Raw genomic sequence first — 72089 nt, forward strand, 5'->3', positions numbered from 1 at the left:
GCGGCAGCCCCGGGGCTGAGCGGCGGCGGCCTTCTGGCAGCGCAAAGCGGCGGCTCCGAGAGCGTGAGGCCCTGGGGAGAACCGGCGGAGGCTGCTGTCGGGATGGAGGAAGCGTCGAGTGGAACCGGGGCCGCCGGGGACGGATTTCCTCCCCGGCCCAGCTCTCTAAAGCTTGGCTGGGCCTGCTCCAAGCACCTGCGAGGTGAAAGAGGCCTGCGTCTGGGGCCTGGCAGCGGCAGCCGGCGAGCAAGGCGGGCACAGCGGGGTAACAGTCGAGCCGTAGCCGCTCTCGGGAACCTACGCCGCCACGGCCGCTTATTGTCTCTCTCTTTCCACCCGGGGGCAAACAGGAAGCGCGCCGGCTGACCGAGCGACTGACGGGCATCCGGGCCAATGAGCACTGCCGACCAAGAGCGTGGCGGCGAATGAGCGCGGAGAAGAGAGGCGGGACTTCCGGGCGGGCTGTCACCCTCTTCCCCCCTTTTGGGCTGGAGGCTCCACCTTTTGTGTTTCCCGCACAGTCAATCAAAATAGGAAAAAAAAATCCCCGGACCGCTCCGGCCGTGTCCGCCGCCGCTTCCCGCATCCTCTCCCGCCGCCGCCGCCTTCGCTCCTCACCATGTGTAAGGCGGCGGGGAGCCCCGCCTGAGGTGCCCTAAACACACTATGACCGGTACGTAAAGCCGAGAGAGAGCAACCCTTGCTGCCGCCGCCGCTGCCGCCGCCGCCGACCACAGCCAGCCCGGGGCCGCCGCCGCCGGCTCCCGGCCCCGTGTGTGCGACCGAGTGTCTGTGAGAGGCAGAAAGCCGCACTCCCTTCCGCCTCCCTCCCCTCCCGGCCAGCCACCGTCCACCCCTTAAGCCCCAGCAACGCCGTGTCCCTGCCGGGCCCTGGGGCGGGCGGCCCGGTCCGCCGGGAGCGCATCCCCCCGTGTGCGGGCGCGGGCGGCGGGCGGGCGTGTGTGAGTGACTGACGGTGCGAGAGGAGCGAGCGCGAGTGAGAGCGAGCGGCGCGAAGGGAAAGGGGAGGAGAGGAGAGGAGAGGGGGCAGGGGCAGCGCGGGGAGGAGGAGGAGGAGGGAAAGAGGAGGAGGAGGAGGGTTACAGGCAGCGGCGGGCGGGGGCAGCAGCAGGAGAGGAGGAGGGATCCGCCGCCGCCGCCGCCGGGGGGCGGGTGGGGGAGGGGAAGGGGACTCGGTCCGGGCTTTCGGAGTAATTTCGCCTCGGCCCGCGGGCCCCCTCCCTCTCCTCCACCCGCCTTCCTCCCCACCCCCACCCCCCCGCGCTGTGCCTGCAGCTCCCGAAAAGCCCGTGAAACAAGAGGAAATGGCTGCCTTGGACGTGGACAGCGGCGGCGGCGGCGGCAGCGGCGGCGGCCACGGCGAGTATCTGCAGCAGCAGCAGCAGCAGCACGGAAACGGCGCGGTGGCGGCGGCGGCGGCGGCGGCCCAGGTGAGGAGCGGCTGAGCCCCGGCCCGGCTCCCCCCTAGCGCCGCTTTCTCCTCCCCTCGCCTCTCCCCTCCCTCCGCGCCTCTCTCCTCCCCTCCCCCCGCCCCGGGAGCTGCCCGCCCGAGGCGCCAACGCTCCGACCCCGCCCGCGCTCCCCCTCCCGCCGCCTTTTTGTGAGTGTGTGTGTGTGTGAGTGTGTGTGTGTGCGCGCGCGCGCCCGCGTGTGTGTGTGTGTGTGTGTGTGTGTGTGTGTATGTGTGTGTGCGCGCGCGAGCGTGAGAGCGTGTGCGCCCTCCCGGGGGTGGGTTCCGGGCGGAAGGTGGAGGCCCGGCGCGCAGCCTGCCGCCCGCCTTCCCGCGGACAGTGGAGCTGGTGTGCGTGCGAGCGGGAGGACTCGAGCCGGAGTCGAGGAGGAGGAGGAGAGCGCGGGCTGGCGCTCGCCCGGGCGCAGCCTGCGAGGACCGAGGCGCACTTCCTGTGCGAGCGGCGGCCCGGCCCTAACCGCCACCCCCTCCCCCTGTCTCCCTCTCTGAACCCGCCCATCGGGGGTAGGACACTCAGCCGTCACCGCTCGCCCTGCTGGCCGCTACCTGCAGCAAGATAGGGCCGCCATCGCCGGGCGACGACGAGGAGGAGGCGGCTGCCGCAGCCGGGGCCCCCGCCGCCGCCGGAGCGGTAAGTCTCGCGCGCGCGGCCCGCCCCCGCCAAGGCCCTGGGCCCGCCATCCCGGGCCTGCGGCGCGCCCGCCTGCCCAAAAGGCCTCCCGGGCGCCCGCGTCTTCCGCGATACGGACGGATCGCGCAGCCGGGGCGCCCTTTCGGGTTCCTTCGCGTGCCTCTGTGGATCAGAGGCCAGCCCCGGCTTTCTCTAAATTGTCACTGTGGCGCCTCGATCCAAATTCACTACAAAATGAAGTCAGAGAGGGCGGGGGTGGAGGACTCCAAAATGGATGTTTGAGCATTTCATATCAGTGCTGAAAACTCCTTCGCTGAACACTACAAAATTTTCAAGCACAGCCTATCGGCCATAGATAGTATCAACTACAGAGGCAGTGTCTTTAGTTTCTAGTGTTTTTGAACCTGGAGCTTTTTCTGCTGCAACTTACTAGTTCTTACTGATTTAAATCTTCAATTGCTAAAAAGAAACCAAAAAAGGAATGAAGGTTTAGTCTTTGAATTACCTTTCTGTATGCAGCAGTGAATACTTTGTGAGTGCTTTTTTTTTTTTAGTGGCCATTCTAAATTGATGAATTTTAGTTTTTGCAGATGACTTAAATTTGTGATTTTTCGTAAGTGGAGTAAGTGAAACATTTAATTCGCGACGGTTGAAATCCGCGAAGTTACTTAGACGATACTTTGGCTTTTGAAATTGAATATGGAATACCAGTGTTAGAAACAAAAGTACATGTAAGGAATTGTATTTACATGCATACTAACGTATACTGTACTTACAGTTGAATGTGATTGGCAGAGCTGTATTTCCATTTTGTTATGATTACCGGTCTGATACAATGTGATGGGATCCTGTTTGTAGTGTTTTTAGTTTGGGGGCAGAGGGTGGAGCTGGTCAGTGTGTTTCTTGAGTGCTTAATACAAATTAGCTAGACAAAATTTTTAAGACAATCAGTTGTGAATTTTATCTGTTTGAATCCTCGCTGTTGTGTTAAACATGTGGATGTGTTCACTTGTTAAATAATTAAAACCTCTCCCAGTTTTTTTTTTTGAGGTGGATTATGGGAATTGATTTGTGTAGAGATATTTTGAATAGTCACTATAGACAGAAAAGTTTGATATTTGGCATAGTCTGCAGGAAATTCTTAGTATGTCTAGGAACTAAAAGTGAAGCTAATGTTAAGCTATATTGTTAAATATTGTATTTGTATTTTTAGTGCTTCAAATTATATTGTAGAGGTATATGAGTAGTTTTAATGTCTTAGAAAGTATTTTAGGTTTTGTGCTTTTGTAAGCTGATTAAAATGTAAAAGCATAAAATTATATTTGTGAGAGGCATTGTTACTTTTAAACTCATGGATTGGTAAGCGTTTTTTAATGAATTATTCCTCTAGGCCCATAGAGCCAAAACAAATTGTTTATCTTAAAAAAACCACTGTACAAGTAAAATTGTGAAGCAGATTGCTTCTACTTATCTTTTAAAATATTTTCAATTAGAACAAAAACCTGTAACCACAACTTAGCAAGTGTATATAGCTCACTGTTAGGGGAGGGGGAGGGGAGGAGTGAAGGAGGAAGTTATGGGTGAAAAATATGTGTATGTATATGTATATGTACTTGTAGATGGGAATCTCAGTCCTGGGAGTAGAACACTGTCTCTAGTCTCATCCTCCTGTGGCCATATACTTGTAGGGAGCTTGTTTCCTTGCCTCTTTGACTCCTCCTCTCAGTTACCAAATCTCTACTGACATCACATTTCCCGCCAGATGAACGTGAACTAGAATCAGTAGGAGCACTTTTTTCTTTGTATGTTTGGTATGCATGCATAAATTTTTTTCACCGAGTAGAATTAGCAAGACTGGCTTGAGTATGTTTGCCTTAGCAAGTGGGAAAATTAGTTTTCCATTTTAAAAATGAATTTCAGACATGCACATCTCAGAAAATGAAAAAATTTAAGCAATTTTTATGGGCATTTTTTTTCTACTTAAGAATGTGCTTAGGTAATCTAACTGTAATCACTCAAATTACTGGGAATCATGAGAGGCCTGTTAAGAGCTTTTGTAGCTGTGCTTTTTTAAAATTTTATTTTGCAATAATTTTATATTTATAGAAAAGTTGCAAAGATAGAACTGGGAGTTACATTATACCCTTCACCCAGCCTCCCCTAATGTTAATATAACCATGTTTGTCAAAACTAGGAAAGTAACAATAATACAGTATTATTAACTAAATTACAGACTTCATTCTCATTTTACTTTTTTCCCCACTAATGCCCATTGTCTGTTCCAGGATCTAATCCAGGGTAACACATTGCATATAGTATTGTGTATGAAATCAAGTGGAAATGTACACATAAAATTCAACTTTATGCTAGTTGAGTTTGGTATTTTAAGATTAAAAGGGCATTGAAAAGCCAGTGAGCTACACTGGAGATTTGTTTTAAGTATTTTGAATTTAGAATTTGTTATAATATGTTAGGGGTTCTTTCTGGATCCTGGCCAAGAATGTTTGGTTACCTTCAGACCAGTGTTGAATAGGTCAATCATAAAGCATTCTCAACTGTAATGTTCCACAGCATGGACTCCCAAAGTTGGTTTGATGTCAAAGCCCTTTTTGTACTTTATTATTAAAAGTTGTTTAAAAATAAATCAAGAAATATAAGAAGTAGACCTTTATGTCACATTAATTTGTCCAATGTGTATTCATGTGAGTTTCTGGATTATTTATTTGCTTATTTCATTTGTACTTCAAGTTGTGATCAGTTAATTGGGTAATTGTTTTTATTTGAAGTTGGTTTGAGTTCTTTAGTGTTCCTTGAAGATTTTAAGAAACTTGAGTCGTTCTTAGTTTCTTTCCACCTTAGCTTCACACTTGTTTTTGTTTCCAGTAACACTTTGTCCTTGCCGGGTTCTGGCTTTCACAAAGCCATTTGTGGGAACTGAGAAGTTAATAATCCTTTCTAAATGCTATGCAATAAGTGCTATGCATTTTTCCCCCCTTCCACAGGTATTATCTGAGAAGATAGCCTCTTTTTTTTTTTCCCCCATTCAACTGCTCCTCCCCCCTCCATTTTTATGCCTGGTTGCACTGGAGAAAGCCCTTGTAATGAATTGCTATAGCAACGTCCTAGGGCTACTCTTGGTTTTGGTCCTTTTTACGGTGTGATTATGTGTTTATGTACAGAGGGAGACCTAAGAGTACCTTCAAGTTACAACTTTTTGCGATAATGCCAACTTCCATGTCAGCTTGGTGTTTGTTAGTTGTCTGATAAGAATATGAAGAGTTACTGAGACAAACACTGGTGGATTTTTCTTGAGAGTTATCTTGAACCTAAACCAAATGCTAGCTCTTGCCTGGGTTATGTGTTTTTAGGTCTCTCTTCTTTTGTTTCTGTAGTGTTTCCAATAAGCCTAACATTAGTGTTTCCAATAGCTTAACATCACATGTTTTTACTTTGGTCTCTTGATTTTATGAATCGTCATCTCTTTGGGGTGCTGCTAATGAAATTTCTCTTACAAATGAATGGGCTTAGTAAAGGCTGTATAGTTTTGAAAGTTTGGGGGGACTTACTGTTGAATTATGGAAAGAAATTGGTTTAAAATTGGGAGTTTTTCATAGAAGACTTTAATATCTCAAGGTCAGTTTTATTGATCCATTCTTTCTGTCATTTTCTTCGCAGTGATTTTAAAGTAAATACTTTTAACTATTCATTCAATAAATATTTACTGATCTTTATGCCAGGGATTGTACTAGGCATTCAAATCATGCTGTGTCCTCATAATCTGAGTAATCATAATGATAGGATTTTAGGATAGTGCTTTGTAGCATAGTGGTTTATAGCATAGTGGTTTATAGTTTATAAAGCATAACGCTTTATTTTGATTCTTAAGATCCTGTGAGGTAATAATTTTCCCTTTTTTTTTTTTTTTTAAGTTTTTAAAACTTATTTTGAGAGAGCGGGCGTGTGGGCTCTCTCGCTCAAACAGGGGAGGGGGAGGGGGAGGGGCAAAGAGAGAGGGAGAATCCCAAGCAGGCTCTGTGCCCTGTCAGCGCAGAGCCTGAAGCAGGGTTTGAACTCCAGATCGGTGAGATCCTGACTGGAGTCAAAATCAAGAGTGAGTTGCTTAACCAACTGAGCCATTCAGGTGTCCCAGTTTTCCCATAAAAAAAAATTTTTTTTAATGTTTATTTATTTTTGAGAGAGAGAGAGAGACAGACAGACAGACAGCACCAGTAGGGGAGGGGCAGAGAGAGAGGGAGACAAAATCTGAAGCAGGCTCCAGGTTGTCAGCACAGAGCCCAACGCAGGGCTCGAACTCAACAACTGCAAGATCATGGCCTGAGCTGAAGTCGAATGCTTAACTGAATGCTTAACCGACTGAGCCACCCAGGTGCCCCCCACCCCCATTTTTTTTTTTTAATTTTTTTTCAACGTTTTTTAATTTATTTTTGGGACAGAGAGAGACAGAGTATGAACGGGGGAGGGGCAGAGAGAGAGGGAGACACAGAATCGGAAACAGGCTCCAGGCTCCGAGCCATCAGCCCAGAGCCTGACACGGGGCTCGAACTCACGGACTGCGAGATCATGACCTGGCTGAAGTCGGACGCTTAACCGACTGCGCCACCCAGGCGCCCCCACCCCCATTTTTAACATAAGAAAATTGAGTCCTGCTTTAAATCACACACAATCCCACAGTTTTAGCTAGAAGTCAGTTCTTTTCTTTATAATGTAATATACTTACCTCCTCCAAACATAATTGTGGCTTAAACCATGAAAGTCTAAGTTTTCTGATTCAGTGTTTTTCCTCCAATTCTATTAAAAAAATTAATATTGGTAAATTTTTTAAAACTAAATTTATTTCGTTTAAAAGATCCCTTTTGCCTGTCTCTTGCTTAAATTATTTGTTGCTGTTTTTCTTCCCTCTGGGTTTGTGCTTCATAAATATTTCTTATGTATGCATTTCTCCTTAGGTTTATTCAAAAAGTTCAGATGCATCATGCTGTGTTACTTAACGTTTGGGGATTTCCCTTCAATTAATGACCTGCATTTTTGGGAAAAGTGGTACCACAATTTATTTTATTTAACTTCTGGATCCTTGGATAGTACTTAGTCAGATTTGTCATTTGAGTAGTTATATTTATTTTCAAGGAATTTCTTGACTAAAAAGCTGTTCACTGATGGTTGATTATTTGCCTTTACTACTATTTTGTAAAAAAAAAAATACTTCAGATGCCATAAATTTGACTTTTTTTAAGGAATGAAAAAAGATAAAGTGCCAGTATGATAAAACAATCTGTACCTGAGATACTGTATTCTTTGATATAAGTTGAATAATTGTAAATTTAATGCTGGTCAAAATTCAGAGGTGAACAACAACCTTAGGAAGATAAAGATTGGATATTAGACATATTTTAGTGTAGATTTCAGTATAAAGTCTAGATGTAAATGTCTTTAGATTATTTAAGATGCCAAGAGACTGAAATGAAACATGAATTATTACTCAGATATTGAGAACGATGACTTAAGCTTATAATTCCTATACCAGATAGAAGTTGAAGAATGACATGCAACTTTAATGACTGGTCTTCATTTTAGTAATTTAAGTTTGATAAGTTTAAATGTTTGTATTTAAAAGATGATTATTTTAGTTGAAGCTTACACATTTGTACTGGGTCCCACAGTTTATCTGTCTTTAGTCTCTTCCGCCTTTCTTTCAGTCTCCTTCACTGGGCCTTAGTTTATCTTTATAAAACACAGATCCTGATTGCATCACTTGCTTAAAAACCTTTTATAGCTTTCATTTATTATCTGCAGGATAAAGTCCAAACTCCTTAGCAGGATCTACAAAGCCATTAACTACAGGCCTTGATAAAAATGTCTTGTTCCCCATTACTTTTCTCTATGAATATGAGCCTTTTCTGGATTCTCTTGAACTCCACAAACTGTCCATTCTTTAGAATTTCCTTTTGTTTGTGAATATTTTTTTATGCCTTTATTAATGCCCCTATCTCTCTTTCCTGGATGCCTACAGTGAAATCATAAATTTATTCTAAGAGTACTTTAAATATCTCGTGTGATACCTTCCCACCCCTCCCCCCCAATCTTCTATGTTCCCCTTCTATGGCTAGTGCACACCTATATTCACATAGTAGTAGCATGTATTTCTGTGTCTGCTTGGATAAACTGTGAACCATTTAAAATAGAGAGTGTGTGTTTCATGTGCTTACTCATGCTTATTTCAACTTGGCACATATGCTCAAATGTCTTGAATTGAGTTATTAAACTGTGGTTCATCCATTGAAATACATGCTTTTCAACTATGCGTCTGCATGAGAATTAGGTAGTGAGTTTCTTTAAGAAACTTTTAAAATCTGGTTCTACAATATTTGCATTAAGTTTTGTGGACTGGTTTATACTGAGAGAACAGTATATGTCTTAACTGTTTTTTATGGTCAAAGACCTCCTTTGAGAATACAGTGTAACCCTAGATTATCCTTCTGCTCCCCAGTTGTACTTTCTCAAAAAGTTGCTGTGTTATTTTAGAGGATTCAGAGATCCCTTGAAGCCCAAGCATGGGTCCTAGGTTGAGAATGCTGGACTAGATTTGCTTATGTTTTCATTGTCTAGTGATAAGCATAGTCATAGGAATTCACATATAGATGGAGAAGGAAGTGGCATAGGAATGACTTTATTTTGAGGGTAATTCATATAAGGTCTTATTCTCTGTGTCTTTACCCTTGATCTTAGTGGGAGACAAGTTTGGTATGAATTAAAGGCCTAGGTTCTGTAGTTAGACTTGGCCTAGTTTTAAATCCTATCTTGGCCATTTGATAGCTGTGATTTTTCTGTTTTTCATTTGTGAAATGAGAATAGTGATAACACCTACCTAACAAAATTGTTGTAAGGAGTAGATGATAATAATCTCATAAATCACTATCATAGTACTTGGCATTAAAAGAACGGCTCCAATGTGAGACATTACCTTTATTTTCTTAAAAAATTTTGCCCTTTGATGTTGATGTGTAAGATTTTATTGCTTTCTGCTTTCCTGTGTTGCTCAATCTGTAAAATATGAGGATGATAACTAAATTCTGTTACGTAACAGAATACACAATGTATATGTCTGTCATTTTCCTGCAAACATAAATAGAGTGGTAGATAAAATCATGTCTGTATCCTCCAGCTTTTAGATTCTGGAAAAACCTTTCAGGTGGAGTGACTTTGCCATGTGGTCACAGGGCAATAATCTTTCCTCATTAAAAAATTTTAAGGTCTCATATTTTTTTTTGTAGTTCATGGGAAAAATAAAGAATATGATGGCTTGCTAATGGAATAGTCCTAGCCAAGAGTTTACTCTGGAGGACATTAATATGTGCCATAAAAGGGGAGCTTTAATAGTTTGACTTAAGGTTTATAGCAGTAATACACAAATCTTAATTTTTCTTATTTAGGTGATTTGATAACACTGTACTGGTTATGTTTCCTTTTTGTACACAAATATAATGTACCTGATTTAGTGATACGTATTTTAGTATATATATTTTTTGAACTCCTCAGTGTTTGTGATAATGTTTGATTTGAGCGGTTCATAATCTTTTCTAGCCACCTGTATTTTTATTTATTTAACTGTATGGATTAGAGATCATAGGTGAGGGAATAGAAGACCAGTTTGTGGTCATAAAACAAAGAATACTCTGAATTTTTTTCCTGCTCAAATAGCATGGGTTATCTTTGTAATAATTAACAAAATTGGAAATAATAGTAAATATTATGGTTTATATAGTACTGTCTCAGTATTTGAAGTCTACTGTGTTACTAAGAGAACTTTTAATTTCAGGTAGTAGGATTTATGTCAGTTTTTAAGATTTTTTTGAGGATTGATTCAAATATTTCACAGACATATATCGCATAACATTTTTTGTTTTCTTTATCCAGACAGGCGATTTGGCTTCTGCACAGTTAGGAGGAGCACCAAACCGATGGGAGGTTTTGTCAGCCACACCTACAACTATAAAAGATGAAGCTGGTAATCTAGTACAGATTCCAAGTGCTGCTACTTCGAGTGGGCAGTATGTCCTTCCCCTTCAGAATTTGCAGAATCAGCAAATATTTTCAGTTGCACCAGGATCAGATTCATCAAATGGTACAGTGTCCAATGTTCAATATCAAGTAATACCACAGATTCAGTCAACAGATGGTCAGCAAGTTCAGATTGGTTTCACAGGCTCTTCAGATAATGGGGGTATAAATCAAGAAAGTGGTCAAATTCAGATCATTCCTGGCTCTAATCAAACCTTGCTTGCCTCTGGAACACCTCCTGCTAATATCCAGAATCTCATACCACAGACTGGTCAAGTCCAGGTTCAGGGAGTTGCAATTGGTGGTTCATCTTTTCCTGGCCAAACCCAAGTAGTTGCGAATGTGCCTCTTGGTCTGCCAGGAAATATTACCTTTGTACCAATCAATAGTGTCGATCTAGATTCTTTGGGACTCTCGGGCAGTTCTCAGACAATGACTGCAGGCATTAATGCCGATGGACATTTGATAAACACAGGACAAGCTATGGATAGTTCAGACAATTCAGAAAGGACTGGTGAGCGGGTTTCTCCTGATATTAATGAAACGAATACTGATACAGATTTATTTGTGCCAACATCTTCTTCATCACAGTTGCCTGTTACTATAGATAGTACAGGTATATTACAACAAAACACAAATAGCTTGACTACTTCTAGTGGGCAAGTCCATTCTTCAGATCTTCAGGGAAATTATATCCAGTCGCCTGTTTCTGAAGAGACACAGGCTCAGAATATTCAGGTTTCTACAGCTCAGCCTGTTGTACAACATCTACAACTTCAAGAGTCTCAGCAGCCAACCAGTCAAGCCCAAATTGTGCAAGGTATTACACCACAGACAATCCATGGTGTGCAAGCCAGTGGTCAAAATATATCACAACAGGCTTTGCAAAATCTTCAGTTGCAGCTGAATCCTGGAACCTTTTTAATTCAGGCACAGACAGTGACCCCTTCTGGACAGATAACTTGGCAAACATTTCAAGTACAAGGGGTCCAGAACTTGCAGAATTTACAAATACAGAATACTGCTGCCCAGCAAATAACTTTGACGCCTGTTCAGACACTCACGCTTGGTCAAGTTGCAGCAGGTGGAGCCTTGACTTCAACTCCAGTTAGTCTAAGCACTGGTCAGTTGCCAAATCTACAGACAGTTACAGTGAACTCTATAGATTCTACTGGTATACAGCTACACCCGGGAGAGAATGCTGACAGTCCTGCAGGTGAGTCTTAAGTCATGTCATGCCATAGATCAGTGATTTGTTAACATGTAGGGATATTTTTTGGTTTAAGGTGTTTTCAGTATCTGGGTATCTTTAAAGGTGATGATACATTTCCCTATGTTTGTATGAAAGGTAGACATCAAAGTGTCTTCCAGATTGTTCTTCACTGAAAAGTTTTGAAGTCAAGGATTCATTTCTCCATTATGCCAAGTATGTTTGTAGTTTTTCCCCAATTTTATATCTGTTTTCACCTTTGATTGGTGTTGATTGGTGGCATTACAAAATTTTTATTTGGCAGGTAAGGTGTCTTGGTTGTGCTTGGTGTGATGTAAGTTAAATGTTTTATGCATTATTTTTGGTTGGGGAATTAGGTTGGCATGGTGAAAACATAGCACGGGGAGCCAAGACTGTCTCTCCTACTACCTAGCTGTGATTTTGGCCAAGTTACTTTTTCTCTTGCAAACTTGGTTTTCTCATTATATAAAATGGGGTTGTTGGACTAGGTGACTATATCTAGGGTGCCTTCCAGACCTAAAATTCTTTGATTTTGTGATAGTTTATTCTTATAGGTGTGTAGCAGCTGAGCATTAAATTTAACCGTGCTAGATACATGGTTATTGATAGTATGGGTAGAAATCTCAGAAGTCTATTTTTCGAATGTTGTGTAGAAATTAAACAGTTGTAAAAGAGATGGTATCATTATTACTTTAATGTTCTTTAGATAACATTTTATTGAGTGTTTTGATGTTCACTAAATCCTTAGTTTTACTCTTCTATTTTGTATTTGGGTTATTGTGTTGATTGTACTACTATTATAACCTGAGTGAGTCAAAGATTCCAAATTCTTACATTAGGACACTTGAATTTAATTTTTTGAAGTAATTCCCATCACCATAGATATTACTTTTTTTCTTTGCAGAAATTTGTCATATATGCTTAGAAAATCAGAATTGTTCTGAAGCCTCAGATCTGTACTTGGCAAGACTTTAATTGCATTTGAGCCTCCTGAAGCAGTGGTTTAGAGCAGCCATTATAAAAGCATGGTCTGTGGATCCCTGGGGATCCCAGAAACCCTCTCAGAGGTCCTTGATGTCAAGGACACCACTTTTCATAATACTGATGTTATTTGCCTTTTTCATCATGTTGACATTTCCCTGATGGTGGCTAAAATGGCTTCTGTCCTGGCAAAAATGAAAGTAGTACCACTTCCAGGCTTGTTGTATTCTTCATGACCATGTGCTTGCAGTTACAGAAAAATGCTATTTTCACTGAAGAATGACCTTGATGAACCAGTCAAAATAGTTGTTTTTACTAAATCTTGAGTGCTGCATGTCTTTTTTAAAAAAATAGCTTTACTGAAGTACAAGTCACATACCGTAAAGTTCACAATTCACTCTTTAAAGTATATAATTCAGTGTTGTTTTTTTTTAATGTAATCACACTTGTACAGCCATCATCACCATCTAATTTTAGAGCATTTTCATCACCCTGCAAAAAACAAAACAAAAACAAAAAAAACCAAAAAAAACCCATGCCCATCAGCAGTCACTCCTCATTCCCTCCCTCTTCTTAACCCCTGGCAACTGTTAATCTGCTTTCTGTCTCTTTGGATTTGCCTGTTCTGGATTTGCCGATTATTTCAGATAAGTGGAATCGTGCATTTTGTGGCTTCTTTGTGTCTGACTTCTTTCATTTAATATAATAATTTCAAGTTTCATCTGTATTGTAGCCTGGGCCAGTATTTCATTCCTTTTTGTGGCTGAATTATACTCCGTGGTATAGATATACCTCATTTTACTCATTTACCTGTTGACAGACTGTGTTTCTACCTTTTGGCTATTGTGAATAATGCTGCTGTGAACATTTGAGGACAGTTTTTATGTGGACATGTTTTTATTTATTTGGGGTATGTACTAAGGAGTGGAATTGCTGGATTGTTCGGTAACTATGTTTCACATTTTGAAGAGCTGCTTACCAAACTTTTTCCAAAGCGGCTGCACCATTTCACCATTTTACGTTCTTACCAACACCTGTTACTATCTTTTTTAATTTTTTTATTATTTTTTTTAATGTTTATTTATTTTTGAGAGAGAGACAGTGACAGAGTGTGAGTGGAGGAGGGACAAAGAGAGAGGGAGACACAGAATCCAAAGTGAGTTCCAGGCTCCGAGCTGTCAGCACAGAGCTGGATGTGGGGCTTGGACTCACCAATGGTGAGATCATGACCTGAGCCAAAGTCAGATGCTTAACTGACTGAGCCACCCAGGCACCCCTCTTTTTGATTATAGCCATCCTAGTGGATGTGAAGTGCTGTCTCGTATTTAATTTGCAATTCCTGCTATGTCTTTGTAATATTCTTTGTGACAAAATGGGAAGTATGCTTTAATGAAGCAATTTCTACGTCATACTATAAACAAGGTGATTATCTTTAAAAAAATTTCTTTTCCAATTGTGCAGTTGTGTGAGTTGCAAGGTGAACTAAATGCTATTTTTGTGAAAGAGTGTTTTTACTTGAAAGAACAACTGACAAACTAGGGTTATTGAGAGACTCATGTATTTAAGTGCAAATATTTTCTCAAAAAAAAAAAAAAAAAAGATTTAAGTGAGCCTATCACTTAAGGAAAAAAGCCTAACAGTATTTGCTACCAATGATAAAATTTGGGTTTTCCAGTGAAAATTAGAATTTTGGAAAACTCAAGTTTATTTCTGTGAACTTGATTGCTTGTTAATAATTACTTTTTTGATGAGATGGATATGATATTAATAAATAGGATTTGATACTGTATTATAACAAAATGTGCCAACATTTGGAAGATCTGTGTGATAACTCAGTGAACCAGTAGTTGTCAGATAACCAGTTCATGTTACAAAATCATGCAGCAGTAAAAAGATCCATTCAAAGTTTGAGATACACCTGTAACAAGTGTATGGAAAGTTTATCAATATGGTTTCAGATTTTACACTGCCACTGACTTATAAGAAACTGCCACTTGTCAAGTTTGATACAGTATCAAAGAATACCCACAATTGACTGAAAGACAAATTATTTCTTCCTTTTCTAGCCACGTATCTTTGTAAGACTAGATATTCTATGCTTCAGCCCAAACCACATGTTGCAAACAGATAGAATGTAGAAGCAAGTATGAGACTCTAGTTGTTTTCTTTTAACCTAGATATTCACAAAAATGTAAAACATGGTGTCTCATTAAACTTTTTGTGTGTATTTTTGGAAAATCATTTTTCATAAAATGTTAATTTATGTTGACATAATAATTAACTATTTTTAAACGAAACAATTACAGTTTGTCATAAATTTTAATATGGTAAATATCAAAACATATAACCTACACAGACAAAGTTTTGGAGACTTCAGTAATATTTAAGAGTTTAGAAGGAGTTCTGAGACCAAAAAGTTTGAGAATGACAGACTTCTGAAGATTTAGCTGGTAGTTTTTCGAAACCAGTTTTTAAAGCTTGAATAAAGTTAAGGTTGTAGAGATCTGTACATGTTAGAAAAACGTCCCTAGGGAATTTATTTGTGATTTTGTGGATTTATGTTGGTCATAAATCAGTGTTACAAAGCACCAAATACTTCAAATACATTACTTCTAAAATACTATCAGAATAACAACATTGTAGGAATTAAATATGAAGTGGACTTTTTAAAGTGGTAATTTAGTTTATTGAATGGTGGCAAGGAAGGGTAAAATAAAAGAAGGGTAAAATAAAATAAAAGAAGGCCATTAAAAGTGAATTTTGTTCCAGTTTTAAAGGAATGGGGAAAATTTTTGAGAAAGTAGAATGAGAATAAATGCTGCATAGTATACAACAGCATATTTAGCAATGAAACCCAGGAAATTTTAATTTGGGGGAGATTTGGTGATAGGAAAACTATCCCTTCGTGTGTTGGAGTTTTAATTGGCAAGAAGCAAGATAAATTATTTTAGGATGTGTTTTAGTTGAAAATAAGAATAAGGTTTTTTAAATCTGTGTTAGAGCATAGTATGCCCAGATGAAATGCTTCAAATACTTTTACATCATTGGTTTGAATTTTTGTTTTTGTTAAGTATGTAACAATTTTACAATAAATGAGAAGACACAGATTTTTTACTGGGGCTCTGGAATTGCTTTGACTTTTTGTTTTTCTTAAGTTTCCCTTTAACAAAAATGACCAGCTCCTGCCTGTTGAAGGCAGTGCATCTGACTCTGGGCCCCTTCTCATGATGGGTATGTTTAGTGCCTCTTATCCCTTAGAAACCAGACTGAACATAGAGCAGCTCATCATGCCCTAAGTTGCAACCCCACTCACTAATTACATTTCTGTTTTTTTCCCGTTGAGAAATGCGTGCTGTTTTAGAGAAGTTCTGTTTTTTGAAGTTTTATTTTGTCTACCATTGCTGTGTATTTGAAAATCAGTGGGGAGAGACAAAGTATGGATTTATGTCTCTTTCCAACATTTTTTCTGGTCAGAAAATGTCCCCAGAGTTCACACCAAGACTGCCTTTACTCAGGCTCTCAAATTTTAGTTCTCTAGCAGATTTTGTTATATAAATACAAATTTATCCTTCAAGACTGGGCACATTTAAAATTCAGTCAGGTGTTTGAGGTAGGAAGAAAGGTTTATGGAAATCATTGCTTCTTTCTTTTTCTTTCTTTTTTATTTTTAAATTTACATCCAAGTTAGCATACAGTGCATCAGTGATTTCAGGAGTAAACTCCCCAGTGCCCCCCACCCATTCAGCGCATCACCCCTCCCACAACCCTCCAGTAACCCTCTGCCTGTTCTTCACATTTAAGAGTCTCCCATGTTTTTGTCCCCCTACCTGTTCACGTATCATTCCTGCCTCCCTTCTCTTATATTCATCTTCTCTGCCTCTTAAAATCCTCATATGAGTGAAGTCACATGACATCTGTCCTCCTCTGACCAACCAGTTTCACCTAGCATAATACCCTCTAGTTCCATTCACGTAGTTGTAGATGGCAAGACCACTTTTTTTTGACCACCGAGTAAAACTCCATTGTGTATATGTATACCATATCTTCTTTATCTTTTCATCCATCAATGGACACCTTGGCTCTTTCCATACTTTGGCCGTTGTTGATAGCGCTGCTGTAAACATTGGGGTGCATGTGCCCCTTTGAAACAGCACACCTGCATCCCTTGGGTAAATACCTAGTAGTGCAATTGCTGGGTCATAGGGTAGTTCTGTTTTTAATCCTTTGAGGAACCTCCATATTGTTTTCCAGAGTGCCTGCACCAGTTTGCATTCCCACCAGCAGTGCAAAAGAGATCCTTTTTCTCTGCATCCTTGCCAGCATCTGCTGTTGCCTGAGTTGTCAGTGTTAGCCATTCTGACAGGTGTGAGGTGGTATCCTGTTGTGGTTTTGATCTGCATTTCCCGGATGACGAGTGATGTTGAGCGTTTTTTCATGTGTCGGTTGGCCATCTGGATGTCTTCTTTGGAGAAGTGTCCATTCACGTCCCTTGCCCATTTCTTCACTGGATCATTTGTCCCCTGGGTGTTGATTTTGACAAGCTCTCCATGGATCCTGGACACCAAGTCTCCATGTGACACGTCGTCTGCAAACATCTTCTCCCATTCTGTCGGTTGCTTTCCAGTTCTGCTGATTGTTTCTTTTGCTATGCAGAAGCTTTTTATTTTGATGAGCCCCAGTACATTTTTGCTTTTGTTTCCCTTGCCTCCGGAGATGTGTTGAGTAAGAAGTTGCTGTGGCCAAGGTCAGAGAGGTTTTTTGCCTGCTTTCTCCTCGAGGATTTTGATGGCTTCCTGTCTTACATTTAGGTCTTTCATCCATTTTGAGTTTATTTTTGTGTATGGTGTAAGAAAGTGGTCCAGGTTCATTCTTCTGCATGTCACTGTCCAGTTTTCCCAGCACCACTTGCTAAAGAGACTGTCTATTCCGTTGGATATTCTTTTCTGCTTTGTCAAAGATTAGTTGGCCATATGTTTGTGAGTCCATTTCTGGGTTCTCTGTTCTGTTCCATTGATCTGAGTGTCTGTTTTTGTGCCAGTACCATACTGTCTTGATGATTACAGCTTTGTAATACAGCTTGAAGTCTGTCTTCTTTCTTTTTTTTTTTTTTTTAAGGTTTTTTTAATTTATTTTTAGAGAGTGTGTGCATGCGAGTTGCGGGGGGGGGGCAGAGAAAGAGAGGAAGAGAGAGAATCCCAAGCAGGCTCCGTCAGCAACACAGAGCCTAGTGTGGGGCTCAATCCCACAAACCCTGAGGTCATGATTTGAGCCCAAATCAAGAGTCAGATGCTGAACCAAGTGAGCCACCCAGGCACCTCTCATTACTTCTTTAGAGCAAAAAGCCTCATGTTTGGAATTTCCTATTACCCTTGGATAACTGCATAGTTGTGGACTAATTGGTAGCTGTGCTTTTTAAAATTATAGGGAGAAAATGGAAGCATTACAAAAAGTTGGTTTTTAAAACTTTTCATAGTTAAGTGTTGAAGGGCAAGGGTAAAAGAGAAAAATGTGTCAACTACTATTTAGGTGTTTTTAGATATATAATGTAATTCTTTCTTGCAATAATCTTGTTACTTTTCTAACATTTGGATAGAGAAGGAAACTGGCCCAAGGCTTTTACAACTAGCCTTTGTGGGTTTTCTGTTGTTTTGTTTTGTTTTGTTTTGTTTTGTGCTATACTACACTGATTTGATGTTCTGCTATTTAATTTACATCAGTATGTTTTTTTTTTCTTTCATTTTTTGGAGGAAGGTTCTAGCCTTATTGTATTTTTTTCATGGTAAGTGTAGGGGGAAATATCTTCTGAAACATTTTTATTGGTGATTATAACAAAGTGAAAGTAATAATTTTTGGTTTTATCTAATTAATCACATGTCAGAATTGGCTGATTATAGGAATGGGCAAATGCTGCTAAAAGGCCAAAACTATTGCTTGAAAAACAGAATGTATGGTGGGAAATGCAGTCTTTGTAGAGCTAAAGAATGGAAAAAAAAACGTGAATGACTGTGATCCATGATGATTTAAGGTAATTGGTAAATCTTTTAGCCCTCTTATACAAATAGAGGATCAACCTAGCTACTGTTTTATGTAGACCTTAAAGTGTTTTATTTAACACAATCTGAGGATCTTTTAGTTAGATATTATTCAGTATACCCTGCTTTGTTTCTAATTATGAACTCTTCGTTTGTGATCTGTATACTGTATATGCATGTCATGGTCTTTCACTAAATTTTGGAAATTTCTAAAATTTTTATTTTAAAGCTTGTGAAAATCATTCATACTCTGATTTCCCCAGTACTTTTTATTCATTCAGTTGTGTGTATTTTCTGTACTTATTGAAGTTGCTTTATCTGCTTATAAAAGTGTGGTACATGATTGGTATGGAAAATAAAAACATTATGGAAATAGTTTTTTCTTTTTGGAAATTTTTTTAAATGTTACTTTATTTTGAGAGAGTGCTCACACGTGCAAGAAGTGGAGGGGCAGAGAGAGAATTCCAAGCAAGCTCTGAGCTGTCAGTGCAGAGTCTGATGGTGGGCTTGATCTCATGTAATGTGAGACCATGACCTAAGCTGAAATCCAGAGTTGGATGCTTAACTGATTGAGCCACCCATGCGCCCCTCTTTTTGAAAATTTTAATGTAGAATGTGGAAGTCTCTAATCTCTTCTCAAGATAAAACATGGTGTCATGTATGTTTTTTAATATTATAATTATATTGCCTGTAGAGTTTTTTAATCCTGCTTAATTTTTAGTTCCTTTTTTTTTTTTTTTTTTTAACAGGATGAACATACCTGTTAAGTATTTAAGTCAGGAATTATATCCTATTTAATTATCTATTAATATCGATAAAAGTAACCCCACATGAGGAAGGAAGAGCCAAGAATCAGATTCACTGCTTAAAACCAGCAGCTGGCGGGTGTCTGGGTGGCTCAGTTGGTTAAGCATCCAACTCTTGATTTCGGCGCAGGTCATGATTCCAGGGTCGTGGGATCAAGCCCTGCATCGAGGTTGCTTAAGATTTTCTCCCTCTTCCTCTCTGCCCTTCTTCCCTCCTTGCATGTGTGTGCTCTCCCTCAAACAAACAAATAAACAAACAAAACCAAAACCAAGAGCTGGAGTACAGCTCCTTTTTGTTAGAGGGGAGTTTAAAACAGTGTAGGTCTCTGTTACTCCAAGGTATGGCTTAAATGAGGCTGTACACTTAGAGAAATGTGAAGAAGTTACAGGGAATAGGAGGACAGGAACACAATCTGTCCAGCATTTGAACCAGTCTGAAACACTGAACTGTTAGCTCAGAGTCTGGATTTGTGATATCCCTAATATTTCCTTTAAATCCAATATAAGATATGGATCTGTGCTGGGGCCAGAGAGATTTGTGGAGGCACTTGCAACAATTCCAGACTTGGGATACAGAGAGAAAAATTTTACTGAAGATAAACTTGAAAACCAAAATTCTAAAATGCTTGGTGAATGCAAAAATCTATGAAAGATAGCCAATAAAATCAATAATTAGGAAATTAATTCATGTCAGATTAAAGAAAGAACAGCCTGTTGAAGAGTTTAAAATCCGTATGTTTAGGGGCACCTGGGTGGCTCAATTGGTTAAATGTTTGACTCTTGATTCAGTTCAAGTCATGTATGATCTCAGGATTGTGCGATCAAGCCCTCTGTCGGGCTATGCTTTGGGCTTGGAGCCTACTTAAGATTCTTTCTGCCTCTACTGCTTGTGCTCTCTCTCTAAAAAAAAAAAATAATAAAATAAGATCAGTATGTTTATAATCATTAATGACAAAAAGGAAGTTGTAAAACAAGGGTAGATATGTAAACCAATAATCAGAAATCCTAGAAACGCCAAACATACTTCATTGCTTCTAAAACACACATTGTTTAACATTTAATATTTCTGAAACATGGAGTATATATCACAATCCATGGCATGTCAATATTTAATTGATAGTGCTTTTTCTTTTTTACTGGTGGTGGTGTGTCTTGTCAGCATTGTTTTAGATTAGGTGAAATAAATTTGTGGAGGAACGGAAGGAGGAAATAGGGCAATCTTTAGGCTGGACCTAGGAAAAGAATGAGCGAATGGTGATGTACTGAGGAATTTGCCCACAATACAGCATAGAAATAATGAACAAGCAGTCAGGAGACTTGAAAGATTGAGAGCCACCAGCATAGGAATTTTATAAAAAGAGAATAGATTGAATGGTAGGAGAAGTAGTATTTGTTGAGATAATGGATGAGAATTTTCTTGTGTTGAAGAAATACAGTCCACAGATGAAAATTTTACTTCAGGTATTAAGGAAAACAAAAATAAGTTCACCCCTGACTTACACTAAAATTACGGAGAAAGATAATCTTAAATTTTAACAGAAAAGACAGATTACTTACATAGAAATCGCAGACCTACCAACTTATCATCAGCCACACAGATGCCGGAAGATGGTGTAGTAATATCTTCGTAGTACTCAGAGAAAATAACCAGCAGTCAAGAATTCTATATGCAATTAAACTTCTACTCAAGAATTAGGATGTAATGAAGACATTTTAAATATTCAAGGCCTGAGAGTTTACTATTCAAAGACCTCACTAAACTAACTACTGAAGGATTAAGTAGAAAAATGGTTCCAGAGGAAATGAGTGGGAAATGCGGAAATAATAGTGATCACAGAAGTGGATAAAAAATTAACAGTTTAGGGGCACCTGGGTGGCTCAGTCGGTTAAGCGTCCGACTTCGGCTTGGGGCATGATCTTGTGGTTCATGAGTTCAAGTCCCGCATCAGGCTCTGTGCTGACGGTTCAGAGCCTGGAGCCTGCTTCAGATTCTGTGTCTCCCTCTCTCTGCCTCTCCCCCACTCACGCTCTGTCTCTCTCTCTCTCAAAAATAAATAAAGCTTAAAAATTAACAGTTTAGGGGCACCTGGGTGGCTTAGTTGGTTGAATGTCTGACTTTTGATTTTAGCTCAGGTCCTGATCCCCCAAGGTCATGGGATCGAGCCCTGTGTCAGGCTGTGCACTGAGCGTGAAGCCTACTTAAGCTTCTCTCCCCCCCTTCCCCTCCCTCCCTCCCTCCCTCTCTCTCTCTCTCTCTCTCTCTCTCTCTCTCTCTCTCTCCCCTCCCTCCCTCCCTCCCCCCCTTTACTCCTCTCCCCTGCTCGCTCTCTCTAAAATAAAAAAAATTAAGTTTAACTGACAATAAAATACTTGTAACTTATTTGAGAGTTGTGGGAAATTTCATAAAGCAGAGAAATGTATAGTGAACTTTAATGTAACCACTTCCTAGTTTCAGCGTTTATCAGTGTTCTGTCATTCTTGTTTCCTCTATTTCTGCTGTTTAAAATTTTATTCTGGAGTATTTTAAAGTAAAATTTCAGAATTGTGTAATTTTAACCCAAAATGGAATGATTCTCAGCATGTGGTCTCGGAGTCCCTGGTACCCTTTTCATGGGGGTCTGTGAGATCAAAGGTATTTTCATAATAATACTAATATGTTATTTGCCCTTTTTACTCTCACTTCACATATAGTGTGCAGTGGAGTTTCCTAAAGCTATACACAATGGGTGATAACAGATTGAACATAGGAGCTTATATAAAGATCTAGTTGTTTCCTAATAAGCTAGATATTAAAGAGATTTGGAAAGACTTAATACTGTTCTCACATTTTGAAAATATATTTTCCATAAAAGTGTTATTTATGTTAACGTCTAATGAGTTCATTTTAAAATTAATACAGCTTTAAGTTTTCCCCATTTTGATTCCTAATATGGTAAATATTGATAGATTATACTTATGTAAACAAAGGCCCTTTGAGTACATAAAAATTTTAAATGTTTTCCTATTTCTTATTTTTTAATTTTTTAAATTTTAATTAACTAATCTTTTAATTTGCATCCAAACTAGTATATAGTGCAACAGTGATTTCAGTAGATTCCTTAATTCCCCTTACCTATTTAGCCCACCCCCCCAATCCCTTCAGCAGCTCTGTTTTCTACATTTAAGAGTCTCTTAAGTTTTTATATTATTTGTTAAAAACTTTTTTTTTTAATGTTTTTATTTATTTTTGAAGGGGAGAGAGAGAGAGAGAGAGAGAGACAGACAGACAGACAGAGCATGAGCAGGGGAGGAGCAGAGAGAGAGGGAGATACAGAATTCGAAGCAGGCTCCAGGCTCTAAGCTGTCAGCACAGAGCCCGATGCGGGGCTCGAACTCACAAACTGAGATCGTGACCTGATCCGAAATCAGACACTTAACCGACTGAACCACCTAGGTGCTCCTGTTTTTGTATTATTTTTGCTTCCCTTCCCTTATGTTCATCTGTTTTATACCTTGAAGTCCTCATATGAGTGAAGTCATATGATACTTGTCTTTCTCTTGTCTGATTAATTTCGCTTAGCATAATACCCTCTAGTTCCATCCATGTAGTTGCAAATGGGAAGATTTCATTCTTTTTCATTGCTGAGTAATACTCCATTGTATATATATAGACCACATCTTCTTTATCCATTCATCCATCGATGGATGTTGGGCTCTTTCCATACTTTGGCTATTGTTGATAGTGCTGCTATAAACATGGGGGTGTCCCTTCGAAACAGCACACCTGTATCCCTTGGATAAATGCCTAGTAGTGCAATTGCTGGGTCGTAGGGTAGTTCTATTTTTAGTTTTTTAAGGAACCTCCCTACTGTTTTCCAGAGTAGCTGCACCAGTTTGCATTCCCATTCTCATTTTTTATACAGACATAACTTAAATGAGAAATTCATCCTTTTTAGTGCATAATTCTGCACATTTTGACATCCACATGCACTTATGTGTAATCACCACCATACTCAAGATACAGTATCATTTCATCACTCCTACCAGTTCCCCGTACCACTTCATAGTCAGCTATTCTCCCTCACCCCATCCTCTGGCAAATCGGTATAACTCACACAAACAAAAGCTCCTTGACATACATTGTCATACAAACAAAAGCTCCTTGACAGTTTAAAAGTGATCATGAGTTTAAAAGATTTAAGATGTTTGAAAACTGCTCTGATGAATAAGGATGTTTAAAAACATAAGCACAATATTATTTACCATACTCTAAATTTCTAGTAATCTTTTTTTAATTTTTTTTTAATTTTTTTAACATTTACTTTTGAGAGACAGAGACAGAGCACGAACAGGGGAGGGGCAGAGAGAGAGGGAGACACAGAATCCGAAGCAGGCTCCAGGCTCCGAGCTGTCAGCACAAAGCCCTACACGGGGCTCGAACCCATGAACTATGAGATCATGACCTGAGCTGAAGTTGGACACTTAACTGACTGAGCCACCCAGGTGCTCCTAGTAATCTTTTAATATTACCTAATATCCTTATAATGTTTAACTTTCCCCAGTTGGTTAAAAAAATGTGTTTTTAATAGTTGAAGGGGATTGAGAGATACAAACTTCCAGTTATAAACTAAATAAGCCATGGAAATGAAAGTACAGCATAGGGAGTGTAAAATAGTCAATAATATTGTAATAACGTATAGTGACAGATGGTGACTAACGCTTATTGTGGTGAGCATTGAGTAAGGTATAGAATTGTCAAATCAATATTTTGTATACCTGAAACTAATATGACACTGTATGCCAATTTATACTTCAGTAATAAATTTTTAAAAATGTAGAGGCTTTTTTTAGGATTAATTTGTTCAAATTAGGATTCAGAGACTATTTTATTGGTTGATGTGTCTCCAGCTCTCCGCTTCTCAACTAATGGTTTTAACAGCTTTTCATCGTCTTTTGGATTATTTCGTTAAGGTTTGTACAATGGTGATTTTTCTAATCTTCTGAATCTTTTTGTGTTACGACTTTTGATTCTCCCATAAAAAAACTTTCCCTTATTAGCTATTTGGTTATCCAAAAAAAGGTTTGTACAAAAAAGGCAAGATAAGGGCATTAGCTTTCGAATATCCCCTCTCTATAAAGAGAGTTTTCCTACTGTTCTTATTCTCCAATCTTATAATTCCCAATAAACTTTTGCCTGCTGCTCAAAAAAAAAAGGCAAGATAAGCTATTAAATTCATTTTTAAAAAATGTATCTGTTTTTGAATGAATTGGATGAATTGGTGTCCTAGTCCTATCAAAGATTCTCTTTAGTTTTGGGGGATATCATTATGAACTCATTTTATCAATTATGTTTTAATATATAGCATTCATTTTTGGTAGTTAATGTTTATATTGTTGAAAAAGAAATGGAACGCTAAGTATGAAAATAAAGGAATCTAGGTGTGGGTAAAGGTTCTTGTCATTTTTAGGAGGATGATCTTTATGGAGAATAGATTTAGTCTTTTTGTAGAAATTTATAATTTTTATATAAGTAACAAGAATAAAAATGTAATTTTTAACTTGTAAATTAGACCAGAAGATAGAAAATTATCAATCCATTAGAAAATTATCTGTCCAGCAGAAAGTCAGAAAGAAGAAACGTAACAAGAGTCCTAGATTCAGAAATTCAGGACAGCTCTGAAAAGGAAACAGAAAAAAAATAGTAATCCCACAGCCAGTAAAGTTGGTAAATTATTTCCTAGTAATCTGCTGTATAATATTCCAGTCTGTTTTTCTGTGCATATTATATACTATTAAGTGTCTTGATAAAATTGAGGTCATGTACACAACAGCTTTGTAACTTTTTCAAACAATGTATTATGTGCATTTTCCCACAGTTTTCTACATGATTATTTGTAGATAAGTATGTTTGTATGGATGTTTCATGATTTAACTAATCTTCTATTGTCAGATGTTTAGGTTATTCCTCATTTTTTCCTATTATATAGAAATCTTTGCTCACATTTCTGATTACTCGTGCAGAAGTACTAAAAGTGGAATTGTTGGGTTAAAGAATGTTAATTATTTAAATAGGCTTTTCTATATATTGCAAAAATGCTCTTGCACCGGCATTATACTTTTGCATACTTCATTCATACTGGGATAATCATTTTATCAAATGGGCAAAGCTTTGGAGGGCATAAGTAGAATCTAACACATTCATTTATTATTAGGGAACTGGAATGTATTTGCCTCTTTATGGGCAAATTGTGTTTGGTAAATTGCCTTCCATTTTTTTTTTTTTTTTTGGCATGTTTCTACCCCACTGATTTGTAAGATATCTTGTTTTTTTTCCCTTTAAGACATCTTTATATGTTAAGGCCTTACTCTTTTGTTACATACCATAATTTTTTTCTCCATTTGCTTTTAAGTTTGGTCATGGTGAATTTTGGGTATATGAAAGTTTTTACTGGACACTTACTTTGGAGCATAGTTTTTGATTTTAATTTCTATTGATTTACAAATCATCCAGTATAATTCGAGTTTCTGCAAGACATTGGAAATTTCAATTCATAATTCTTATCTGGAGTACATTATATACCTTCCAAAGTAAAATCATTTTTAATGTATGTTTTTGGTAACACTTGTTTTTTTAGAGTCTATGGAAATAGAGTGCTCACGCATCCATGAATAATTCTTTGAGGATGATACAGAAGTCTCAAATATCTATCTAACATTGGTAAATATAATAGCAGTATTGTTCTGATATAGCTATGCAGTTTAAATCTTGGAATCTTAGAGAGGTCAACTAATTCAACTCATTAGATGCATCTTTAACAAATGATCTCTGGATCTGTTTTTAAGTTATTTTTCTCATTTTTTTAAGTAGTATATTCAATTTGTTATTAGCCAAATTTTTTCCATAATGTAGCCACTAGTAATAATGCAAGTTAGAATTCTTAGACCCAGCAAAATGGAAATCACCTAATGTGTGATTTTCAATAGTATGCTTTTATTGATACACTGATCTATAGTGCCCTATTTTAATCTAAGAGAATTACTTTATTAAAGCCAGTCTCTAAAATACTTGGTCATTTTAGTGGTTCTTGGGATAGTTTTTTTTTTATTTTTTTTTTAACGTTTTATTTATTTTTGAGACAGGGAGAGACAGAGCATGAACAGGGGAGGGTCAGAGAGAGGGAAACACAGAATCTGAAACAGGCTCCAGGCTCTGAGCTGTCAGCACAGAGCCCGACGCGGGGCTCGAACTCACGGACCGCGAGATCATGACCTGGCTGAAGTCGGATGCTTAACCGACTGCGCCACCCAGGCGCCCCTCTTGGGATAGTTTTTGTACCCAATTTTATTTTATGAGCGTACTTGACATGTGGTGCTTTTCATAAATCTCATAAATTCTCCTCTGATGAATAGTAACATCATCCTCCCAGCAACCTAGATTGAGAGTAATCTATCATCATTCATTCAGTCATCAAATGTTTGAGGGTATGCTAAAGTATTCCAGGTAATGTTTTTTTAAGTTTCTTGCTATAGTAAAGAGACAAAGTCCTCACTCTCATGAATTTTGTGTTTTAGTGGATGAAAAAAAAAAAGTAAACAGTAATTTTAGATAATTAGTGTTATGAAGAAAATAACATAGGGTTATGGAATAGTAGGGAACATGAAAAAACCCTATGGAGATTGGTGGTTATTTTAGGTAGGATATTTAGGAAATAACCTCCTTATAAGGAAATAGAATTGAAGTACAGGTCTGAACATTAAGAAAGGAGCCTATCATACTGAGATCTAGAGGAGTGAATGTTCCTGGATGGGAGAATGAACTGAGGGGGTTGGAGCTTAGTGAGTGAGAGGTGTTGGAAGATGAGATTAGAAGAAGGCAGGGGCCAGAGGATATAGGCCATGGTAAGGTATTTGGATTTTTATTTATTTTTTAATAGGAAAACATTGGAGGGTTTTGAGTATGGAAATGACCTCATTTTATTTATGTTTTAAAAAGATCACTCTGGCAGGTCTCTGTGGCAGATGGGGATCGGGGGTGGGGTGGGAATTGCAATGGCTAGTTTAAGCACAAAGCTAGTGCCGTAATATAGGCAAAAGAGGATACTGAATTTGGCTAGGCTAGTAATAAGGAAAGTGGGGAAAGGTGGAGTAAATGGAGAATTAGGACTTCTGTTTTGGCGTTGTTAAATATGAAATGCTTATTTAGATATCCCAAGTGGATGGTTCAATAAACAGTGGATGGGCTAGAGATAAGACTTTGGGAGTCATTAATGTAGATAGATGTGACCAGATGAAATCTTTTGGATCATTGCTTTTCAATATTTGGCTGCATGGTAGGCTCTCACAGGGAACTTTTAAAAAATGCCAACAACTTGTGTTTACTTCCTCCCAATTCTAATTTAATTGCCATGCATGAGGCTTAGGAAAGATCTGTTTTATTTTGTTTTGTTTTAAAATTTATGTATCTTGAGAGAGAGAGAAAGCATGTGAACAGGGGAGGGACAGAGAGAGAGGGAGACAGAGAATCCCAGGCAGGTTCTGCGCAGAGCCCAACACTGGGCTCAGACTCACAAACTGTGAAACCATGACCTGAGCTAAAATCAAGAGTTGGACGCTCAACTGACTGAGCCACCCAGGCGCCCCAGGAAAGATCTATTTTAAATAAGTTCCCAAGTGATTTTCAAGTGCACGTGTTTTGAAAATTAATAACTTAGTAGAGAATATAGGTAAAGAAGAGTTTGGAAAGTATAATTCGGAGCCTCAAATCATTTTTCTAGATTTTTTAAATGTTATGTCTAGCACAGAATCAAAGGTAACCAGGCATATGAGAAGATGAGACAGCATAAGTGAGACCTGTCAGACAACAGAAATACGACTTATTTGAACTCTAGATACTACAGTTATCAAACATAGACTAACACAAGCTGTTTACTATGGTCTAGGAGATAAAAGCCAAACTTGAGCACTTTTTTTTAAAGTTAAGGGTTTTTTTTTTTTTTTTTTAATTTTTTAATGCGTGTTTATTTTTGAGAGATTGCAAGCAGGGGAGAGGAAGAGAAAGAGGGAGACACAGAACCGGAAGCAGGCTCCAGGTTCTGTGCTGTCAGCACAGAGCCTGACAAGGGGCTTGAACTCACAAACTACAAGATCGCTGACTAAGCCTCCCAGGCACCCCCAAGCTTAAGCACTTTTTAACATAGTTAGAGACTATAACAAAATGACATAGTAAATTTGTAAAAGAACCGAATAGAAATTCAGTAACTGAAACTTAAAACAGCCAAAATTGAGGGAAATCCTTGGAACTGAATCCTATGCATTTCAGCATTCAGGGGGTGAGAATTAGAGGAGATGCCAGCAAAGGAAATAGTAACTTCCAAGAAGAGAGTAATATCCAAGAAGTCAAGTGAATAAACTGCTTAAGAATGGGGGAGAGTGTTCTTTTCAGATATTGTGGAAGGTTTGTAAGATGATAGAGAAATGGGATTCTGGTTGTTGGTGACAAGTGGTGAGGAGGGCTGAATAGAATGACATAAAAGGAGATTTAAGGGAAGAGGAAGTAGCAGTAGTAATTACAGACTAATATTTTAAGGTTTTTGTTGTTGTTGTTAAGAGGAATTTTGAAATTGGTGGTAGCTGGAGATGGACTTGAGGTCAAGGTAGGGTTTTTCATGTGCCTGTGTCAATGAAGAGTGAGAAATTGATGCAGAAAGAAGGTATAATAGAGGAAAATTTTTAAGAGGGCAAGCAAGATGAAATACAGGACACAGGTGTAGGGGTTGGCCGCTGATAAAAGTAGGGATAATCACATGTTTTGACAGGAAGGACATAAGATAGAGCCTTACAGATGCAGATATGTGGTGGGAAGATAAGGTCATTCTTGTCATTCTGCTTCTAATTTCCCTTTGTAATAAGACACAAACTGAGATGGGCGAGGATGTCAGGTGATAGAAATTTAAGAAGGAAGAAGATATAAAATGGTCATCTGAGAGAATTGGAAAGCAAAATTACTGATGAAATGTAGAATTGCAGGGGTGACTGGGTGCCTACTTAAGTAATTAGCACAATTGTTTTTTTTTTTTCTCCAGCAGTTTGGATGCTGGTGCATGATTAATTCTTCTCTGTTTCCTTGTAGAAAGTTCTAAGTCCTTTTGGTTTCATCTCTGCCATATTTTTGTGATCTGTTCTCCATTCTCATATCGGTAGTCTGGCTTTTACTGTTATAGCTAGGCTCTTGTTTATAACATTCAATCTTTTTCATGCCTCAGTCTTCCCCCAGTGCATTTAAAATTCTTTTAAAAAATGTATTTAGTTCTTGAATAAACGATACCTGCACAAGGCACAAATTCAGAAAGTATAAAAGGATAATTATTAAAAGTTAGTTTTCTTCCCTCCTTATCTTAACCACCCAGTTCCCTATCCTAGAGATAACCATCACCACCAGGTTTTTTTTTTAAGTTTATTAATGAAGTATAGATGACACTAGTATAGTATTTTTAACATATACATTATGTGTGATATAGTATATAATGTATATATTATATAATGTATGATACATGAAGTATGGATATTTTTAATGCATGAAATGTTTCTAGTGGAAGGATACATGTACAGACATTAACATACCTTACCTATATGTTCTATGCCTTTCTTAGAATTGTATCATGCTACACACCCTCATTCTTCTGCATTAAACATTTTTTTGTTGGATCTTAAGTGTAAAGCTCTCTCATTCTTAGCAATGGCAACAACAGTGTTGTATTGAAGGAGTATCTTGTCATTTAATAAGATTCTTATTGATGGGTATTTATTTTCAGTCATATTTCAGCTAATACTGTGGTGAATATCCTTATATACATGTACTCTTTTTTCCCTTAGAGAAAGTAAACATATCTGAAAGATAAATATCTAGGAGCAAAATTCCTGGATTAGAGGTTACAGTGCATGTATTTAATTTTTTTTTTTTTTTTTTTTTTGAGAGAGCATGCATGAGTGGGGCAGGGGCACAGAGGGGGAGAGAGAGCCTTAACCAGACTCCATGTCCAGTGCGGAGCCTGTGGTGGGGCTCCGTCTTAAGACCTTGAAATCAAGACCTGAGCCAAAATCAAGAATCAGTACTTAACCACCTGAGCTACCCAGGCACCCCCTACAATGTATGCATTTACAATTTTGGAGGATACTGGAAGTTGTACCAATATATTCTTTGCATAAGTTCTCTTCCCTAAAGACAGGCCATGCTGTTGGTTTCCTTGAAATCTTCACTGGCTTTTCTTTTGCCTTTATTTTCTTTCAACTGTATTAAGGTATAATTGATACATAAAATTGTATTCCATTACCTTTAAATTGAGGTCTGTTGAGTCTGCTGATAATTACAGAATTCCTGCTTTGCCAGATGCTGGAGATACAAAGATGCACTAAAGTTTTCACAGTCTAACAAGTTAAACCAGGGTCTCCCAATAGCCACATCATTGATATTTTGGGTCTGCTGATTGTTTGTTGTGGGGGATGTCCTGTGTATTTTAGGATGTTTAGCAGCATCCTTCACTTCTACCCACTAGATGCCAGTAGCACTCCCTACCTTACAGTCATGACAATAAAAAATGGCTTCAGACATTGTCAAATGTCCTCGGGAGGCAGGACTCCTCTTCTTCCCTTTGGGAACCATTGGGTTAGCAGACGTGTAGAAGATTGTAATATAAAGTGGCAAATGATGTACTAACATTGAACTGATAGTACTTTGGGAGCAGAGAGGAGTAACCTTCTGATTGACATCTTTAAAGTCTTAGCTTAGATGCTACCTTGTCCCATAGCCGTTAGAGCCTCCTGCCTCCTTTAAATTACTGCTTGTTTAATAGCATCTATTTCCCTTGTTCTGTATTATAGTTACATGTTTGTCTCCTTTTGGAATTCAGTAGTCATTTCTCACTTGTTTTTACGTCTGCTTTTTTCTTTTTCTTTCTTTTTTAAAAAAAATTTTTAAAAATTTATTATTTTTGAGACAGAGCATGAGCAGGGGAGGGGCAGAGAGGGGCAGAATCTGAAGTAGGCTCCAGGCTCTGAGCTGTCAGCACAGCGCCCGACGCAGAGCTGGAACTCATGGACTGTGAGATCATGACCTGAGCTGAAGTCAGAGGCTTAGCCGACTGAGCCACCCAGGCGCCCCTCTTTTTTTTTTTTTTTTTTTTGAGAATGAATAAATGGAACAAATATCAGTAATGGATACAGAACAAACATAGATTTGTCTGGTAATATATAAGGCAAATTTTACCTGCTTGCTTCTGAAACAGTTAACTTTGTTCCGATGTATGGGATGCGTGGTACCTGTTTATTTCATACCACTTTGAGTTGTGTAATTGTGCGAAATTTGTAGCTTTTAACAGACTCTTTACGTTTAGAATTCTGTTTCAGAAACCAACCTATAAACCTGTGGAGAAAAAAGCCAATAGAAGCAAAAGGAATTTTAGATTTAGTCTTGCCTGAATGTGAGGGAATTTAGAAGAATTAAATGACTTCACCTGAAGTCTTTTTTTTTTTTTTTAACTCTGTTAAGTTTTGTATATTCTAAGAATAATGTGATGAGAGATTTTAAAAATGTAACTTCTGTATCTTTGAGCAATGCATACTGAACAGTTTGTGGGTGAAATGTTATATCTGTGATTTGTTTCAAAATAACGTGGAGACCATGTGGGTATGGATAAACAGAATTGTCCCAGAGTTGATTGTTGAAGCTGCATGATGGGTACATTGGGCATTTATTATATTGTTCTAATTTTGTATATATTTGAAGTTTCTATACCAAAAAGCTTCTGGAAATGTAGGTCTTGTTCTCTCCTGTTTTTTATTAGGGAACATTATGGATTGCTGAGGTTTTAAAAAAGAAATTTATAAGATTGGACTTTAATTTTGGTGTCTAAAATCCCCTGTGTTGTTTTGGTTAGTGAGCCTTGTTCATAATAACAGCTTGGACATGGTTGTGTCACAAGTGTCAAGAGGTTGTATGGTTCTATGAAAACCTGGAAGATGGATTTTGACTGTTGAGACTGTTTCCCTGCTTTATCACCTTTAATATGAAGATAAGTGATAAATTTTAGACACTATCCAGTTATACTAAACTACAGTGAAATATTCTTGATTTTTCTTACACATGAAAGGGAAAAACTAGATAGATTTTTTATAAATGCTTTTGCTGTTTAAATTCTGGCAAAGGGATAGTAACTAAGGCCCAAGAGTCTGAGAGAAGAGAGGAGTTGAACAGGTTTCTTAGAGTGCAACTGTCTTTTGTCAAGTAAGTCAGATAGCCCTTAATTTTGATATTATGTGGTTAAGAGAAGGATGCATATTTTCATATTTCCAAGAAGCTTACAGATTTGTTGGGGGTATTTAAATCAGACACATGGAACAGTAATCAACTATATAAACCTATGTACAATTGACAGTATAAATCAGTGTGATGTTATAATTGTATGTTACAGATAATTGTGTAGAAGTTCAAAGAGGTCTCCAGTTGTCTGGGAAGACTTACAGAGAACAGAGAACCTCCAGAACTTCTGTAGAGGAATCTAAATTTGTATAGGTAGAGAAATGAAAGGAAGATATATACCAACAAGGCAAAAAGCATTAAGGGCATAGAGGCAGCCTATCCAGGAGACAGCCTAGCATTTCCCAAAAAAATGGTTTGTGAGATGTTATTAGATATTATTGAACATGTTATGATAATTCTCTTTAACATGTAAAGTTTCTGAGAAATCCTGTGGAAAATAAACCTCTTGACTGTTTAAGGAAATGAAGTAGCATCCTTTTTCTTTTTTAGATTATGTACCTCTAAAGATACGTATTTTGTTGGGTTAATTATAAGGAACACTTCGGGAAATACTGTAATAGCTGAAGAGAAGGCTGGGATGTTGTTTGGGGACTGGTGGCTGATAGGACACGTTTGGGTAAGACTGGGGAGCACTGACTATACTACTGGTGAGGATTTTAATATTTTTAACTGAAGGTTAAAAGGTTGAAGGTTTTTGAATAGATGAATAACATGAATTGATCAGTTCTTGGAAGGCGTACTTCAAGAATAGATTGGAATGGGAAGAAATTAGCACTACAGAAGGTAGGAAGCTATTTCAGTTATGCAGGAATAAAGTAAGGAAGTAAGAACATTAGACATTTCAAAAGACAAATCCACATGATTTGGGTGATTAGCTGTTGGGAATAAAAGATTAGTCTTTTGTTTTAAAAAAGGTCATAATCATTGACAGTTGGGAAGGGAAACTGATCAAGGGGAAGCAAAGGGAAAGCAGTTTTAATGGATTGAATTTGTAGTTCTAGGTTGAAATGACTGTTGGTAGTAGACATAGAGGACTGAAATTCTGTAGAGGTGATGGACATGAAGTCATGAGAGTAGGTAAACTGGACAAGAGACTTAGAAAGATTTTCAGGAGATTTTTAGGGATGGAGACTACAGTTAGCTGCCTTGGTAGCATCAATAAAACATATAGAAAAAGCTATATTTTCTACCATTTCTAGGATAATCTTGTAGGATTATAAAGTTTTAGTGGGTAATAATTTCTTTGGGTAGCAGAAGGACAGGCATTTGTTCTAATGTCTGGCATCAGAAAATTTAGTTTGGACTCCATAGATTTGGTTTTGGATGTTTTGTTGGTTGAGATTTGACTTGTCGGATTGTTTTTTCTCAGAAATGCATCTCCATGGATTGCTTATTGGTTCTGTTATCACCTCTGCTTTATTTGAAAGAGCTTATTTTATCCTAGTCTTTTAATAAGTTAGAACACCAGACTTGAAAAGATTCTGTAAGGAGGAATTAAATGCTATATGAAACCAGTCCACATATATACCAGTGCATTTATTTCCTAAGGAAAATTTGCTTTCTCATTTACCTAAGCCCTTTCTTGTGATAACTTTTTTATTGCCTACTACATGTAACTCACTAGGATACTCTTTAATTCCCAGCATTTTATCAAATCCAGCTATTATCTTGGGTCCTCTAATATGCTAAAATTCTTTCTTTGAATGCTTAAATGAAGGTGAAATAGAATATAAGCATTTATTTATAAGAGGAAGGGGGTTTCACCTTAAACCTGTGAAAATAAAACATCAGGCTTTGAAGTATTACCTTATAATTTGGATAAATAAGTAGGCAATTGGTTTTTATGTGATAGTGTTAAATGGCAGAAAGTTAACTGATAAGGACCATAAGGAAATCTTTTTGAAAAATATCCTTAATTTTGAGTAACATTATTTCTCCCTTTATTTTTCTTTCACCCTACTTTTGAGGAATGTGGCTTTTCCCCTACCATTTTTCTTCAGACTGGACTTGTTTCAGCAGCAGTAATCACTTAGGGTTGGCATGAGAAGTTAAAGAAGATTTAAAGTACTTGTTTGCCACAATTGAAGTAAAAGGAGTATTTTGAGTTCTAGTCGCATCTTTTCAATTGCTTTTACCAAATCTTCAGAATCCTTTTTGAAGAAAAAATTACGTTCCATAGTGAAGAAACTATACGTGTTCTAGAGTTCCTGTTTTAACTGGCTAGTAGTAGAAGTAGTTTACCATTTTATCGTTTTGCATTTTGAAGTGGGTGTATATTGGGAAAAAAGAAAAATGTGGAATTCCAATTCCTTGAAGATGTAATTTGAAAGTTTTAAAATGCGATTTAAAAAATGGAGATGGTAGTCATTAGTGCTATCTACCTATTGTTTCTGGTTTTCTTTCTGGGCACACCCAACTTGGGTGTAGCCCTATAGCTTACTTTGGCCAATGAAACAGACCATAGTGACTACTCTGCTAGCCTTGACCCCTAAGTGTGGAAAGCATGCAGTACACCCTCAGCTGACCTATGATGGACATGAATAAAAAGATAAACCACTGAGGTTTCAGGGCTTGCTTGCTATTGCTCCTGCAACCTAATTTTGCCCTGCATGGTTCAATATGGTAGGCACTAGCTGTCTGATGCAGTGAAGCACTTAAATTGTGGCTGGATTGAACTCAGATATGATTAAGTGTAAGATACAAACTGGATTTTGAACATTTTAGTATGCAAGAAAATAAGAATGTAAAATAGGTCAATTTCTGTACTGTTTATGGGTTGAAGTGTAATTATTTTGAATATATTGGGTTAAATGACATATTATTAAAATTCACTGTTTTTAAGTTTTTTTATGTGGCATCTAGAAAATTTAGAATTACGTAAGTGACTTGCATTATGTTTCTGTTGGGCAGCACCTGTGTTGTGTAGCCTACTCTGACTAAAATCAAAATTAATACTGTAGGGTGCTCTAACAAAAAATCTTCAGATGTGGTTCAAGGATCAGGCAGCAAGGAAACTGATATTAGAGGCTGGGAAGATGCTGTGCAGAGTCGTTTGCAGTAACTTGAGGACAAGTAATATACCTAATGCATTTGTAGCTTTAGGGGATGAAGCTGGAAAACAAATTGTATTTTAACTGCTGTTGGCTCCATTTGACAAGATATAAGAAGGAAATGAGCTAGAAAATGATTGGCTGGTTTGCATGTAGGAATGAGAAGCTATTTGGGGATTTGTAGGATTGGAAGAAGCAACTGGTTCTCACATTCAGTCAGTAAGAGATGAAACTGAGAAGCCTTTTGAGAAAATAATTAAAAGTCTTATGGCAAGGATCCAAACAAGGTGATGACCATCATCCATTGTTAAAATATCTGAATGCATTAAGGTGACTCAGAGTAACGGCCTACTAATTCATTTTGGTTAGGGAAAAGAGATGAAAGTATGGCTTCCCTACTAAAGCCAGGTAAAGGTAAGCCCTAAGTACTCACAATTAAGTAGAGAGACACAGTTTCATGTGACAAGAAAGCCAGCAAATCTAGTCAGTCTAAGCTGTATCTAGAAAAAAAATCTGTGGTCTAGATACTGGCACTTGGAAATGGCTAGAATCAAACATATAAGAAAGCCTTCTAAGTTTTTCAGGGAGTTGTATAGCTGAAGAAACCACAGGCATGAAAAAAGTGTGAAAAAATTGTAACTGATTGAGATTTAATGTTCTTAGTCCCTGCCCCTTAACCTTGTACCAGCAGGCTGAGAATTCTGCTTAGCTGGGGAGGCACATTCTGTGTCCACTTCATTTGTGGTAAGCAGGATCATAGACAAGGAAAAACGTCCTGGAGGGTAGAGCTAAGAGGCATAGAGAACACTGCTGAGAAACTCCTCCTAGTGATCAGAGTATACTCTGCCCCCACCCCGTCTGTTCAGCGAGGTTTATGAATTACTGTGAACCACTGACTGTTGTGTCTCCTGTTCCCTTTCTTTTGAGTGAGAGTGGTTTTCTATGGTTATACTTAACCTCATTCTTACCTCATTTTTATGGTTATACTTATATTTACATATATCATTGTGTATTTTTTATGTGTAGGGAGAGGTAGATAACTTGTTTTAGTAAATAGGTTTCTGTGAAGAGGGGCCACATCTGGATCTGATAGATTATTTCCATACCATCAACAGATCCTGGTCTTTGAGCTTAATGCTATTACTAGATGGAATTTTCAGGTTGTGTTCTACAGGTAGGGGACAGGTGTATTCCTCTTGTCGGAAGGAGAATAAATTAAATGTTTGACCACGAAGGGGACTTGGGAGTCAGGATTCTTCATAAATAGTCCAATTCTGTTCTCTTGATGTTTCCTGTCATTTTTGAAGTCAGGTGTGGCCATGTGAATTATGGCCAATAAACTGAATTGAAATTTAAAAGCAGGATGTGGTTTACCACATTCCTTTTTACCTTGTTCATCAAGGCAGTCTTGGAAGTGTGTGTCAGGTAGCATTTAGGTTCATGAGGGACTGATGAGCCAGCCGATCCCCCCTGCAAATCTGAATTGGATATGTAAAATTAGTGAGAAATAAATAATTTTGTTGTGTCAAGCCATTGAGATTTGGGATTGTTTATTACTGTAGTACAACCTTACTAGTCCTGATTGATGGGTTAGATTATAATTTTAGTGACAGTAGGTGCTCATTAAATATTTGGATTGAAGACATTGGAATCTAAGGGCAAAGGAAAATGGATAAATTCTAAAACTGCTGAGGTGCGGCTTTTTGGTTTATTTTCCTTGTGATAGCCAAGCCCAAGAATGACAAGGTGCCCCTCTTATGTAGGTGGTATGGCAAAGAGATGATGTTAGGTAGAAGACAAAGGAAAAGATAGAAAAACAATGAAATTTTTAACATACAACTAAACATAATTGTTCAGAGTTGTACATAGGTGGTGTGGTTTCCTATTCCTGATGATAGCAACTCAAGTTAAGATTGTTGAAAATCCACAGAAAGTGTTGTTGAATAATCCTTAGGGGGAAAAATAGGCATTTCTGAGACATTGAGGAAAAGGAATCTTTTGTTTAAATGGAGAAATTTTTTTTAAATGAGGCAGGGGAAAAAACCCCAAACTATTATTTTTCCTAGTCATATAGTGGTAGCAATATGGCTATCAGAACCTCAGTATGTAAAACTGACCTCATGGAGTTGCTCTGATTTACATGAGGACCTGGGACCCTACGTATTCATTTTCTCTACTGACAGATTTACAGTTTATAGTGTCCTTTACAGACAGTTTGAAAGCCCTTAAGCTGCAACAGGTATAGCCACTGTGGCATAGTTTTTGGAGTTTCTTAGGAGAAGCCTCAGGAGAAGCCTCAGATTCTTTAGGCCTAATTTTTCCAGTATTCAGATACAATTTTTAACAAACTTGGCTGATTTCCAGTTTCAAGTTGGGTTAGAAGATACACATTAGAAAGGATAATGGGTGTGTAGCTTGGGAGACAGGGTTGATATCACTAGAGTTGGGAAGAAGGCAAAAAAAAAAAAAAGTAGATATATGAAATAAAAAAATGGAATTCTGGACTTAGTGCAGTGTTCTAGGGCTTGTCCAGTACCAAATTATTTTAATAATGAATTGCAGTCATTAAAGATTAAATAATATTTTCAGGTTCTGCTAAAGAAAGTAGGTAAGTGTATAATTATTTCTGGAGAGATTTCCATTCAAAATATGGTACCCTGTGGTTATCTTGTAAACTACCATCCTAAACAACTCATGCCTTGAAGGTTTTGAATTTTAGAAGTTTTCAGTGTATTTTTAAAGTGATTCGAAGGGCACCCAGGAGCTTCAGTTGGTTGAGTGTCCAACCTCGGCTCAGATTGTGATCTCATGATTCGTGAGTGCAAGCCCTGCAAACGGGCTTTCTGCTGTCAGTGCAGAGCCCGCTTTGGATCCTGTGTCCCCCACCCCCACCCCCCATGTCCCTCCCTCTCTTGTGTGCATGTGCTCTCTCTCTCAAAAATAAATAAACATTAACAAAAATAAAGTGGTATACAAATAAACATTGAAGTAGTAGATAATACTCTTCTCCAGTGTTTAATTTTAAGTTTTTATAATTAAAACTTAATGAAAAGAGCCTACCTTATTTAAATTTGAGAAAATGAGTTTATATTATGCTGTATTCCATTGCCATTGTATTTCAAGAAGTTATGATAATATGTAGTATCTAAAAAGCATAACTGAAATCTGTAATGACTATTTTTTAAAGAAATATATTTTTAAAAATTTTAGTTAACATGCAACTCAGTATTGGTAAAGAGATTTTAAGAGAGGATTGCAAACCATGTATTTTAGAAGAGAGTTCTTGCAACATGAAATGAGAATGACTTAGTAATGAAATCAATGTAGAGGTGTTTTTTGTTTTTTTTTTTGCTTGCATTCTTGATGAGTAATGAAACATGTATATATCTGAACATGGAAGAAGTTTATTGGGTAGCTGGCATGAACACTGAGAATAGGATTGTGTGAGGTGAGGTTAAAGAATCATACATAACTTTTTGATTGCTGTTTTTGTAGATTTCCACCCTTGCTTTTTTACTAAGGAAAAAGAGTTTTTTTAAGTGTAATTTTGTCATCATATACTTAGACTAGGAAGTTGTTTCCAGGGATAGAATATTTAGAAATTAGGTGGTAAGAATGTTAATTAACTTCTATAAGATCCAGCTTATGTTATGGTCACAGTTTTGAATAAAGAGCAATGTTATATCTCCCAGTTTAAGTATTTAATATATTCATAATATGTCACTTCAGTTCATCTTCAGTTGTCTCCGAAAACTGAATCTACTCTTAGAATGAATGTTTGGTACTATTAGGGCATGAATAGAGAGAGTTGTGATAACCACTTGTAACAGATCACTTTCTTGCTGTTCCTTAGCAGTCAAGGATTATTGGAAACTGTCATCCTTTTTGGTATTTTAACCTGGGGATGTGGTAGAGAACAACTTTTATCTTTTTTTTTTTTTTTTTTAAACTTTAGAGTAACTTTAAAGTAGTCTCTTCTTATCTGAGGGAGAGAGGAAAACTAGTCTGTAAAACTTATGGGGGAAGGGAGGAGCCTTATACTGTCTGCAGTACTGTTTTATATTGATGTGTATCCTTTACAGTTATTCTGAACTTGTTATCTGTGACATTGAAGATTTTATCTGTGAGGATCCTCAAATGAAGTCCTCTATGGTGGGAAGCAACAGGGAAGATTTTTCCAGATTTTTTTTTATTGTAAAAAGCACATCACATTAAATGTACCATCTTAACCATGTTTAAGTGTCTAGTTCTGTAGTTAACACTCAACTTTCATGGGACAGATCTCTAGAGCTCTTCCTCTTGTAAAACTGAAACTGTATCCATTTCCCATCTTCCCTCTCCCTAGTGCTTAGCAACCACCTTTCTACTTTGTTTCTGTGATTTTGACTACTTTAGATACTTCATATTAGTAGAATCATACAGCATTTGTTCTTCTGTGAATGGCTTACTTCACTTAGCATATAATGTTTTCAAGTTTATCCATATTGTAGCATGTGACAGGATTTCCTTTTTTTTTTGTAAGGCTGTACAATATTCCATTGTAGGTATATACAGCATTTTCTTTATCCTCCCCAGATTTTAAAAGTCACATTAATTTCATTTGATCAAACTACAGTTAAAGACATATATTCATATGTAGGGAAGCTAACTTAAGCTACTTTTCCTGGGAACTAACCCCGGTAGAGAACCGATTTTTAGCAATAGTTGGAGTATGTTTTGCATAATTTTTTTTCCTTGTGTTCTGACTCTATCCATTTTTGATTATGTGACTTCTAACTACTTGAAACTACTAATGTTTGTTTTCTTATCTATTAAGTAGAGGAATATATATTAAGTGCTTACAGTAGTGTCTGAACAAGGAGTAAATCTTAAGTGTTATTTGATAGAACGCTGCTCCCTTTAACAGAGACTTAATATTTTACTGTTTACAGTATATTAATTGCAAGTCACATAGCCTTTTTCTCATATATTTGTGGTATGGTTATAAAGTGAAGTCTTCTATAAGGCATATTAGAAAATCAGTTATTTCTAATTATGTTTACATTTGTGTGTGTGTGTATCTGATAAAAGCTTCTATTGTCTATATTTACTAGGATGAATAATCCTATTGTATAATCTCTACTTGGGTAGAAAAGCTTTGAAGATGATTCTGAAAACTGCTATAAAAAAGGGAAGGAGGATTTGAAAAAGATTAGTAGAGATGAAAGATTAATTTTAAGTAGGGGGAAGGGAGCAGTCATTGAAGAATAATCTAGGTTTAGAGAGATAGGATTTGTGGGAAAGAGATTGCTTCATGTTAAAGCACAGATAATATATGTACATATATTTTGTTTAAAATAGGTAAAGGAATAAAGTTTGGTTTTAAAACTTTCCCCTAAAGTGTTAATTTCTTTTGATTAGACTAGCACAGTTATATTTCTAGGAATCAATGTCTGGAGTTTAGAACTAGCTCCTTGAAAGAAAAATTGGAAAAAGAGACTTGGTAGCTCTCACATATCCTTAGGAATCTGAATAATTATGAATGTGAAAATCTAATTAAAATAATATATGAGATCTTGTAGGATTATCCTATAATTCTGTTCAGGTGATTTTTTTTTTTTTTTTATGGCAGGTGAAACTGATTAAAGGGAAAATGTAAATAAAACTGTAGAATCAAATGAAATAATTTCATCAGAGCTTAAAAAATTGAAGGCAGAATATGAAAGCCTTTGATAAGAACAACAAAAATCCTAATGATATACTATTGATAAAGGAAAATATCTCATTTTATCAACAGTATGGTAATTCATATTTATCTAGTATTATTTATTTAAATTAAATATGCATATTCCAGACTTGATAAACCAGTTAAGAATGTATCTTAAATATTCTATTAGCTCTGTTGATAAATAGTCTTAGGAGGAAGCGTTTAGCATTTTCTGGTAATATTTTTAATAGAAATCTATGCATGTCTTGGGTTATTAATGCCTGACTAATATTGATTATACATACAGATTACCACTGGTGCCTTCATTGATTCCATGTCAGCTCTGTTTGTGTTACATATGATATGCCTGCTCACTCTCTCTCTCTTTTTACATGCTTTTAGCACGATGCTGCATATTGCTATTTATATATCCTTGAATTGAATGAATTTATATTTTCTGATTTTAACTAAATAACCTTTAAAGTGGACAAGTGTCTTTAATATCCACATAAAGAAGCCATGCATTGACTAGCAAAGAAAATGAAGTTATCACTGAACACCCAAGAAAATGGCAGAGTAGTCACTTTCTCTCTGCTATTGATAACATTGAATCTTACCCTAAATATTTTGTTGTGGCATTATCTAATATTGAGCTACTGTAATTAACAATAAAATTAAAATTGTTAATCTCTTACATGTATTTGTTTTCTAATATTTTATAGTCAATTAGAGTGTATATGCTTAATATTTATGGGGTGCATATTCACAGCTTTACTAATAGTGCCACTCAAAGATTTGGAGACCACTGGCTGGCATTATCTTCCTAATCCACAAAAGCAGCCAAACTTTCTTTCCTCCTTCCTTCCTTTCTCTTTCTTTTTTTCTCCCTCCCTCCCTTCCTTCCTATTTTGTTTTATTATGGTAGGCCATGAAAACAACCATAAACATGAGACAGTACTGCCATATACCAAACCAGATGAAAAGGAAATTTAAACATTTTGAGGTAGAGAGTAAATATAATTTTAAAAATAGTGCCATTGGGGCACCTGGGCTTAGTTGGTTAAGCCTTCAACTCCTGATTTTGGCTGTGGTCATGATCTCGGGGTTTGTGAGTTCTAGCCCTTGGGATTCTCTCTCTCTCTCTCTCTCTCTCTCTCTCTCTCTCTCTCCCCCCCCTCTCTCTCTCCCCCTCCCCTCCCCTGCCCCCCCCGCTCTCTCTCTCAAAATAAATAAATAAACTTTAAAAAAAAGTGCTGTTTATTTTAACATTCTTTTTTTTTTAATGTTTGAGAGAAAGAGAAAGCGTTGCACATGTGCACCAGCAGGGAGAGGCAGAGAGAGAGAGGGGAATAGAGAGAGAATCCCAAGCAGGCTCCATGCTGTCAGTGCAGAGCCTGGCGTGGGGCTTGATCCCACCAACCATGAGATCATGACCTGAACTAAAATCAACAGTCAGATGCTTAACCAACTGAGCCACCCAGGCATCCCTCTTTGAGAATTTCTATTTATATTGCTTCAATTTTTTTTTTTTGCATTTAAACTTGTTTTTTCTTATGTACCCAAAGTCCTTTCAAATAAGCACATTTGTTTTTTTAAGCATACTCATTTTTTTATATTGTTAGTATATATTAATACATGTATTTGCTACTAGACATGTTAAATCTGCCTTTGTTGGCTAGCTTAGGAACTTCAGTGACATTCTTAGAATGCTTGCTTTCCCAGCATAACTCTTGGGAAGTGTCGTATGTACTTGTTTGCAATTCATCTTTCATTCTTTCAATCTACTCTAGGCAGGATTGTGTCCTAACTTCTCTACTGCAACAGTTTTTGTCAAGATCACCAGTGATTACCACATTTTTACATCCAAAAGTCGTTTCTCAGTCTTCATTTTACCTGACTCATCAAGCACTGACACCTATGATTATGTTCTTGAAATGACTGCTTCACTTGCTTTCTGGACACTAGTTTCCTTGTGTCTCTGGCTGGTTCCTTTTAGTCTCCTCTACTTGTGAACGTTGAAGTGCCCAGGGTTTCCTTTTGTCTGTATTCCATTCCAAGTCACTCTCAATAATCAGCTGTGTATGCTGATGGATGTCCAAATTTATATCTGCAGGGCATGCTTTTGCCTGAACTCCAGAGCCATCAACTGCCTGATGAGCATCATCATTTGGTTATTTCATAGGCACCTCCAAACTTTCATATCCAAAAATGGGGGCCTGATTGGCACCCTTCTCTCACAATCTCTTCACCTTCCAGTCTACCCTATCTCAGTTAGTGGCAGCTCCATCTCTTTTATTACACAGCACAAAAACCTTAGAATTGTCTTTAACTCCTTTCTTGTTCTCACACCTCACAAAAAAACCTGTTAGTAATTAACAGGTTGTTAGCAAATGTCATGGACTCTACCTGACTGGCCAGTCCTTACTACTTCCTCAATAACACCTTAATTTTAGGCCACTATCATCTTTTGCTTTGGTAATTATAGATTAGCTCCCTAATTTAATTAGTTTCCCTACTTATGTCCTTGTTCCCAACAGTCTCTTTAATGCAGCATCCAGAGTGATACTGAATTTATTTTAGTAAGATGTAATTTAATTTTTTTTTTTTTAACGTTTATTTATTTTTGAGACAGAGAGAGACAGAGCATGAACGGGGGAGGGGCAGAGAGAGAGGGAGACACAGAATCGGAAACAGGCTCCAGGCTCTGAGCCATCAGCCCAGAGCCCGACGCGGGGCTCGAACTCACGGACCGCGAGATCGTGACCTGGCTGAAGTCGGACGCTTAACGGACTGCGCCACCCAGGCGCCCCAAGATGTAATTTAAATTATATCACCCTTCTACTCCTAATGCCTTGGTGGCTTCCCTCACTCTGAATGAAATGTAAAGTCCTTATAATGGTCTATGAGGTAATATGCAATGTGTAACATCATATATGATCATCTCTCCTCCTCTTCCACATTTTTACTTTGTGATCTTATCTCTTACTACACTTTCTCCATATTCATTTCATTCTACCCACACAGGCCTCTTTGCTTTTCCTTGAATACACCAAACATGCATCCAACTTGCTTTTCCTTGCTCATCCTTTGCCTCCAGGCAGTTTTCTCTGACCCCTCTATTTAAAACAGCTAGTATTTCACTCCTTTCACTTCCTGCTCTCTTTACCATTCTCATTACACTTTATCACCTAAAATGCTGTGTATTTACTTAATTGTTCTGTCTTCTCGCAACTAAATAGGAAACTTGATGAAGGTAACTGTTGTATTAACTGTTTATCCTTAGAACCTACAACAGTGCCTGGCACATTATTGTCACTCACATACTTGTTAAGTGAATAATATTGTATTCTAAACTTCAGTTTATGGGCTTAATTTTTAGAGCACACTCATCTCTTAAAGGTTTTGTTTTGTTTTGTTTTGTTTTAAATTCCTATGTTGGGGAAAGGTGTTAGTTGATTATAAGGAACTAGAGATGAAGCCGCAACAAAAGAAGCTGATTGACACAGAATTCCTAAGTAATCTATAGATTACTCAAAAAAATTTTTATTTAGAATAATATTTATATTGAAGTATAATACACATTCAGAAAAATGTAAAATCATATGTGTGTACCTTGATGAATTTTTATAGAATGAACACCTAGGAAAAATTACCCAGATCAAAATATAGGACATTATGAACAAACCAGCAATCTCCTTAGACCCAGTTATTACCCCTTTTTAAAGATAGGCAGTCACCGTAGAGTAGTTTTACCTGTTTTAAGCTTTATATAAAAATAGAATTTCTAGAGAGACAGAGAGAGAAAAAATGTGAGCCTTTTGTTTTAAATTATGTTTGTGACATTCATTCCTGTTGCATATAGGTTGTTAATTTTCATTGTTTTAACACAGTTAACTGTATGAATGAATATATTATGACTTATTTTCCATTCTAATACTGGTGGACATTGGAATTGTTTCATTTAGGGTGAACTTCTAGTGTATGCATTTCTGTTGGAGTGAAATTGCTTGGGTTATAGGGTATGCATAGGTTTAGTTTTAGAAGATGTGGTCAAAAGGTTTTCTAAAATTACATCGATTTATACACCCACTAGCAGTGTGGGAGAGTTTTAGTTATTCCACTGCTTTGCCAACAGTTGGCCTGGTCTGTTTTGAATGTTAGCCATTGTGGTGGTATGATACCTCATTGTGATTTTGCTTTTTATTTTCCTGATACCTAATAATATTGGGTACTTCTTCATACTTGTATGGTCTATTTTGATGGATTATTACTTCCCTTTCCTCTGAGCCTTACAAATAGATTTCTAAGAATGATTAGGTACCACATGTAAGACATTAATAGAGCACAGTAAAAAATATTTTCCTGTCATCTACACTCAGCTATTGAGGAAGATGTAACCTTGACTGCCTAGTACTGGAGACTTATTTTTAAGGTGTCTGTAATTAAAATGATATGCAGTTAGCAAAGGGGAATTATTTCCAATTTATTGGATTAATTAATTTTATCATTAAGATTCTAAAATACCCCAGATTGCGTATCAACAAGTGGAGTGATTTAAAAATTGGTGTAACACATTTTGGGCAATTAATCTATTATTTTTAGTGAACACTTAGTGGTCCTGTCCCTATGAAATGACTTTTAATCTTATTAAAAAAACACTTCTCTTTATGTATTATTTGCAGATAGAAGGAGCATAGAGAAGCAGAGGGCAGAGTCTCTCCAGGTAGATTATTGCCTATATTGGAAGTTCCTCCTTAGGGAAGTTTTTGTTCATTTAGTCAGATTGTATTTTCTGAGCACTTTGGAGTGAAGCACTCAATATCTAAAGGGATGTATGAGCCCATAAATATAATTCTACCATAAGTATATATAAAAGAGATGACATTTGAAGTAGCCTTTAAGGATAAATAGAGGTTAGTTCGATGAAAAAGGAAAAGAGATAGAAAACAGTCCAGGCAAGATGCACACACAAGGGAGTGACATTGAGAGAGGGCATGTATTCTGAAAATGGTGAGAATTTCAGTGTTTTTTTTTTTTTATTGTTTATTTATTTTGAGGGAGAGAGTGCAAGTGGAAGAGGGGTAGAAAGAGAATCCCAAGCAGGCTCCCACTGATGTGTGTGGGGCTTGATCCCACGAGCTGTGAGATGATGACCTGAACCAAAATCAAGAGTCAGATGCTTAACCCACTGAGCCACCCAGGAGCCCTGAGAATTTCAGTGTTTTTAATAGTGAGGTTTGGAAGACCAGGTTGAGAACATTCTTGAATACCAAGTTAATGAGTGTGGTCTTTATACTGTAGAAAATAGAGAATTAGTGTAAGTATGGTTATCAGGAAGGTGATGTCATTAGATTTTTATTTAAGAAGAACATTTTAGAGGCTGTGGAGAAGATGGATTAGCAAAAGAGGAAGATGAGAGGCTGGCAGTGGACTGACAGGACTCAGCTAGAGTTGATAGTCCGAAAAATTAGGTGACTTGTAATGCTGTCAACTAAAGGAGATGCCAGGAGAAGGTTGGTTGGTGGACAAAATGGGTTCAATTTACATGTGAAGTTGTTTTGCTTGTGCTGTATTCAGATTCATTAAGAAAGGACACTAAATTGTGAGTATTTATGTCCACGACACAATGTTTAAACATATTTTGTAGGTTCCAGTAAGAGAACTAGCAATGGGGGGCAGGAACGTGCTATATAATATCTTCATTCCCTCAGTCAAGTTGCGTTTCATTCTTGCCCTCTCTCATCAATTGCTTTTTTTTCTTCTCTTTGGTGTCTTCAAGTCTTCTGTCTCTCTAGACTGCTTTATCCATCCTTGATATTAGTATTTTGTCCTCCTTTTTACCTGCTGCCTCATCACAAATAATGTAAGATGAGCAGCTTTAAAAACATCTGATAAACTGCCTCATGTGTGGACTTCAAACTTACTCTACTCTGGATATGTGGTATCCATGTACTGTGTCTTTTGTTTAACTTACAAAGCTAGTATTATGCAATATTTGTGCAAGTACTTACGTATCTGGTCATAGTGATACAGATGGACATCAGATTATAAAGGAACAGAAGTCAGTACACATTTATGTTTTGTATTTGGAGGAATTTTATATATAGTGTAATTCTTCATCTTTTCACTGAGCAAATAGAAACCAATTTTCCTTCAATTTCTAGCCATCGAATTCTCTCTGCATCTGGAGTCTAGCATTGTTCACAGCACATAGCAGCTAATTACTTATGGGATGAACGAATGTGCTTGTAGAGGGAGTTGTGGCTGTGCTCCATCAGCTGAACTTGTAGGTTCTATGGGTCATCATCCCCTCCTCACTTTTTAGGGGTTTCAAAATCCTGTATTTTCAACCAGTCTCTCTGTAATAGATCTTTCTCATAAGCATTTAAACATGTTCAAGTTTTTTGTGTCTTTAAAAATAAAACAAAACACTCCCTCCCCTTAATTCTCCTCTTTGGTCCTCTCAAGCTTCTATTGCCATATTTTTGTCTCTCTTAAACCAGACTTCTTGAAAAACTTATCTGTACTTGTTATTAAACACATTCGCACTTCTTGCCCACTTTCTTAGTTTCTTTCTTAACTTATTTGCAGTATTTGATGTTGACCACTTCCTTTCTTTCTTGAAACACATTCTTTCATTGATGTAGCACATTTTCCTGGATACTAATTTCCTTTGCAGGTTCCTCCTCTTTTGCCTGTTCCCTAAATGTTTGTATTCCTCACTGGCTACTTTCTTTTCTCATCCTCTTTATAGTCGTGGAGTGATCTAACCTACTTCTTTGGAAAGACTCCCATCACTGTATATATACCGATAATTTCTGTATCTCCAGCACTTGCCTCTATTTTGAGCTCCAAAGGTATAGGTCCTGCTTCTGTACTCGTTCAGACTCCATGGTCTTGAACCTTGAACTCATTAACTGTCCTTCTTTAATTCTACTTGGTCTTTCTCCAGTATTTCCTATTTTGGTGAATGGCACCGCTCTCTACCCTGTTGCCCATGCCATGCTTCCCTTTCTTCCTACTCCCCCCCCCCCCCCCAATACTTTGTTGTGGTTATCCTGATAAAATAAACCAGTTTTACACTGTTTGAGGTGTTTTTCTTGGTTGTTGGTTATACATTCTAGTTTTCATTAGTTTAAATTCAGCAGTTACAAGACACATTTGATTTTTTTAAAGCTATTTTTGCCCCAATTATTAGTGACTAATTTGGATTTAAAATAATAATTTTCCATTAAGATTTTTGGTTTACTACATAAATCAGAATAAAAATCTGTGAGAATTTGCTTTACCGAAGATGGTTATATTCAGTGTTTGTTTTAAATCCTGTATTGTTTCTTTAAAAAAGTTTTCTGAGATGAAAAACCTCTTCGTTTTCATGTAGAAAATGATATTGTATCATTATCGATATAAAGATGTTTGGCTTTGCTGAGAAAATGACACAACTTCCTGCCATGTCCATTCTTCCTTACCATTGCCTCCTCATTTTGTTTCCCAATCTGGTTTGTAATAAAACTCCTTGAAAATAGAAACTGTCTCTCATATTTCTGTCTCCTTCCATAGTGACATCGTGGCCATTATATTTTAGTTATGATGACTTAATTTAAAGGTTAGATTTGTGAGTAACAGTTTCAAGTGAATGATCCCTTCTTTTGCATTCACATAGTACCTATTGATAGGAACGATTGATATAGGCTGTGAAGGGTTTTAGAATTTGCTCCAATCTGAATTGACTGTTGGATTTATTGATTAGCTGAACAAGTATATAATTGAAGTTTCAGATTGCTTGTGATTTAGCCTTAGCTTGCTTAAAAAAAAAAGTCTTTATCTTTCTTTCTTTCTTTCTTTCTTTCTTTCTGTCTGTCTGTCTTTCTTTCTTTCTTTCTTTCTTTCTAATTTACATCCAAGTTAGTTAGCATATGTAGTGCAATAATCATTTCAGGAGTAGATTCCAGTGATTCATCCCCTGTGTATAACACCTAGTACTACAAGTGTCCTCCTTTTAATGCCCCTTACCCATTTAACCCATCCCCCCACCCACAGCTCCTCCAGCAACCCTGTTTGTTCCCTGTATTTAAGAGTCTCTTATGTTTTGTCCCCCACCTTGTTTTTACATTATCTTTGCTTCCCTTCCCTTATGTTCATCTGTTTTGTATCTTAAATTCCACATATGAAAATTACTTTTCTTAATAAATCTTTTAAAAAGCAAGCTCTCATGCTGGGCTTTATTCTCTTTTTGGCTGAATTCTTTGATATTTAGAGTAAGATAGAAATGAGAACCAATGATTATGTTTAGGACCAATGGTTATGTTCCATAGACATGATTTTTGACTTTTACATAGTATTCACTTTACCTTAGAGAGGCTCACATCTCATGCTTTTTGGGCCAGTGGGCTGCTTCTCATCTGTATTTGCTTTTTTCTTTAGATATTAGGATCAAGGAAGAAGAACCTGATCCTGAAGAGTGGCAGCTCAGTGGTGATTCTACATTGAATACCAATGATCTAACACACTTAAGAGTGCAGGTGGTAGATGAAGAAGGGGACCAACAACATCAAGAAGGAAAAAGACTTCGAAGGGTAGCTTGCACCTGTCCCAACTGTAAAGAAGGTGGTGGGAGGTATGCACACATGAAACATACTCTTTTTTTTTTTAACACTGCTAATATCATCACCCTAATTTTTGAAATACTGCATGCGGTATCACTTAATTATGGGAAATTTCTCATTACATGATCATTTTGTGTGTATGTCTGTATGAGTGTGGCAGAAAAAGTTAGGGGACAGAATATGTAAGATAGAATTTTCAGATCGAAGTGCCTTTTTTAAAACTAAAGTTACTTAATTTGCCTTAAAAAGAAATGTAACAGATGCCATTTAACAGGCCCATATGAGAAATTAGCCTATTTGCAAACCAGCAATGAGATTTGCCTAAATACAGATAAAGAGTTGATTTTTAGCTTGAGAATAGCAGTTATATAAAAATAAGTTCAGAAATAGTTGATAAGCATAAACATTTTCTATTTTCAACAGAAATGAATAATAAGCCTTAATGATGGAATTTTTTAAGAAAGTGGAACTGTAGTATTTTAATTCTGTACTTTAAAAAAATAAATGTTAAGACAGAATAACATGACAGGAAAAACTCAAAACAGATCACTGATTATATTAAATGTGGATGGATTAAGCTTAATAATTAAGACTTTGAAACTCAGATTGTATTTTAAAAACAAAATCCAGCCTTATGTTAATTATAGGGAGCATCTCAGATAAATTGGCACAGGAATGTTGAAGGGGTGGAAAAAGATTTATTAGGCAAATGTTAACAAGAAAACTTGGATAGCAGTGTTACTTTCAGACAACGAAGGATCAGGGTGAAAATCATCACATGGTTAAATAGGGGTAGGTTTCTTAATAATACGAAGTTTTCACCAAAGGAGATTTAATAGTTACGATACTTTCCCCCCATAACATTGAAATATATAGAGAGCAGAAACTGATACGACTCTTAATGACATACTAATCAAATCCCTAGTCATAGTGAAAAGCCTTAACACATCTCTCTCAGAAATATGCCATAAATAGACAAAATATACTATTAACACAGTTAATGAGCTTAAGCTAATAGAAATAGAGCCTATCTGCCTTCGAGTTGGTGTCATTAGTTGATTTGTACATTGGCCAGCCCATTCACAATGATGGTAACAATGACTAATAACTGCTAACATTGAGGGCTTACTGAGTTTTAGATGTGAGAAAGTCTTATAAATGAGGCACAGAGAGGTTGAATGATTCTTAAGAGCAACATGCAGCTGGGATTTGGACCCAGTTTCTTACTCCAGAGCATTAACCACTAAACTGTACTTACTACCTCTTGAGTGGATTTGCTTCTATATCAGATCCTTAGGTATTTTTATTTACTGGGTAATTATTTGTTTGAAATATTATTTATTCTTTGACATGTTTTGGCCAGTTTAAATAAGTTTGCTTAGACAATAACTTTTCTGAAATTTACTCTCCTTTTTAGAGGAACTTTAAAGATAAATTTGTTCGTGAAAGTCCAATCTAATTGAGGGTCAAGATCTGGCCTATATTTTACTTAACGCATTTTCTTGAAAATGAACTTCCTTTAGATTTGTATTTATTAAACTAATATGTGCTCATAAAAATTCAGAAATCTAGAAGAATATTAAAACAATACCAAACTTCTACCCCATGTCAGGATAACCATTATAACATTTTTGTATAGATCCTTTCAGACTTTACATATCTTTTAAAGTGGAATCATTCTCACTGTTTACATGTCTGCTCTTATTTTGAAAATTTTTGTGACCATATTTCCAAGTCTGTATAGAGTCTACATCAAGTTTTTAATGGCTGTTAATACTGTTGTATGGATGCGTAAGAATTTAACATCTTTTTTGAGAGTTTATTGCTGTCATTCTAATATTACACATACATTTTTGCACCTTTGTCTGATTACTTCATCACTGTAAGTTGGCAGAAGTGAAATTGTTGGATCGAAGGGAATTGTCTGCTTTTCTATCTGTTTCAAGTTAGACTCCTACCAGTGGTGTATGAAAGTATCTGCTTTCCCACACCCTTGCCAACAATGGATTTCATCATTTTTTTAATACCTTTTAAAGTCTGGTATGAAAAATAGTTCCTCATTATTATTTCATTTAGTATATTTTTTGTTACATTGTGAGATTGAACATTTTTTGGTGTGTTATTTTACCATTTTAAGATTTCTTTTGTGAATTGTCTTTTGTGAATCTGTTAATTCGTGTGTTTAACCGTCATATGTGCAGATATTTTTTCCTAGTTTTACATTGCCTTTCAACTTTGTCAGTGGTTTGTATAATGCATTGTTATACAAGTAAAAGAAGAGTTCCACCACTTAAAACTTTGCAAACTTTGTTTTATGCACAAAAGTTTTAGTGAATCAGTCTTTATGAAATACCTTAAAAAAACTTATTTTTTCTAGAACTTTTGTGAGTTCGTTTTTTAAAATTATTCTAAGCAATCAAAATGGAAGTTCTTAAGAAAAAAAACTATGGTTTCTTAGAGCTCATTTGAACAAACTTCAACTGATACATACATGACAGGCAAAATTGTATCATTGATAGTTGTTGCATCTAATTAGTAGAAGCATAGCATATAGTAAATCCAGAGCATTCTAAAGGGTTCTGCAAAGGTGAGGTGGGCAGTACTTTAAAAATTTTAGAATATTGGCCTTTTTTCCCTCAGCTATATTCTTAAAAATACACATATATCAAGTGGAATATTCAGAGAACAAAATTTTGTTTACCTTCTTGAGCAAGGTGTAAAATATAGTTAAATATTTAAAAATTGTATTCATCTGGGCATTTAACCAATATTTATTAAGCAGAACCAACCCTCAGAAACTTTTTACTCTAGTGGAAGAGGCAGGTAATTTTAATAAAGTAGAATAAATTCTAAAAGCATTATTGTTATGTGGGGTTTGTGTGGATTAAACATCAGTCCATATTTTAAAAATTAAGTTATTTTGCAAAATCTGTCAGCAATTTCAGTTGGTGTCTTATTTCTTCCATTCCAAGCAAAAGAAAGTACTTGATTTACTACACTTTTCTTAATTCCCATACTGAGAATTTAGCATTATTTATTGTGTCACTCTGTCTTGGCATTGTTAAACTATTGAGAATAAGTTTAGGCAATTAGGAATAGAAACTCAAAGTTGTTTGTTTTTTCTAGGTGGTATAGGTGTTAGTGGTTTGATTACATAAATCAAGAAGAAAACTTACGACTAAATCTTTTATTATTACCTTTATATTTATTTGTTGAGAAAGTTCTTTTCCTTCACATCACGTGTCATAAATCCATATCTAACATATCTAGATCTTATCTTGAATAAAATTTCCTTTTTAAATAGAAATTTGGACCCGGGTGTTAGGCTTTTCCCTTAAATTAGATATATTTGTGTGCATCCTGTCCCCATCTCCCCCCCCCCCCCAGATGCCTGTCCCATTTTCAAATAGTATTTCTCATTTTCTTATAATTCAATTGAAAATACCTCTCCCGGGCTCTTTGGTTCTTTGAGAACCCAGATTTGTTGCTGTAATTTGTTACAATCTTGTGCTTTGTTAGTGCTCTCAAGCTAAATTTTGCTTAGTTAGTAAAGTATTTAGCACTTTTGAGTTTATAAAAGCACATGGATTCACCTGAGTGGTACACTTAGCATAGAGGCAAGAAGTCATGAGTACAAGAGTGAACTGAATTGGGTTCTCTGTGAAATTGCTATGGTGAACACAATATGTGAAATTGGTTTGTACACCAATAACCACAAACATTACTCTTTTTTCTTAGGGCTGTGTAAGAATAAAATAAATTTTAAAAACTAAATTAAATGAAATATTGGCTTTGGTTAATACTTTGGCATTGCAGATGAGCCAGAAAAACCTGTTTCACTCAACTCAGCTCTTGGAAGAGAGTTATAGAAATTGGGGGTGGACTGGAGCAGAAACTAGAATTGTGTTAGATTATGACGTCCTTGCCCTTAAGACAACAGCATGACTCCTCCTTGTCTTTACTTATGCTATTCCTCTGCCTGGAATGCCTTCCCTCCTTTCTATCTAAATCCTACCCACCTCTTCCACGAAGCCTTCTCTAACTACTGGAGCCCACATTGATGTCTCCCTGTTCAGAACACCTATGGCATCTAACAGCCAGCACTGCACCGTTTAGCACTGTTTGTCCTATGGCAATTTCACATGCTACTGAGTGTGAGTACATTAAAATATAAATGTGGGGAAATATGCATTTTTCCAGTAAAAATTGAAAAACGCTAGGTATAATATATAAAGGAGGATTTTCAGGCTTATGGACAGTTTACAGGCTATATACCTAGACTGTGAGATTGGGGGAGGAGGGGAAGTCGGGGCGGGGGGTCTTAAATGTACCTTTTTTTAATCTCAGAAACATTGCAGAGTTTATATGATTTTGACAGTGAGTCTAAAGTGTCATGTTTTTTATAAACTCATTTTTATTTAGTAACCAGCCCAATTTTTTTTTTTTTTAAAGCTTGGGAAATAACACTTTCTATAGTGTTCAATACTATTTGAATATCAGTTCTGGAATCAAAAAAGTTTTCTTCTTGCTTAGGCTAAAATACCTGTGTTCATTCATCTAAGCACATATCTCCCAAACCCTGTTCTTGGTATCAAATACTGAAATGTAACAAATGTCAAATTTTATGCTGTGGAGAAACTGTATTTTATTCTATCTCTGATGTGTAATTTGGGGTATCTTTGCATGGTTAATATGAAAGGAATTTTAACTATAAAGATAATTTTGATTTATATTTATTTTCTGTAGTGCTAAGGGAGCTATGACAGTAGCTTTGTCTAGATTTTTTTTTTTTTACGATTTTCTCCCAAGTCTCCGTGTATATTCAGGGTGTGGCTATACAAATAAAGGAATAAATATGCTTAAGTCATGTTAATTTAAAGTCTGCTTAAGGTGCCTATCGTTTTTATTGTACCTGTGATTGGTTATGTAGTCATTTCTTGGTTTATTTAATTTTTAAATTAGCTGACATTGTGACTTTGAAGAGACTATTTAGTTTCTTATACCACTAGGACATGGATTGGGCCTATGCATTGAATTTGTGAATGGTTCTGACAGAATACTTAAGTAGCTTTATTTGTACAATCTGTCTTTATGAAATGTCCTTTTAAATTATATAATTCTTGAGCATGTTTACATTTGGACAGCAATCACATTAAATCTGAAGTAAAATTAATAATGTGATATTACATGTTTGAGATACACACACACACACACACACACACACACACACACATTTTTTTAAATTTAAATTGATCTTAAATGGTCTTGGTTTCTGATTGATCTCATGGCGTTAATGTCTTCGATTTGAAATTCAGCTTGGGAATATAGAAGTAGTAATGTTTACTTGAATATTTCCATAGAAGTATATATTATTCTCTGTGTGTTTTTTAGAGGTACCAATCTTGGAAAAAAGAAGCAACACATTTGTCATATACCAGGATGTGGTAAAGTCTATGGGAAGACCTCACATCTGAGAGCTCATCTGCGTTGGCATTCTGGGGAGCGTCCTTTTGTTTGTAACTGGATGTTCTGTGGTAAAAGATTTACTCGAAGTGATGAATTACAGAGGCACAGAAGAACACATACAGGTTACTAATATTTACTTTTAACTGAAAAAAAAATGACTTATAGGGCTACATAGTATCTTGAAGTTCCCGCCCCCCCCCACATCTTACTGATCTGAATCTTTTAAAATATGACTAGTTACATTCAATTTTTATCTTCAGTAATACCAATTTAAGAACAGTAATTCCAAATAAGCCAATATGGTTTATCTTGTAAAATAACATTTTATTTTATGCAGACTTTGGTTAGCTTTTTTTTATATATAGTTAGCTTTTTTTGTTTTGCTGTAACGTTGTTTAATGTCTTAAGCCACATTTATGCAATTCTTGTTTATTATGTTAACCTTTTAAATTAGTTGTCTGCTTTTACTCTTGATCTGTATTTTTCTTCAACATGCTAAAGAATAATTCTTTTTTTTTCTGATAAATTGAAGTATTTTACCTTTTCTCGTTTTAGTATCTGTGAGGTAAGCAAAAAACATTTCAATGAGGAATAACCAGGGCATTATTGATGGAAGAACTCTTCTGTTTGATTGTTTTTCATGGTATTGTGGGGTTGTTACATGAAATGAGCCTAGGAGTGACTCCAACTAAATCCTAATTTAATGTATCTTAGAGTTTTCTCCTGCTACCATATAATGGTCAAGGTGTTCATCAGTCTATGCTCAACACTGAAGAATTGAAAAATATATATTTATAGTCACAATAAAGCTTAGAAGGAAGAAGCATGGTGAAATGAAAGTGTTTGTCCTAGATCTGGATTCAAATCCAGGTTCTCTGTTAGAGTAAGCAAATAAGCTCTCACTCTACTTTCACACCTTCTACATTGTCTTTAAATATATAAAATAACCTGTGAAGTATGTAGTAGTATATATATTACATGTGCTACTTATTTTCTGTCTTATTTGTCAGGTTAGACAGATGAGCTTAACCTGTTTCAAGTTGCAGCAAAAAAATAAGAAAATAGGTCAAGTATACTTAAGAGACAGAGATCAGTGTTGCATGGGATAGTAAGACATTGTTGGGCAGTGGGCTGGGACCTTAAAGTGGCCTGGTAACAGAATTTTCCTCTGTGGAATTTGATCAGGATATAAAAAGGAGTAACATAAAAGGGGACAAAAAAGTCTATGATCAAATAAATGTGAGAAACACTGAGTTAAACAGGGTTTAGTCCAGCTACCTTCAAGGCAACACCTCTTAGGACCATTAATTGAACATTAAGAATGTGCATCTCTTAAGTTGGGAGATGTAGTATGTGTAGCATTTCCCAGCCTCCTTTGATTGTTGTGCCATTTTCCATGGAGCATCTCTCAGGATTAATTCCAAAAGAAATTTTGGGAAATACCTTCCCAGAAGAATAGAATGATATGTGAATAGAAGAGGTGAGAGACCATTTGCCATGAGTGAAGGTGAGATTCTATATAGCACATATCTGTTAAGTAGGATTGAGCTATGTTATGGAGGTCCTTTTAAGTTAGGCAGTAGAGGATCTATTTCATAATCTGCAAGTTATTCTTATATTTCCGTACCACTTAGTGTCATGGTGAAGTTTCACACTGATACGATTTGGTATTTAAGGAAGATTTGTCTGCCATTGACTGACTGGATAGGAGAGGGGGAATGACTTAGGGTGTCACTGCAGCATAGTTCAGGCGTGAGGTCTGATGAGGACCTACTTAAGGTGGAGGTGCTGAAATAAGAGGAGATAGGTAAGAATTTTGAAGAGAATCACAAAATACAAGATTTGTTTACTACTTGATTTCTCTCTGGATTCCTTTTAGATTTGCCTTTTGCCTTTTCCTCCAGTAATTCTCTTTTGTAGTTGTCTTCAACATAATAGAAGTTCAGTCAGTCTTTTGTATTTAAAAAAAGGATTTTATTCATACTGGGGAAATAAAGTTAGGCATCAGGGTCTTGAATTAACTATAACATCATGGTATATCAGGCTTGCTCTTGACTATTCCAGCTAAAATCACATCAGCTAGCCATCTCCATTATTCCTGGGATTATCAGTCTTATTGGAGCACAGGCTATGTTTTTGCTTTAATCTTAAGTACCCTGTGTAGTTCCTTGAATTCACATTTAAAAGGTTTAGTATCATGGATATGACATGCTAATAATACCTTAAATATAGCTTAAAACAGTGTGCTCTTTGCAGATGGTCATTTTTTAGCTGTACGGTGTCTTCTAACAGATGTTTCAAAACAAACTATTGGCATAGCTGAGGTATTCAAGTCGTATCCAGATATCAGTCTATAACTTCGAAGATCACTTTTCATTCAGAAGTAAAGAGGACAGATTTATTTTGAGGGAAGAGTACTCTATGTGAGAAATCTTGCAAGGACCGCTCACGAAACGAATACACTTTTAATGGAACTGAACTCTGCTTCCTGTCTCTGTCAGTGTTGGCTTATTTTCTTTCTCAGCAGATGATCAGTCTATTCATGTTGAATTTAAAAAACTAAGTAACCTAATTTCTTTTTAACAGGTGAGAAGAAATTTGTTTGTCCAGAATGTTCAAAACGCTTTATGAGAAGTGACCACCTTGCCAAACATATTAAAACACATCAGAATAAAAAAGGTATTCACTCTAGCAGTACAGTGCTGGCATCTGTGGAAGCTGCACGAGACGATGCTTTGATTACTGCAGGAGGAACAACACTTATCCTTGCAAATATTCAACAAGGTTCTGTTTCAGGGATAGGAACTGTTAATACTTCCACCACCAGCAATCAGGATATCCTTACCAACACTGAAATACCTTTACAGCTTGTCACAGTTTCTGGAAACGAGACAATGGAGTAAATATTACACAAATACTTATTCATTGTGGTTATTTTTATACAGTAGTGAGAAGAATATTGTTCCTAAGTTCTTAGATATCTTTTTATTGATGTGCAAAAATTTTTGGATTGACAGTAACTTGGTTATACATGACACTGAAATGCCTTACTTTGTATGATATTCCATAGTATATTAAAAATGGTAAAATTGCATGGGTTTTGTAGGTACTTTTGGAATCTAGAAGAAATGAAATTTTACCAAGTTATATAAAGAGAAAATTGAATTTAACAATGCGAATGGTAGTCTAACCAAATGCATCAATCCTGTGTGGTTTAGTGTAAAAATGAGAACATGTTGGTATTTATCTATTGTAAGATAAAAAAAAAAAAGTTGGTGGGTGAAAGAAATCATGTTATGATAAAAAAATTTTTGTAATTTTCTTGATGACTGGAATTTTTATTATGCATAACTGACAAATCAAGTTTCCAAGCAAATGTTACATAGTGTAGGCTTTACTTAGCTTATCAATTTGTCATTTTGAAGCTAATTATTTTAATTAGGTTAACTATGTACAATATTTTAAGCATTACTCTTGTAAGATTTTGAAAACTACATTTTAACATGGAACTCTAGGGATAGTCACCTTTTAAAATCCTGTTGAAAAGCCATGTTTAAGATTTAATTTGCCAAAATAATGTCTTGTTAATATTCTTTCAATAACGAAGTTGGGCAATATAACCAATGTTTAAAAAAAAAGTTTAAAATGTATAGGTTGAGGCATTTGGGTGGTAAGAAAATGTTAAAGTGAATTATCCCTTTTCTTGAATATTGGAGGACCAAAAAAAAAATAAGGTGTATTGCGTCTTAGCAGTGATTTTTTTTTTTTTTTTTTTTTTTAAATCCAATCTTGTTTCCAAAAACCATATGTCTGCCAGGGCCTTAAAAGCCATCATGTAAATTACCAGTAAAGTATAACATATGCAAACATAAAATCACTTCCATAGTGACGATACTCCAACCATATGGATATTAGTCATAGAAAACTAGAGGTTTATGATATTTTTTTAAGTCTTTTTTTTTTTTTTTTTGTCTAGGTAGTCAGTCTGCACTTAAATATCAACCATTTTCCTTTTTTGCTTCTTCCCTTAAAATTTATATGTATCCAGTACATTTAATTGAGAAATGTATGTTTTTTATTATGCTGTATTTTCTTTTTATTTTTTAATTATTGTTTATATTTTCAATTATTAAAAAATGTACAAAATAAAGTTTCATTGCTGGTCTTGTAAGAGCTATACAATTTTCCTAAATGTATACCTATAACTGCAGCAGTTCACCTATTTCAAAATTTGGAATTCTGTTCATTTGTTATTCTTAAGACCACCTCAAACTTAAAGGCTACCTTATTGTACGTTTAAAGTGTATTATAACAGTGTGGTAGTTAATAAAACACTATTTTTTTTCTTTTGAGTTTGTTGTATTCCTATGCATTTAAAATATTTGCAGTGGTATGGGGTAAGAAAAATCTGTGTGGTTCATTTTTCTTCACCTTTTGTTCACAGATTCTTGATCTCAGACACTGAAATTATTGGGAGAAGGGATATTTACTTGAAAAGGGAGGAGTAGAGGCCCTAGCAGATGACTGATTTTCTCCTGAAAATGAGCTCATTAAATAAAACTTTTGAAAAAAAATCTTTTAATTCTAAGTCCACATTGATTCACATTAATTGTAATAATCCCATTTTGCAAACCTTGTTTTTATTTCCGCAGTTAAAGCAGTGCAGAATATTTTGATTTATTAAAAATGTGAGTTTACATGAAGATTCTTGAAAATGATAATGTAAGACATACTTTGGTAACCGTGGCACGAGTTAGTTGAAAAAGTTATGTTTTGAGTTTGTGTAGGTCTAAATCATGATAAGGGCAGAGTGAAAAGGAAAGGAAAAGTTAACATTATGACTGAATTTTGGATATTTTTAAATGAAAAATCCAGTTACTTTCCATGTGTTTCCAGTGGGGGTGAAGATTAAGATTTCCATTGTTTTCCAGGCCCAGTCTGACACTGTCAATAATATCTTTGAATGCATAGGACAACTCTTAGATACACATAGAAACACAGGCAGAGTTTTCTTTCCTAAATGTGAGACTTAAGCTTGTGATGTGAAATAGGCATTATTACTTGAATTATAGAAATTAATGGAATGTACAATTATTTTGAAGTTACAAGGATCAGAATTTGAATCTTTAAACTCCAGTTAATTTTTAGAAGTTTTTTTATTACTGAAGATGTGTGAAGAGGATTATGTGAGAAGGTTGCTCACTTGAGCAAAATACCTATTAAGTCAGGGGATTCTAGAGTGTGATAGTAGAGATGTTTTTAAATAATATTGAAATTTTACAGTAAGTTTATAGAGTGCTTTTGATCCATGAGTTTCCAAGCATATTTTATCAGTTCTTGGAGCATGAATACAATGAAGAACGTTAAGTAGTCCTAAAAATTATTTACACTTTTAGATTTTAAAGAGTGCCCACTAGGAATATGTCCGTGAGCTGTGGCTCTTTACCTAGCAAAAAGAGTCAGTGTTCAGCCTCAGCCTAGGTCATTTCAAATATTTCTATTTTTGTATTTAAAAGTGCTGAATATATTGATCTATTTTTTTCTAGTTCTAGAATCTTAGTATTGTGTAAGAGTATATTTCTTAGTGCAAGTATACTCTTTAGTAGGTATTTCATCAATTGCTTTATTTTCGTGAAGGCCTAGAGGGTGCATATTCAGTATATTTACATGCAAATAATTCCTCTTTATCGGAACTATCAGAACGTAGTCACGTAGTCGGGTAGATGTCTGTACTCTGTATACCTCAACTTAAAATACCACAAGAAAATTTTATTTTCTGTATTTTGAGACTTAATGACTTTGAGAAGTAATGCAATTAACCCAAAAGCACATAAAGCTTTAAAGGAATATGTTGCAAAAGTCAGGTGCCCTGTAAGTAACATTGGGCAAAATAGTGAAAATGCTTAAGATAATTCAAAATAGTGGAAGTACTTAAATAGTAAAAATATGTGTACTCATAAGTTGAAGGCATGTCAAACACTTCATAGAAAATCGTTTTTAGCCAGTATTGCATCAGAAAATGCTGGGAGCATTTTAAAACGTCCACAGGTCTTGCTGCATTTTTTACCTAAATCTACATTTCTGGGGATGGAGACTATATATGTATTTTGTAATAGCTCCGTAAGTGGTTCTGATAAACACTCCTGGGTTAGAATCACTTAAATAGAGCAAGCATCTTTGATCTCAAAATTTTTGTTTTATTAAAAATCTTGTATTCAATATTGCTTGAAATTTGTGGTTATTATTACTAATAGCATTTGGCTTTAACCCTATTAGTAACCGTTTGGTTTTTAGTTTTTTTTTTTTTTTTTTTTTCCAACATTTATTTATTTTTGGGACAGAGAGAGACAGAGCATGAACGGGGGAGGGGCAGAGAGAGAGGGAGACACAGAATCGGAAACAGGCTCCAGGCTCTGAGCCATCAGCCCAGAGCCCGACGCGGGGCTCGAACTCACGGACCGCGAGATCGTGACCTGGCTGAAGTCGGACGCTTAACCGACTGCGCCACCCAGGCGCCCCTGGTTTTTAGTTTTAATTAAGTTGGTAAGAATGTTTTTAATGTAAAAGAACTATTTGGTTCACCAAATACTATGTTTAAAACTTTTTGCCATAAATGAGTAGCAAGTCTTTTGTCTGATACTGAGCACAAAATGAATTGGTTGATATTTTAGTGAAATCACCTTCTCTAAAGTGTTGAAGACCCAAAGATACTGATTTTGGTCTTTTGGACAGATTTGTATATATTGTGATAAATATATACCAGCAGCGGATGCAACGTGCTCCAGAAATGTAGAGGAGGGAGAATTCTGCATGGAGAGATCTGGGGAAAGGCAGAGGAAATGGCGTCAGGAAAGGCACAGTGTGATTTGTTACACATGACGAGGATTTGTGACGAATGGAGTGGAAGAGTTGGAGGAGGTGGTCAGATTGCAGAGGCGTTCAGAATTTAATTTTTACCAGTGGTTCCTAATCTTTTTGGAATCCTGGGTCTTAGAGAAAAATGCAAGAGCTCTCATTTAAATCCAAGATGTTTGAACACTGCATGGGGATCTGTTTGAGCTAAAGCCTGAACCCTTGGAAAACGGTCAGACTTAAGGAACTGGGAGAAAGAGGAGTCATCAGGGAGGTTGTCAGAAACCATAGACGGTGTCGTGATGGTGATGAACATAAAATGTAGTAGAGAGGTTAAGTTGGATGAAAAGCAGGAAAAGACCGTTGGTTTTGGCAATAAGGAGTTGCCTGCTGATCTTTTTAAGCAGTTGGTGAGAGTATTGGGTAAAAGACTGGTTGAAAGCACAGGAGACGAGGCTATGGAGACAGCAAGCATAGCTATTCTGTTAAATTTGATGGTAAAGAGAATAAAGGAGGCAGATGCTGAGTAAGGAATGAGAAAATTGTTGAAGTTTCTCATAAAATGGGTACATTTTTATATTAATAAATATTAACTATAAAAATTTAAGTGACCTCTAAGCTGGAGTTGAAATTTTTTTTTTTAAGTTTATTTTGAGAGAGAGCACAAGCAGAGGAGGGGCAGAGAGAGAAAATCCCAAGCAGGTTCTGCACATCGAGCCCGATGCAGGGCTCAAACCCACAAACCATGAGATCGTGACCTGAGCTGAAACTAAGAGTCAAGACGCTTAACCAACTGAGCCACCCAGGTGCCCCTGGATTTGAAATTTTTAAAGAACTGCATATGCTGTTAAGTAACATGATTCTTAATCATTTCATCATTATATATTTAAATGCAGTTTTTCGGTATTAAAAGGGTGCCGAATGAGAGGTCTCGGTTTCCTTCAGTCTTTCCCCACTCCCCAGGTTTTAATTCCTTTGTTTTTTTATAAATCCGTATTAAGCTACCTACTTGATACGTGAGAACAGATAGGTTTCTTACCTTCTTAAAACCTAATTTTCATCATCCACAAAAAGGGGATAACAATGGTATCCCTCATACGATTGTTGTGAAGATTAAAATGTAAGCATTTATCGTAGTGCCTCTGGCTTAGAGCAGCAACTCATAATTTTTTCTCCTTCCACATCTGAAGACATTTTTCTGTGGTGAAGGGGACAGTACTTGGGGGTTTCCATTGTTTGTAGTTCATGCATTGATTTTTCTTCTTCAGAAAGAGGGAGTTTTTTTTTTTTTTTAATGGAAAAAAAATATGAAAAGAGAACTATAGAATCTAAATTGCTGGTGGACAATGTCCGTGAAGTGACTGCCCCGTCAGAAAGTATGGAAATAAAGAATGAAGCACAGAAAGTGTCATCTTAAGGAAATTACAACCTGATGTAGAATTCTATCCTATTTTAGCATTTCTAGGAACCAACCAGAGAATCTTTAGATTCATTTTGATTTAATTTAGCATTCAGTGGCTCCAACCTTAAGTTGGAAAAGGCCATCAAAGAAATTCAGCCTATTTTCTCCAAGAAAAGTCTAAGCATCCAATTAATAGACAACAGAAATGAAATGTTGTAGCAGATAATTTCTAGGATTGCTGCCCAACTTTTGACCTATTTTCTGAGGATTACTTCTGCCACCTTCAGGGAGGAGTTGTTTAGATGATTGGACAAGGAATGGACATGTCAAATTGGAGCCAAGTAGGTGATTTGCAAATTTAGAACAGGGAAACCGATGTCTTGGGAAGTTGCATTTGGGACATGGATGTGAAGCAGAAAGAATAAAAGACAAGACTGTACAATCCCAGAATAAAAAGATGACGAGAACAGCTGCCTTGATTGCTGGTAACCGCAGTTTTTGTTCCAATGTTTTGTGCCTGTCTACGTTTCGGGCTCTTGGGTTCAGTAAGTTACCCTTAAAACCTTACAGAGGTTCCTCACCTTCCACCTTTAGTTCTTACGTCTGGGAGGCTGTTACTTGTTATCAAATAATGCCAACTAAAACATAAGATACAATTCCTTCTTGCATAACGTAAGTGGTCTGAATTAGTTGATGACTTGGTCCTGTAGAAAATACCACAAAAAAAACCCATCATCAGTGCCAGATGAGTCGGGTTTAGATGAGGGAGAACTTAGTTTAGAGCCTGAGTGAGTCAGAAAGGGTGAGCCTTGAAGGGCCAGTGAAATGTACCCAAGGGAACTGATTAAAAGGCCAGAAAAGTCCATCTACTGTTTGAGGACTCTTATCAAAGGGCTGTGTATTTGGAGTTAAGGAATATTGGCTTTCTTGCCAATGTTAGCTTTGTAGTTAATCTCTCATGCTATATGTTCTTCCCTTCATATTTTCATTATGCACACAGGTTTGGTTTGGGCCTCACTTTTAATTGTGTGTAGCCAATTACTTAGTCGTCCTTATACCCTGATTCTTTAAAAATCTTCAGTAAATTGCATCTTTCCCATTTGTGCTCTTGGTAAATTTCTGTGGCTTTTCATCTTGACTCATTTAATAAAGGTGAAACTTTTCACAGTAGACACAGTGCCTAGATTTCAGACTTAGACACATATGGATTTATGTCCTGGCTCTGCTGCTTACTAGCTATGTGACCTTGGACTCTACATTCCATTCCCAGCCTCAGTTTTCCAATCTGTGAAATGATAATAGGAGCATTATCTCCATAAGGGGGATGGAGGAGATTAAATAAGTTAATGCATGTAAACCATTTCTCACAGTGCCTGATACATAGCTAAGAATTAAGTAAATATAAGCCTTGGAGGAATCAATATTCTTTCTACATTTGGAAACAGTTATCCCCATCATGTATTAATGTGTCTATTCGCTTTCATCTAGCTAGCTGTCTATCAGCAAACATTAACAAAATTGCTATTATTTGTATTGTGCCTTTTTATTATGAAGCATTTAAACATACAGAAAAAAATATAGAAAACAATATAGTGAATACCCGTGTATCCACCATCCAGCTTTTACAATCTTATATTTTACACACATTTGCTTCTTTTTAAAAAGTTCTGGCTACAGTGAAATCTATGCAGCCCTGTCTCATTCCATTCCTTTCCCTTTACCCACAGAGGTACCTGCTGCTCTCAATTTTGTTTATCGGAATGATACCATGAACTGTGTTACATGCTTATTATATATATGCCTATGTAGGATTGTCTTCATGTTTTCGAAACTTTATATAAATGGTATCATAGTGTAGATTAACCTTATGGAACTTGTTTTTCTCATTCATGTTGTTGAGATGTATCCATGTGAATACATGTTTCTCTAAAGCATTCATTTAAAAACGCCGTAGTTCATTGAGTATATCACAATTTCTCCATTTTCTTGTCGACGCATGTTTCAGTTATTTAAAATTTTTCGCTTATAAACAATGCTGCAATGAAATACTTGACATGTTTCCTTGTGCACTTGTGTGAGTGTTTGAGGTATGTATCATGAACTTTGGTCACTGGCCAACAGGATATTCTTCAAGTTTATTAAATATTGCCAAGTTGATCTGCACTGGGTTCATACCAAATCACAGTCCTACCAGCAGTGTATAGGCGTTCACATGTTCCCATACTCTCTAACTGCTGGCCTTGGCAGAGATTTTTTCCAATGAAAAGCAATGCAATTTTATTTTGGACTTTGACAAAATGGTTTACAGTTCATCTGGGAGAAAAACAAGTCAGGGTAAAAAGTTAAAAAGGCATCGGAAAACCTAAGCCACGTGTATATAAAGACATTGATATCAGCAGGCATAAGCGAGCATTCGACAAGAGTAACAGAAACAATGCGTGCTTTTCTTACTGGTTCCACCCTTTAACTGGCAATTTAGCCCCTGCCCTGGTGTGCTACTCCCCCTAGCCTCTCACTGTCGAGGCCTCTACACAGGAGACCACCCTCTTGGATGGAATATTGTAAAGAAGGCTCAAGCCCAGCTGACTGCCTTCCGTGGTGCCCTTCATCCAGGGGCTGGGATATAGGCTGCTACGGCACCGTGGCCTCTTGTCTGCTCTGTTCTCCAGTTCTTCCTGGCATCCACACACCCACTCCAACTCACGTAGTCCTTTTGACCAGCCCGCCAGCTGCATAAGCCAGCTTCACATTGGGGAAACCCTCTCTTGCAGACCCCCAGAATTACCATATATTCCCACATGATGGATGTGAAATAACTCATGATTTTGATTCTCATTTTCCTTTATTCTGGTGCGGTTGAGCCTATTTCATTAAGTTTATAATCCATGTTTCCTCTGAAGGGAATTAGCTATTTGAATCCTTTGCCCTTTTGCCTTTTTAATTATTTGCATTTTTGCATTGATTTTTACATTCTTGGGCACCTGGGTGGCTCAGTTGGTTAAGCGTCCGACTTCGGCTCAGGTCATGACCTCATGGTTCGTGGGTTCAAGCCCCACGTCGGGCTCTGTGCTGACAGCTCAGAGCCTGGAGCCTCTTGGGATTCTGCCTCTCCCTTGCTCTCTGCACCTCCCCCTCTCATGCTCTGTTTCTCTCTGTCTCAAAAATAAGTAAACACACACAAAAAAATTAAACATAATAAATTCCAGATACATATTATTTTAGAGATCAATGGGCTAATAATATCTTTTTCTGACATGGGGCTTTTCTTCCTAGCATTATGGTGTTTTGTGTATATAGGTTGCTGTTTTGTAAGAGTTTTACTGAATCTATGAGGTGCAGCTTTTCTGTCTTTCTGAGGAAATTCTCTGGTGTTATAAAAATATTTTCCTCTAAAAATTTTACCATTTTGTTTTTCAGTTTAGCTTATTAATCCAATTTGAAGTTATTCATTTAGGTGTGAAGTCTCTACTATTTTCATATGGATGTCTTCTTGGCACATTATTGAATGGCCCAACTTACCCCCACTGATTGTAATGCTACTTCTGTCATTTATCAAGTTTCCATTTTTATGTAGCTCTATTCCTCCAGTCCTTTCTGTCTTCCCTGTGTGAGCACCATACAACCATACCATGGCTTTAATATCTTTTTTTGTTGTTTTTTAGAGAGAGAGAGCACAAGCGGGAGAGAGGGACAGAGGGAGAGAGAATTTTAACCAGACTTCATGCTCAGTGCAGAGCCTGATGCAGGGCTTGATCCCACGACCCTGGGATCATCACCTGAGCCAAGGTCAAGAGTCGGATGCTCCACCTACTGAGCCACGTAGGTGCCCTAGCTTCCACATCTTGCTATCTGGTAGGGCAAGCCTCTGCTCACCTCTAACCTGTCCTTCAAAATAGTTTTGACTGTTTTGATCCCTAGCTTTTTCTGTGAGCTTAAGATTAAACTGTCAAGTATCACTGAAAAATCATGTTAGGATTCTATTGGAAGTATATTGAGTGTATATGTTAGTTTGGAGGAAGAATGTTATCTTCTTATCCATGGACATTCTGTATCTTCCCTTATTCAAGTCTATTTTAATGTTCTTTTTATAGATGATCTTCTCTTTGAAAGGTCTTACACATCTTTTTACATTTTTTTCTATGTTGTTTCTTTGGTTGTTTTTTGGTTTTTTGTTCTTTTGCTATAGGAATACCTTTTCTTTTTTTAAATTTTTTTTGTTAACGTTTATTTATGTTTGAGACAGAGACAGAGCATGAACGGGGGAGGGTCAGAGAGAGAGAGACACAGAATCTGAAACAGGCTCCAGGCTGTCAGCACAGAGCCCGACGCGGGGCTCCAACTCACAGACCGCGAGATCATGACCTGAGCCGAAGTCGGCCGCTTAACCGACTGAGCCACCCAGGTGCCCCCCCCTTTTATTTTTTTTTTAAGTTCAATGAGTAAATTAGTCACTACTGATCTATATACTTGCTATTGATTTCTATAAACTGTTTCTAACAATCCTACATAATTCTCTTGCTAGGTCTAATAGTTTGCCTATAGATTTTATAACATTTTTATGGAGACAGTCATGTAGTCCTCAAATAAAAGTTTTGTCTCTTCATTTCCAATTCTGATACCTCTACTTTTAAAAATATCTTACTGCAGGGCGCCTTGGTGGCTCAGTCCGTTAAGCGGCCGACTCGTGGCTTCTGCTCAGGTCATGATCTCATGGTTCGTGAGTTCGAGTCCCACATCGGGCTCTGTGCTGGCTGTGAGGAGCCTGCTTGGGATTCTCTCTCTCTGCCCCTCCCCCCACTTGCGCTCATACACTCTCTCTCTCTCAAAAAAAAAAAAAAAACACAACAAACATTTTTAAGAAAAAAAAAATCTATCTTATTGCATTGGCAGCTTAGTATTAACCTGAAATGCTGATAACAGACATCTCTGCCCTGTTTCTGACTATCATTTACTTTTCTTTCTCACATTGGATCCTTGTGCTGTGAGCTTGGCCCTTGGGATAAAAAGATGATCAATTCGTAGTTTCTGTCCTGAAGGCGAATAGGCTGATGACATTCTGACTACAATTGCCTTTCTGACTTAAAAAAAAAAAAAAAAATCTATCTTGTTAATCTAGTTTCCTGTACTCTTTAACATTATAGCAACATATTCCCTTTATTTCAAAGTTAGGGGAGGGCTAGCTTTTTTTTCCCCCTTAAACATTACCCTCCAGGAGCTCCAGCATAACCCTGCTAAGTGTCCACAGATGTGACATCTGGAACATCGTACCTCAAGTATGTAAGAGCCAGAGTGTAGGCCCTCTGTCTGCTTGGCACAGGGTTATGTACATGAGGACACCTAATAAACATTTTATGATGTTCAAAGAAAGAACGTGGAGACTTACTTGCTCAGGCTCTAGTGTGAACCTCAAAGCTTACTTGATAGGCCACATTCAGGGTGGGGAAAAAACCCAGAAAAGTTGCTTGTGGGGGTCTGTCTTTCTGGTTCAAGTCTTCTCGAATCTACCCGAACACTGGAGACAGTAGTCAACCCTGAAACAGAAATTAGAGACTCTAAGGCAGCAACATATGCACACAGCCAACTCTCTAATCTCAGTTCTTGAGGAAGGAAAAAGTAACATTCTGCCCTGTGAAAGCATCATTTGCCTGATGCTATACATCGGCAGGGACAGTAGGTGTAAACCACCCAGAACCAGGAGGCTTGTATCATCTGGGCTTCTCTCTGCTGGACTGGTTCCTTCTGCGGTTGGCAAAGGATGAAGGGACAGTGTTGATGTTTCTTGTGTCCCAGAATTTAAACTGACGACACGGGGGAGAGGCGCGGTGGAAGGAAGTGAACAGTGAGGAGGACCGTGCGAGGGGATCTCGGGGCGGGGCTCCGTCTTCAGCACTGGCGCTGGGTGTCCTCCTAACAATGTGTTCGGGGGACGCCTGCTTGGCTCAGTCGGCTGAGCATCCAACTCCTGATTTTACCTCAGGTCACGATCCCAGGGCTGTGAGATCAAGCCCTGTGTCGGGCTGTGTGCTGGGTCTGGAGCCTGATTAAGATTCTCTCTCCCTCTGCCCCTCCCCGACTTGCCCTCTGGCTTGCTGTTTGTACAGAGTCTTAATATTATTTGAAGATGGCATTCTGGACTCGGGCCCACTGTGATCATGCCTTCGTGTTCTTGAGGATTTCCCCCCACAACTTGAGAGCTGCTGGCGAGAAAGCTGCCAAACTTCAGTTTCTCTGTGGTTTTGCTCTGAAAGGGCGGAGAACGCTGTCCTTTGCAAAGTCACAAAATTAGCAGGGTCGTGGTGCGGCTCCTGTCAAGTTGTTGGGCAGTCAAGCCTCCAGCTGCAGAAGGGCCTCTGATGCTCGTCCCTGGTCTCTAAGAATTAGCAGTCTCTGCTGTGCCTTCATTCCCCTCTTGCCAAATGGGCAGTGAGGGTGAGCGAAGTCGTGCTTTGGCTTGTCTCACGATCACCTGCTCCTCCAGCTTCACAGTCAACTTCTTGAAAGAGCTGTTCCACATTCTGTCCACCCCCTCTTCTCCTACCCTCTTATGTAAAAAAATTTTCTTAAGTTTATTTATTTTGAGAGACAGAGAGACAGAGAGAATCCCAAGCAGGCTCTGCACTGTCAGCGCAGAGCCCAATGCAGGGCTTGAACTCATGAACCATGAGATCGTGACCTGAGCTGAAGTCGGATGCTCAACCAACTGAGCCACCCAGATGCCCCTCTCCCACCCTCTTCTCAATTTACTCTCGTCTGGTTTCTGTCCCATCCACTAACAACAAGCTTTCGAAAAGGTCGAGAATGACCTCCACAGCATAACCATGTAACATTTAAACATTCACATTCTGCTTGACCTCAAAAGTGTTGGGGTCAGTTGTGTGTCCCCCTCTTCTTGAAACAGTATCTTTCCTTGACATCCATGGCCCTCCTGAGTTTCCTTCTACTTCTTTCCACTCATCTCCTTTCCTAGCTTTTCTTCTGACACTTAAATGTTGGGTTTTCTCAAGTCCTGATCTGAGTTGAATTCTCTCCTCATTTTGCACTCTTACTCTCCTCATTTTGATCTCATTCATTCTGGGGATTTCCTTTTACTCTGCACATGGACAGTCACGAAGTTTTCTGTCCCTACTCTGCTCCCCACTTGAATTGCACCCAAGATACTGAACTACCCTTTTGTCCTCCCTGTTGAAAGTTTCACAGGTACTTCAAAATTTATATGTTCAAAACGCAATTTCTGAATGTCTGCCCCTCATCCTGGACCATCAGTATGTATCTTTTTTTTTTTAATTTTTTAATGTCTTAATTTATTTTTGAGAGAGAGAGATAGAGCGTGAGCAGGGGTGGGGCAGAGAGAGAGGGAGACACAGAATCTGAAGCAGGCTCCAGGCTCTGAGCTGTCAGCACAGAGCCCAACATGGGGATCAAACCCGTGAACTGCAAGATCATGACCCGAGCCGAAGTCGGACGCTTAACTGACTGAGCCACCCAGGTGCCCCAGTATCTTTCTTAATGAATAGCATCATCATATGCATCTAGATGCTCATGCCAGAAAAGCGAAAATGAGCCTTGACCACCTTCTCCTTCTCATCCCCCATATCGTTCCTGTTGATATTTCAAATGTTCCAGAGCCATGCGTCTCTCTACACCTCTCCTGCCAGCAGCCATTACTTTTTTGTCTTAATCCAGATTATGGCAATATCCTCTTATTTGGACTCCACCAAAGTAACCACCCTTCTTGACTCCCTAACTAGTCTGCTCTCCAAAATAGCAGCCCAGAGGGATTAAAAAAAAAAAAAATACCAGTCTCCTTAAAACTCTTTATTGGCACTTCCAATAGCATCCTGAGTCTTTCCCATGGTTGATCCCCTGCTGACTTGATCATCTTCCTCAAGGAGTCTGTCCCTCATTTGCTGTGCTCCAGCCACTGTGGCTTCTCTCACTTCCTCAGATAGTTCACGTTCCTTCTGGCTTGCGCCTGGGCTTTGTGCGTTCTGTCAAGGCTGCATTATGGCTTCGGTATGCTGCAGGCACTTTTGCGTTGGGGGCCCCTGCACGAATTTTCTACAAGTTTGTATTTTATGATAACCTTGGTACAAAGGTAAATATGATCCAGGTTGGATTCATTTCTTTCTTTTTTCTATCAAGATAACATTCACATAACATACAATGAACTATGTTAAGATGTACGATGCAACGGCATTTAATTTCGTGACAATGTTGTATAACTACCACCTCTGTCTGGTTCCAAAGCGCTACCTGAGAAAGAAACCCTGTACCTATTAAGTAGTTACTCTCCATAACCTCCTTCACTCAGTCCCTTGAGAACCTCTAATCTGCTTTCTGTCTCCATGGATTTACCTCTTCTGGATATTTCACGTAAGTGGAATTCTACGGCATGTCGCCTTTTGTATCTGGCTCCTTTCACTTAACACCACATCTTGGAGGTTCATCCACAATGGAACATTATCAGTTATGTGACTGAATATT

The 72089-nt window shown here is 37.4% G+C and overlaps 1 protein-coding gene across 1 annotated transcript; it reads left to right on the top strand.

Annotated features, from left to right (window-relative positions):
• Positions 1–567: 567 nt before the first annotated feature.
• On the top strand, positions 568–59703 carry SP3 (Sp3 transcription factor). Its single transcript, XM_047086038.1, has 7 exons — positions 568–673; positions 1297–1451; positions 2001–2123; positions 10056–11415; positions 49704–49896; positions 55277–55473; positions 57938–59703. Exons 1-7 carry the CDS (start codon positions 667–669, stop codon positions 58252–58254), a joined length of 2352 nt encoding a protein of 783 aa, XP_046941994.1. The 5' UTR covers positions 568–666; the 3' UTR covers positions 58255–59703.
• The last annotated feature ends 12386 nt before the right edge of the window (positions 59704–72089 follow it).

This window comes from Lynx rufus, unplaced genomic scaffold, assembly GCF_022079265.1.
Source record: "Lynx rufus isolate CCGP_SWC_20201006 ecotype Redwood Valley unplaced genomic scaffold, mLynRuf1.p SCAF_2, whole genome shotgun sequence".
NCBI lineage: Eukaryota > Metazoa > Chordata > Mammalia > Carnivora > Felidae > Lynx > Lynx rufus.

Excerpts from the sequence above, each read along its gene's own strand:
- SP3 (XM_047086038.1), top strand. Across the intron at positions 1,452-2,000 it reads CGGCGGCGGCGGCGGCCCAG|GACACTCAGCCGTCACCGCT; the intron begins GTGAGGAGCGGC and ends CATCGGGGGTAG. Across the intron at positions 55,474-57,937 it reads GCACAGAAGAACACATACAG|GTGAGAAGAAATTTGTTTGT; the intron begins GTTACTAATATT and ends TCTTTTTAACAG.